General features: G+C 40.3%; 1 protein-coding gene and 2 non-coding genes across 3 annotated transcripts; 1 reads left to right on the top strand and 2 right to left on the bottom strand.

The window, feature by feature from the left end:
- Positions 1–39,066: 39,066 nt before the first annotated feature.
- LOC133780709 (small nucleolar RNA R71) lies at positions 39,067–39,173 on the bottom strand. The gene has a single exon (XR_009869529.1). It is a non-coding gene; the product is annotated as a small nucleolar RNA R71 (small nucleolar RNA).
- A 2,854-nt stretch (positions 39,174–42,027) lies between these two features.
- On the top strand, positions 42,028–43,518 carry LOC133779859 (uncharacterized). Its single transcript, XM_062219760.1, has 3 exons — positions 42,028–42,448; positions 42,542–43,020; positions 43,138–43,518. The coding sequence occupies exons 1-3, from the start codon at positions 42,028–42,030 to the stop codon at positions 43,516–43,518; spliced, it is 1,281 nt and encodes a 426-aa protein (XP_062075744.1).
- On the bottom strand, positions 42,538–42,644 carry LOC133780745 (small nucleolar RNA R71). Its single transcript, XR_009869563.1, has one exon. It is a non-coding gene; the product is annotated as a small nucleolar RNA R71 (small nucleolar RNA).
- Positions 43,519–72,089: the final 28,571 nt, after the last annotated feature.

Raw genomic sequence — 72,089 nt, 5'->3', positions numbered from 1 at the left:
ACTGGATAACTCTCTTCCTCTCTCAAAGAGATCTGAATACTGATCAGCTGTGTTACTTATCCTTACTGACAAAAACATACTCACTTGGACTGCTAGTCCACATTGACTCACTGCCAACTCATAATGGCGCACTAACCTGGCCAATCCCACCGCGAAACCCATCGCGATGCTTTCTAGTTTCCATTATAAAGTACTCAAAGGCTACCATGGCCTCACTGATTTTCAAGACTCTGATCTGGCCTGCTAAAAGGCTAAGAACTTTACCACATATTCCATTACATCCTTCTCCATCTCAGGCCACCATTATAAAGCTTTCATACCCTGTTACATTCCCATGGTACCGGATATTGCAAAACCCTTAGCTAATCCAGCTAAGACTTCCATTCAATCTTTCTTATCTGTGGTTCACTTAGTTGTTTTTCTCTTGATCTTCTCTGAGATAATAAGCTCAAACATTAAATTGGCCACCTGGCCCACCAGAAACTCTACTCTATTTCTGGTCAGATATCTTAATCAACATGTTGCTTAGGCAATTACTTTTCTCTATCGCTGAGATGTCATAACAACCCACTAACCGGTTCTGATCTACAAGAAGACTCCGAACTATTTCCCACGGCACCTGTCATATCCTTACCACCCAAGGATACTCCTGCCCCTAAGGCGTTCCCTAACCTTGGCAAATTTTCGTTGAGAAAATACCACAAATCATTGTCCAAGTCAATCACAAATCTTATTCAAATATTCCTTTGAATGCTCTGTTCATCTTATTCACAAACACTTGGCATTAGAAAAATTCTCAAGATATACGCAGCACTCTCAGTGCTCTTATCTAATACAAACACAATCTTTTAAATAACTTTCTCCCTGATCTCTAACTGGTCCTAACCAGATCCAAGATCCACCTTCCATCTTACTCAATATATAAGCCTCGAATTCTTACAACCCTACTGAGCCATTCAATACAGTGCCCTAAAACCTGAATCCATTTATGATACCAATAGAATCTCCATTCTATCTTTTTCACATAAAAGAACCCTGGAAAATCCCCTGGAAACACATCCAGGAACTCACAGACTAGTCCAGTCCGTCCTGACCCCGCTGGCACAATCTAAGTGGTATCCACCACACTTGCTAAGTGTTCTATGCATCTCTTTGTCATAAAACTCTAGCCCTCATTACAGAAGTTATCAGCATGCCAAATCTATGCACAGTGCCAATTTCTACAAGGCTTCCCACTCTCAAGCCCAAGATATACTATTCTTTCCTTGCCATTTAAAATTGCCCCACACTTACTTAACTTATCCATATCTCAGATCAACCCAAAGCCAGTCATAACCAGCTTTATCCAAACCACTGAGGAGACCTTTTTATCAAAACCCCACTTATTTCTTAAGTCACCAATACAGTATCATCTTCCCAGCACAACATGACCATGTGATCTACAAGCAACAAGCAATGGCTAAATGATGACCAACAAACAACAAGCAAGTCACTACGGGGCTCAGCATCCAAAGCCATGCATATGATGATCAAAATGATCATACAGAGCTTATACCTCTGAACAAATGAGTGAATATCACTTTGAGGTTCTGTTAACCATACTGAGTGACTGACAAGCAAGTCACTATAGGGCTCGGTGCCCATAGCCGTGTAACGTAACTGTTACCTGGGCTTTCCTACAATGGCTCTAACCAGATGAGTGACTGATGGGTAGTCACTAGCTTAAACAGATGAGAGACTGATGGGTAAGTCTCACGGGCTCAACACCTACAGCCATGCGACTAAATAGTCACCGTGGCTCTAAATGACTAGCCTTTGGCTAGACAAGCGCTTATAGTATTCATCGAACTTGAGGTTGGTCCTGCATTAATGCTCTTTGAGTCATTCAATGTAGATATCGATTAGATCTAATCTTTATTGGCTTGCATTGAACATGCTAAAGTCGTCCTGACTTATGAGTCAGCACTGTGTGACCAGTGCCCAGTACCACTGCCGAACATGACTAATGAGTCACAGCTTCACAGTTGATACTGACACCTTTTCCAATTCTGACTAATGAGTCAGTACCATGCACAAGTAAGCAATGCTACCAAACATATGTCATATGTCGAATATTCAAACGTAGGGCATTCAGCATGCTTACTTAACAGTTGCTAGCACAATCATGATCATGCACAAACATAGAGACTCAAGCTCTGATCAATCTCACAGTCAATATTCATGGCATGCTCTAACCACATGTTTCTCGTGCATCACATGCATCATACTTAATCATCCAGCATGCCTCACTGATAACCATATGCAAATGAGCAAGATTGCTAAGCATTCAATATGCTATCAATGTTTACATTTAAACATCCAACATGCATCAAGAATAACCATGCATGTCACATATGGGGTGCAGTTTTCTTACCTTTGGTCCAAGCACGGGTTACCAATAAATAAGCCACAAGCACGATCCTCATTCCAATCCCCTAGTGATAACCTAGTCACAACCATAATATAAAACCTCATCAAAATGAGTAAATAAATACTTCCAAACCTAACCCAAGCCTCTGGGACACCAAATCCCACTCAACTAGGTAGTAGGATCGATCCCAGGCCCTTAGAGTTAAGTTCCCATGCTCAAAACATCAATTTGGCCAAAAAAATGGCACCAAGCGCCGCGGCCCTCCCTGCAAGCGCTGCGGCCCTTAGGCAAAATGGAACTTCCACCTGCTTCTTCAAGCCTGGGCCGCGGCGCCCAAGAATTGGGTCGCGGCCCTACCTCGAACAAGCCATTTTCCCTCATTTTCAACCTATTAAAACCTCCCAAAAACATATCCAAACATCTCCAAACTCAAAAATCAAAGTTCCCAAACATCCCCATCATCCAAAACCAACAAAACCCAAGTCTCAAATCACCCAAAAACTCATCAAAACACAAAGTCCAATTCAAGCTTAAAAACTTTAAAGACTTAGAACTTAAAACTTGAATTACCTCCGATTGAGTTGTTTCCAACTAAATCCTCCGGCTAATACACTTCTAATCTTCCCTAGGATCGTTATGCCTCGATCCTCGCTTGAATCCGAGTCCTAGAACTCAAGTTATCTTTGAAAATACGATCGAGAGACAAAAAGGCAACTTAGAGGGCGAGAGAACGTACATAACATTCTTTTATTCTTTTAAAAGGTTACTTCAAGCTTAAGTAGCCTCAACCAAATCCTAATGCTCGGGGTCCCGAAAATATCCCCGTGGACAAAATAGTCAAAACCTCCAGAATTTCTCCCTGGTCTTACTAACTCCCAATTTATCACCAACTATTCATTCCCATTACCCAATAACCCGGTAATGCTCTAAATACCCCTTGACTTATTCCAAGTCAAGCTTAAATCTCGTTGTGAATTTCCCACTAGCTTACCTCCTAGGATCGTCTTGTGCTGAGTAACTGTTGACGCTGTTTTTCGTCAACTTTAAATGTAGAGCACGTAAACAGTAAAGAATTATGGCCAGAATAACACGATTAAGCAAGGAGAGTTTTTTACGTGGTTCAGCAGTTAACTCTGCCTAGTTGACGAGTCTTTGTTATTAGAACTTAGGAAATTTCTAGAAATCCTTCAGGGATGAATTCTCCAGAGTTTCTCTTAAGCTCACAAAATTTCGGTCCTTTACAAATGTACATGACTTCTTTATTTATAGAGGAAGTCTCAGAATACTATCCCACACGTTTTGGGAAGTTATCATGTATATTAATAAATTTAATGGCTTTAAAGCCTGTAACTCCTATATACAAGGAAACATCCCCTGAAGACCAGGGGGCGTGTAACCGACTAATAAATATCCCTTTATTGTAGGGAAGTTACAACAATAATATCTCTTGAATGCATGGACTTTGTCTCTTCAAGTGACCTATTAAGCCGTTCGAGATCAACAATCAACATCATGCCCGTCTAAGTCTCTGAGTGAAGTACAAGTTGTCTTGTTTTCCCGAAATCAGTTCGGAAAGGGTAAGTACCACCGAGGCCGCCTTACCCCGAGCTCTCACTTATGCCAAGCTCGGGCCACTTGATCCGAGGTCATCTGACAATGGACGTACTCACATGTTTTGTCTTTCGAGCTTGCAAGAACTTCGAGGCTGTCCATCTTCGAGGTTGCCATCTACTTTGAAGGTTCGGTATCTAGGTTACGAGCATGTATTTTGACTATCGTGAACTCACCCCTGATGGATCCAGCTTTCGAGGTTACAACCTCAAGTCTCGAAATCTGGGTGTAACATTTTGCCCCCTCAAAAGTATTTGTTCGAATCCTATGAGAAGGAAACTTTTGAACTACTTTCTTTGGGAACCACACCGTCACACATACTCGAGTGTGGACATGCGTCAGTTGAGTATTGCTTATTCAAGGTACTCGAGTGCCTTGGTAATCTGCCCACGATCGTTCGCCTGCCACCTTTACGACGCCATCTTGTATCCTATCCCTGACCGTTGGATTTGATACGAAATCTGGCCAATGGCCTAGATTACTCCTTCTATTAAGATTTCTGATAGCCTATATATAAGACTCCAGTCGTCCTCTTCCTCTCAATTTCACGTTTACCAGAAGAAAAAAGAGAAGAGAAACCCAGAGGCAAGCCCAGAAAGTGTTTGTTGTTACATGTTCTGTCAGCCAAAGAAACAAAGGACCACCAGCTTGTTCGAGACCGTGAGATCATACCTGCAGCCTCTTCTTCAGTCATCTGTTTCTTTGCAACCACCATCTTCAGTGTGTAAGTATCTGATCTTAACTTTTATGTATATCTTCTTTTTTCTTTACGCCAATTTTTTGCCTTTGATGCCGTGCTCTACAGTGGCTCGGGGGCTCAAAAGAGTAAGCGCCCAAGAGGCTCACGGAGGTCAGATCGACCCTCCAAAATCCTCAAGCGCACTGAGAAGACTCCACCAGCTCCAACTACTACGAGCATAGCCGAGGACCCGACTGCCCATGTCGATGCATCTATCTCGGCCGCATCTGTCGCGCTTCCTCCGGCTACAATTCCTCCAGCACTCGGCCCGCCCCTGAAAAAACCCACAACCTCCAAGTCACTCCTGCCGTCGGCCCGACCTCATGTTGATTAGTTCGTGCTTGATAGTGCCGCTGGGGCCCACGGAGATGTAATTGGCTCGAATATCCTCTCTCAGGTGCGTCAGAGTCTTACGGGATTCGACGCTGAGCACTGGGAGTTTGTGAATAAGGCTAAAGACTGCAATACTCTTTATGATAAGAGTATTGAACTTACTGCAGCGGTAATTTTCGCAACTTACTTTTAATTGCTTATGTGCCTTGGCTTATGTTCTAATTCAATCTCTTTGTGTTTCAGGCTCTTGTTGTCTCGGCTCAGCTTAATTATAAGCTGACCAATGAGGTGCACTCGAGCATGTGTTTGGCCCAAGAGTCGAGGAATCTCCAGCTTAAGATGGCTGATGAGCTCAAGGACTCGAAGACAGAGCTTGAAAAGGCGGATGCTCATCTTGCGGAGCTGGAGAAGGCTAATGCCAAGCTTGAGGAGGAGAAGGCTGCCACTATCGAGATAATCGAGAGTGAAAAGGCTCGCCTCCTTGCCGAGTACAAAGAGAAGAAGGACAAGGCAGTTGATCAAGCCATGTACAGGATCTGGGCTAGCAACGCTGACCTTGATACTAGCTTCTTGGGCTCTTTCGAGGAAGGATTTATGGCCAAATGGCAAGCTCGGCTTGACACCGAGGAGGCTGCTCGGGCTGCTTGGGAGGCTGCTCAGAAGGATAGTCATGCTATTCGTCCTGGAGAGTCTAGTGCTGCTGGTGCTGAGAAGGCCAAGGAGACTGCTCCTTCATAAATTTCACTTCGGGGCTGTGTCCCTTTATTTTTGTAATTGTTTTAATTTATGCCCGTAGGGCCGATAGAATTTCTTTTTCTTTTTGGCTTTCTTTTAATATATATGCTTTACATTTCTTGGTTTGAAATATTTTTCACATTTTATATTAAAGAATCGTGTATGCTTGTTTATTCGCACAAACATAGTTTGGATTTAGGCTCGAGGTTCAATGCATTCACGCACAATTTGCTCGAATTATCCGCTTCCGATCTCGTTATTTGTCAAGGTCGGATATTACTTTAACCATGAACCTGAAAGTACTTGTATGGTGTGTAATGCAAACGGTTTAGTTATATCTTATTTTTTAGTTACTTTTTCTCGTCCTCGGTTATCTCTCCGAGGTTATGAGTTCGAAACTATTGTTTTATAAGATACTCCAGCCTTGGTCTCGACTTGACTCGAAGTGGGTTTATGTTCCAACTTACTGTCAATTAGTTTTAGCTGGTTTGCTCCAAACCTATTCGGTTATATCCAAACTATCTTAGCTCGCACATTTGGTTATATCCAAACACTTGTATGTATTTCATAAATGTTACTTTGTTTTTCAAGCTGGAGGTATTTATATATACCAATGATGCCCCCTTAATATCTTATGAATGTGACCATAGGTTATTAGATTAAGAGAGATTGCAAAAATAAACCATATTAGACGAAATAAATCTTTATTTGACAAAACCCAAAAGTAGACAAAACAGTACAAATAAACAAGCATGGTTACAGGCAACATCCTTCCTACACTATTGATAGTAAGGTCATAGGTGTTCGCCATTCCATGCTCGCGGTACTAGGCTCCCATCCAATCTCGCCAACTTGTAAACACCGGGTCGGATGACTGACTCTATCTGGTAGGGTCCTTCCTAATTTGGCCCGAGCATGCCGGCTGCTTGATCTCGCGTTGCCAAAAATACACGCTTTAGCACCAAATCTCCCACACCGAATTTTCGATCCCGCACCCTCTTGTTGAAGTACCTGGCAGCTCGCTGTTGGTATGCAACATTTCTTAGCTAAGCTTCGTTCCTTCTTTCTTCGATCAAGTCTAGGGTTTCTTCGAGCTGAGTGTGGTTCGAGGCTTGATCGTAACCGTAGGCTCGAATTGTGGGAAGTTTGACCTCAACTGGCAACATAGCCTCGCAACCGTACGCCAGAGAGAACGGGGTATGTCCTGTCGATGTTCGGGCCGTAGTCCTTTTGCTTCTTCCAACTTTTTCTTTAGCGAACTTTTGAGAGTTTTGTTTACAGCTTCGACCTGGCCATTCGTCTGGGGATGAGCTACCGACAAAAAACTCTTTATTATTCCATTTTTTTCGCAAAAGTTGGTGAACAGGTCACTATCGAACCGGGTTCCATTGTCAGATACAATTTTCCTCGGCATCCCATATCGACATATAATGTTCTTCACTATAAAGTCAAGGACTTTTTTGGAGGTTATGGTTGCTAATGGTTCTGCTTCTGTCCACTTCGTGAAGTAGTCTACGGCAACCACTGCGTACTTCACTCCGCCCTTCCCAGTTGGGAGAGAGCCTATGAGGTCGATTCCCCATACCGCAAATGGCCATGGGGAGGTCATCACGGTCAGCTCGGATGGTGGAGCTCGAGGAATCATGGCGAATCATTGGCACTTACCACACTTCTTTACGTACTCAAAAGTATCTGACTTGATGGTAGGCCATAAATAACCTTGGCGTATGATTTTCTTGGACAGGCTATGCCCTCCAGTATAGTCTCCACAAAACCCTTCGTGAATTTCTTTAATGATTTTCTTGGTTTTGGGTGGAGTCACACACCGAAGTAATGGCATGGAATATCCCCTTCTATACAGCCTTCCATCCAAAATGGTATAACGGGGGACTTGATACATCAATTTTTGAGCCTGGTTCCGATCTTTCGGAAGGATGCCGATCTTGAGATATTTGACTATCGGAGTCATCCAGGTAGGCTCGGAATCAATCATACATACATCTTCCTGCTCTGGCTCGTTAATACTAGGTGTCGAGAGATGTTCAATTGGCACAACATTCAGCTCATCATTCTCGGTGGAAGTAGCGAGCCGAGCTAAGGCATCTGCATTCGAGTTTTGTTCTCGGGGGACCTGTTCGATTGCGTAAAAATTGAAATGTTCCAACGCTGACCTTTCCTTTTCTAAGTAAGCTGCCATTTTTGTGCCACGAGCCTGGTATTCTCCCAAAATTTGGTTAACTACTAGCTGGGAGTCGCTATAACAATGTATTGCTTTAGCATTGAGCTCCTTGGCTATACAAAGTCCCGCCAGTAAAGCCTCGTATTCGGCCTCGTTATTTGATGCGTTGAAGTCGAATCTTAAGGCAGAATGAAATCTGCTTCCTACGGGAGTGATCAAAATGACTCCTGCCCCCGATCCATTTTCATTAGATGACCCATCAACATAAAGTTTCCACAGCTCGTGGGCTGGGGTTATAACTTCATCGTTGGTCATGCCAGTACATTCCACTATAAAGTCTGCCAAGGCTTATGCCCTAATGGTCATCCTTGGATAGTAGGTGATCTCGAATTGCCTGATTTCAACTGCCTATTTAAGAAGTCGACCTGAAGCTTCTAGCTTAGACAAGACTTGTCTTAGTGGTTGATCAGTTAATACATGGATGGGGTGCGCCTGAAAGTAGGGTCGAAGTTTTCGAGATGAATGAATTAAGCTTAGAGCTAGCTTTTCCATCAAGGGGTATCTTGACTCTGCCCCCAGTAATCTTTTACTGACGTAATATACGGGTCTTTGCACCTTTTCTTCCTCTCGTACGAGCACTGCACTTATGGCATGCTCAGTAGTGGCCAGATATAAATATAGCATTTCTCTCGTAATAGGTTTTGATAAGATAGGGGGTTCTGCAAGGTATTTTTTAAGCTCCTGGAAGGCCAACTCGCATTCTTCCGTCCATTCAAATTTCTTGCTTCCCCTCAATAGGTTAAAAAATGAAAGACAACGGTCTGTAGATTTCGAGATAAACCTACTTAGGGCCACCATCCTGCCAGTCAAACTTTGGACATCTTTGTGTTTTTGAGGTGAGGGCATGTCGATCAGAGCCTGGATCTTGTCTGGGTTAGCTTCTATTCCACGAGCGTTTACAATGAAACCCCGGAATTTTCCTGAAGATACCCCAAAGTAGCATTTCTGAGGGTTAAGCTTCATGTTATACTTCTGGAGCACGACAAAGAATTCTTCGAGATCATCAACATGGTTATCGTTAAGTTGGGACTTGACTAACATGTCGTCAACATAAAATTCCATGTTGTTCCCTATTTGCTCCGAAAACATCATGTTCACGAGCTGTTGGTATGTGGCCCCAGCATTTTTGAGCCCGAATGGCATGACGTTATAACAATATAACCCCTTGTCCGTTATGAAGCTCGTGTGTTCCTGGTCAGGGGCATGCATGGAAATCTGGTTATATCCATAATAGGCATCCATGAATGACATCAATCCATGCCCTGCCGTGGCATCCACGAGCTGGTCAATCCGCGGTAAGGGAAAACAGTCCTTTGGACAGGCTTTATTGAGGTCCGAATAGTCAATGCAAGTTCACCAAGTCCCATTAAGCATCGGGACCAGTACTGCATGGGCTACCCAATCGGGGTAAAAAGCATCCCTAATGAATCGATTTGCTTTCAACCTGTCGACTTCCTCTTTCAGTGCCTTCTTTCTATCATCGTCCAGCTGTCTTGGCTTTTGTTGCTTTGCTGGGAAGCTTTTATCGATATTTAACGCGTGGCTCACAATATTTGGACTTATTCCCACCATGTCCGAATGTGACCACGCGAAGACATCCTGGTTTCTCTTCAGAAAGCAAATTAATTGTTATTTAGTTTCTTCGCGTAGATGTTTCCCGACCTTTACCGTTCTCGATGGATCTAACTCTTCGAGCCTGACACTCTCGAGCTCTTCTAATGGCTCGAGGTCAGCACTTTCCTCCACTCTTGGGTCGATCTCTTAATCTATCTCCAAGATCGCCCCGTCCTTATTCTCGAAAACAACGAGTGTTTGTTCGCTCACCTGTTTCTCTCCCCTTATGGAAATGCTATAACATTCCCTTCCGGCTAACTGATCTCCCTTCAGCGTCCCGATGCCACTAGAAGTCAGGAACTTGATGGCAAGATGCCTCACAGACGAGACTGCCCCCAGCCCTACTAGGGCGGGTCTCCCGAGCAGCACGTTGTAGGCTGATGGCAGGTCCACTACTACAAACTCCATCATCTTGGTCACTGAGACCGGGTAGTCTCCCAAGGTTACTGGGAGTTCGATGGACCCCATACAGGCAATCCCCTCTCTTGAAAAGTTGTACAAAGTTGTTGCACACGATTTTAGGTCTCGAAGCGCGAGTCCCATCTTTTCTAGGGTGGCCTTATAGAGGATGTTTACAAAGCTCCCATTATCAATGAGAACTCGATGAACTCTCTTATTCGCGAGCTGGAGAGTGATGACCAGCGGGTCATTGTGGGGGAACTGAACATGGGACGCATCGTCCTCAGTAAAGGTAATCAGTTGAGATTCAACTTTTTGGCATTTTGGAGCTCTAGGTTCGGGTTCATAAGGAGACCCGTCCCCAGTCTTTAGCTCGTTCACATATCGTTTTTGGGAATTCCTGCCCATTCCTGCGAGATGAGGCCCACGCAAGATGGTTATCACGTCTTCTCCATCAATTGTAGGGGGCCTATCTTCTTCCCTGGCTCGGGAATTGTTGTTTTGGGCAGGTTGTGGCGCAGCTGCCCTCTGGCTTGTAGACGCTTGATTAGTATTCTGGTTTTTGACATACTGTCTAAAATAACCTCTCGAGATCAATCCTTCAATCTCGTCTTTCAACTGTCGGCACTCGTCAGTAGTGTCCCAGGTGTCTCTGTGAAATCGACAATATTTGCTGGAGTCCCTCTTGGACTTCTGATTTCTCATGGGGTCTGGACGCCTGAAAGGGGCCTGTTTTTCATTAGCCATGTATATATTTTCCCAAGACTCGTTGAGCTCGGTGTAAACTTTATACACGGAGAAATATCTTTCCCCCTTCTTCTTCTTTCCCCCTTCGGCCTCGAGGTTACTCCCTTCGTTCTTCTTTCTCTTGGAAGGGATTTCCGTAGTAGGCTTTGAGGCTGGTGGGTTCGCCGAGGTTGAGGCAGAGTTTACGTTTATCATTGTAGTTACGGGCTGAGAGGTCATATTCAGTGTCGACCTCGCCTCCTCTACATTGACAAACCTCTGAGCTCGTTTATTAAACTCGGTTAGGGACCTCACCAGTTTTCTCTGCATATCATCCAAAAGAGGACTTCCTGGAATTACTCCAGCTTGGACAACCATTAGATGACCACTGTCATCCATATTTCGAGCTCGGGCAACTTCCAAATTAAACCTCGTAAGGTAGCTCTTCAACATTTCGCCTGGCTGCTGTCGAACGTTAGTCAGAGTTGATGCCTCAGGTCTCAGCCCCATCATGGCTCTGAACTGCTTCTTGAAATCCTTTGATAGTTGATCCCAAGAAGTGATCGAATGTCTTTTATATTTCTCGAACCAGCTTTTGGCTGGTCCCATAAGCGAGGCTGGAAATAACATGCATCTGAGCTCGTAACCCACGTTACTTGCTCTCATTATGGTATTGAATGTACTCAGATGGCTGTATGGGTCGGACTTCCCCTCAAAAGTTGGGACATGAGGGATCCGAAATCCTTGAAGAAACAGAGTGTTGGAAATATGGGGAGCGAACGATTCGAGCTCCTCGTCAGAATCCTCATTCTGACTATGACCTCGCTCATTTTGCAAAAGTCTGAAGGCCTTTTCCAACTGATCAATTCTTTCTTGGACGGGGTCCGCGAGGGGTCTTGCCTGAAATTAGCTATCATTGATCATAATTCCAGGCTCGAGCCTTCGCAAGGGAACTTTACGCCCATTTAGGCGATCTCTTAGGTCTGGGTTTGACGGGTTACCATTACCACGATTCTGATTCAAGTGTTCCCGCAGGTCGGAGCGGTTCCTGTGGTTCCCAGTATTTTTTCGAGCTCGATCATACATACTGACTGATCTGGTATCTCCTGAGTCGTCACTGGCAAGACTCGTCGCATGATTATTTCGAGATGGGTCTCTTTCATGCTGCCTAGTCTCTGCAGTGCGAGACCGGGACATTTGACTTCTTGTAGATTAGGCGCTTCTCCGCTCCCTGAAGGCTTCTCTGCTGCCTTGCCACCTTCCCGCACACCTTTCTTCATCATCTCGAACTGGTTGAGCATTCCTGCGAGGCAGTGAAGGATATCTTATAGGCGATGGAGGGAATCGTATGGGTGACGGTGGCTGCCACCCATTTCGAGGCCTAGACGGTTCGAAGTTTACCTGAGACGGGTCGATTACATTCTGCGTGCTACCAGGGATTTGAGTCCGAGCCTCTGTAGGGGCTCGGTTATTCCCAGTTCCCGCTGGTACCTCCGCAGTTGTATTGACCAGAGCCCTAGCTCAGGTACTTCTTCAGGGTCTCGAGGGAGCGGATTGCTCTGCTGGTGCAGAAGGTTGCTCTGGCCTCCTCGTGGCAGCATTTTTTTGAGGACGTCCACGAGGCCTGCGGGGAGGAACATGCACGTCCCTTGGAGGAGGGGCTTGGTTCTCACGCGGTGGTGGGGGCTGAGCCACTTGGGCCTCTGTGGCTAACCTAGCCAACTCCTCATTCCGCTTATTGGCTTCAGCCAATTATTTTTTCAGCTGTCGATTTTCAAGTTCCACAATGGGGACGTACCGCTCAGGATTGTAGTACATATCCCCATCCCTTGGGGCTGGAGGTGCTGGAGGTCCCCGAGAATCGGAGGACTCACTTCTCTCTTCAGTATCTGGGTTTACCATTGGCTGCTTCCCAGGGCGTCTTGGATAGTTCTCTTCAGGAATGTTTTGATCATTTGCGGCCATAACTGTTCAGGGATCGCACTGCTTAAGGCTCTTAATGAATTTCCTAATAAGGGTTAGGACCTTGATTAGGAGGCCGGGAGGGCCATAATTGATTTATTATGATATATAATGATTATATGCATGTTAATGTGAGTTATATTATTATATAATGATTATGTGCATGCATATGGGGGCATTTTGGTAATTTGGCCTCTTGAGGGCATACTTGTAAATTGGGTGCATGTTGTAATTTGTGAATGGGGTTTTATTATTATGGAGATATATTCGAGCTATTCGGCATGAGACGATCATAGATTATGAGTTAGCGGTTTTGTCATAACGGGGTCAAGTTTGGGGCAATAGAAATGTTTATTTGATGGTAAATTGGGAGTATTTGAGATAATGATGGAATTCTGGACGTTTTGACTATAATGTCCCCGGGGGGTGTTTTCGGGATCCCGAGCCTTAGGTTTTATTTGAGGTTACTTAAGCTTGAAGTAGCTTGTCAGATAAGAACGTACGTTAGAAAATCTCTTTCTCCCTTCCTGATAGCCTATTTTATCGTTCGAAGCCTTCTTAAAGGAATTTCAAGTTCTAGGAGTCGGAATCAAGCGAGGGTCGAGGCATAGAGATCCTAGGAAAGATTATAAGCTTCTTAACTAAGGGATTTGACGGAAAACAACCCAATCAAAGGTAATCTAAGTTTGATGTTCGGAGTATCTAAAGATTTTAAGCTTAGAAATTGGACTTGGTGAATTGTTGAGTTTTTGGTTGGTTGGAACCTTGGGTTTTGAGGGTTTTGGAATATTGGGAAGCTTGGGAACTTTGATTTGATGATCGGGGAATGTTTAGGTATGATTTTGGAGGCTTTGGAGTGTTAAAAATATGTTTGGGAATGGCGCAGAGTTGGGGGCCGCGACCCTGTTCTTGGGGTGCCACGGCCCTGCCTTGAAGAAGCAGGTGGGGTTCTTTGTGCCTGCTTGGCGTCACGACCCTTGATGTAGGGCACCGCGGCCCTTGGCTTAGAAAATTCTGGGGGCCGCGGCCCAAGGTGCCAGGGCCGCAGCCCTTGCCCTATTTTCACCCCGTTTGCTCGTTTTGACCCTGGGAACTTAGCTATGGGCCTCGAGAGTGTTCCTACTACTTGGATTAGTTTGGGTTATGTCCCGGAGGCTAGATTTTGGTTTGGTAACCTATGGTTATCATTTTATTGATGGTGTCCCATATTTGGTTATGACTAGGTGACCGCTAAAGGCTTAAGGGTTGACCGTTCTCAAGGGTCGGTCTTATAATGGTTCTAGCTTGAATCTGAGGTAAGAAAACTACACCCTGTGTATACGTGACATGCATGGCTATTATTGGTGCATGTTGGATAGTTGAATATGATGCATATGATGCACAAGAAACATGTGAATAGGACATGCTTTACATATTGAGTATGATATTGTTCAGAGCTTGAGCCACTGTGTTCGTGCATAGCCTAATTGTACTAGTACATGTTAAGTAAGCATGCTGAATACCTTGTTTATGGATATTGGATATGTGATATATGTTTGGTGGCATGGCTTACTTCTGTGTGGCACTGACTTATTAGCTAGAATCGGCAATGGTGTTAGATCCATGTGTGAAGCTGTGATTTACTAGTCAAGTTCACAATGGGTTGAACACTGGTCGTGTTTTACTGACCTAAGAGTCAGAAATGGCATAACGTCATGAACGCCGAGCCAAATGAAGACTAGATCTAATCGATATTAGCAATGAATGACTCATATGGGGTATTAACACTGGACCGACCCTAAGGTTGATGAACTTATAAGCGCTTGGCTAGTCTGAGACTAGTTATTCAGAGCCAGGGCATATGGCTCGGTGACTGTTTGTCACATGGCTAGGGAACGCTGTTCCAAGGTTATGACTTTATGGTCATGGGGAAGGTTATGTTGGTGACTATTCACCATACACCTACCTTGTTCAGACTTATGAAAGGTTCACTTATCTATTTAGCCCTGGTGACCCTATCGTCACATGGCTAGAGAGGGGGCTATACCCACTTTTGCGACTGTCACCTATTTGTTTGGACTGAAAGTCCTGAATGATTATTATGATCATTGGTTGATGTGTTATACTCAACATTATGTGGATCTATTGCCTGTTGGAGTAGGGCGCGTGCCTTATGATCCGATGACATGTTAAAACTGTTCATGAGCATATTAAGTTTTCTTGCTGGGCTTCAGCTCACGGGTGCTATGTGGTGCAGGTAAAGGCAAAAGAAAGCTGGACCATCCTTGATTTGGAGAGCTTAGGTGATGAGGTGTACATATGCAGCTGCTCGTCCACCACGGTCGAGGTTGAGAAGGAACTAGGGTTAAACTAGATTTTTCCGCGTAGAACAGCCTGTTGTAAATATTTTCTTGTAATAGACTCTGAAATTATAATTTTGGGATCCCAGCATATATATTAAATGTTCTAATGAAACATTACATCTTATCCAAAAAATTTAATCCCTAAACCGCTAATCATACTTAGTTACACGATTTTGGCCAAATGACTCGATTAGCGAGTTTAGCACTGTTTACAAGGCACACCATAATGGTCCCTGGAGTTTAGGGCGTTACAGGCATGCATAGAAATCTGGTTATATGCAGAATAGGCATCCATGGATGACATGAGTTCATGCCCTGCCGTGGCATCCACGAGCTGGTCGATCCGTGGTAAAGGGAAGCAGTCCGTAGGACAGGCCCTATTGAGGTTCGAGTAGTCAATACATCTCCGCCATGTGCCGTTAGGCTTTAGGACTAATACCAGGTTGGCTACCCAATCGGGGTAAAAAGCATCTTTAATTAATCAGTTTTCTTTTAACCTGTCGACTTCCTCTTTAAGGGCCTTCTTCCTATTGTCATCCAGTAGTCTTCGCTTTTGCTGCTTTGGCGGGAAAATTTTGTCAATATTTAATGTGTGGCTCACTACATTTGGACTTATCCCTATCATGTCCGAGTGTGACCATGCGAAGACATCCTGGTTCTTCTTCAAAAAGCAAATTAATTGCTATTTGGTTTCCTCGGGGAGGTTTTTCCCGACCTTTACTGTTTATGGGGAGTCTGATTCTTTGAGCCTGATTTCTTTGAGCTCTTCCAATGGTTCAAGATTAGCTCTTTCCTCTATTCTTGGATCGATTTCTTCATCTATCTCCAAGAATATTCCGTCCTTATTCTGAATAACGACGAGCGCTTGTGCGCTCGTTTGCTTCTTTCCTCTTATGGAAATGTTATAGCATTTCCTTCCAGCTAACTGGTCTCCCTTCAGTGTCCCGATGCCACTAGAAGTTGGGAACTTGATGGCCAAATGCCTTACAGACGAGAATGCCCCCGGCCCTACTAGGGCGAGTCTCCCAAGTAGCACGTTGTAGGCTGATGGCAGGTCCACTACTACAAACTCCATCATCTTGGTTGTTGAGATTGGGTAGTCTCCCAAGGTCACAGGGAGTTCAATGGACCCCATACACGCAATCCCTTCTCCTGAAAAACTGTACAGCGTCGTTGCACAAGCTTTTAGGTCACGAAGCGTGAGTCCCATCTTTTCTAAGGTGGCCTTATAGAGAATGTTCACTGAGCTCCCATTATCAATGAGAACTCGGTGAACCCTCTTATTCGCGAGCTGGAGAGTGATGACCAGTGGGTTGTTGTGAGGAAACTGAACATGGGATTCATTGTCCTCAGTAAAGGTTATAGGCTGAGATTCAACCTTTTGGTACTTTGGAGCTCTGGGTTCGGGTTCATAAGGGGACCCGTCCCTAGTTTTTATCTCGTTCACGTATCGCTTTTGGGCGTTCTTGCCCAATCCTGCGAGGTGGGGCTCGCCCGAGATGGTTATTACATCTTCTCCATCAATCAGATGGGGTTTCTCTTCTTCCCTAGCTCGGGAATTGTTGTTTTGGGCAGGCGGCAGCGCAACTGTCCTCTGGCTGGTAGAAGCCTGATTATTGTTCTAGTTCCTGACATACTGCCTGATGTATCCTCTCGAAATCAGCCCTTCGATCTTGTCCTTCAGTTGCCTGCATTCATCAGTGGTGTGCCCAGTGTCCCTGTGAAATCAACAGTATTTACTGCAGTCTCTCTTGGACTTTTCATTTCTCATGGGGTCTGGTCGCCTGAAAGGGACCTGGTTTTCATTAGCCAGGTAAATATTCTCCCAAGACTTGTTGAGCTCGGTATACACCTTGTACACGGAGAAATACCTTTACCCTTTCTTCTTCTTTCCCCCTTCTGCCTCGGGGTTACTTCCTTCATTCTTCTTTCTTTTGGAAGGGTTTTCTACAGGGGGTTCCGAGGCTGATGGGTCCGCCAAGGTTGAGGCAGAGTTTATGTTTGTTGTTGTAGTTATGGGCTGAGAGGTCATGTTCAGTGTTGACCTTTCCTCTTCTACATTGACAAACCTCTGAACTCGTCTATTAAACTCGGTTATTGACCTTACAGGCTTCCTCTACATATCTTCCTAGAGGGGACTTCCCGGCATTACCCTAGCTCGGACGGCCATTAAATGACCGATGTCGTCTACTTCCCGAGCTCGGGTGACTTCCAGATTGAATCTTGTAAGGTAGCTCTTCAACATTTCATTTGGTTGTTGCCGGACGTTGGTCAAGGCCGATGCCTCAGGCCTTATCCCGATCATGGCTCTAAACTGCTTCTTGAAATCTTTTCACAACTGATCCCCAAGAAGTGATTGAATGTCTTTTATATTTTTCGAACCAGTTTTTTGCTGGTCCTGTAAGCGATGCTGGAAATAACATGCATCTGAGCTCGTAACCCACATTACTTGCTCTCATTATAGTGTTAAATGTACTAAATGATTGTACGAGTCGAATTTCCCTTCAAAAGGTGGGACATGAGGAATCTGAAACCCTTGAGGAAATGGGGTGTTGGAAATGTGGGGAGCGAATGGTTCGAGCTCCTCATCAGAATCTTTGTCCCGACTCCGACCTCGCTCATTTTGTAAGAGCCTAAATGCTATTTCCAGTAGATCGATTCTTTCCTGAATGGGGTCCATAGGGGACCTCACCTGAAATTGGTTATCATTGATCACAATTCCAGGCTCGCGCCTTCGCAGGGGATCCTTGCGCCCATTTAGTCGATCTCTCAGGTCTGGGTTTGAGGGATTACCACCACCCCGATTTTGATTCAGGAGTTCCCGCAAGTCAGGGTGGTTCCCAGTATTTCTATGTCCTCGATCATACATACTGACTGATCTGGTGTCCCTTGAGTCATCGTTGGCGAGGCTCATCGAATGATTGTTTCGAGATGGATTCCTTTCAGGATGCCTCATCTCTATAGTGCGAGACCGAGACATTTGGCTTCTTGTAGGCTGGGCGCCTCTCCATTCTCTAGTAGCTTCTCCATTCCCCTGCTTCCGTCCAGCCCGCCTTTCCTTATCACCTTGAGTCGGTTGTGTGTTCCTCCGAGACGGTCAGGGATATCTTATTGGCGATGGAGGGAACCGTATGGGTGACGGTGGCTGCCACCCATTTCAGGGTTTGGATGGTCCCGAGTTCGCCTGTGCTGGCTCGGTAACATTCTGTGTGTTACTAGGATTTTGAGTCCGAGCCTCTGCAGGGGCTCAGTTATTCCCAGTTTTAGCAGGTAACTCAGCAGTTGAGTTAACCAGAGCTCTAGCCCGGGTGTTTCTTCGGGGCCTCGAGGGAGCAGGTTGCTCTACCGGTGGCGGAGGTTGCTCTGTTCTTCTTGTGGTAGAGTTTTTGCGAGGTCGCCCACGCGGTCTGCGGGGAGGAACATGAATGTCCCGCAGAGATGGGGCTTGGACCTCAGGCGGACGTTGGGGCTGCGCCACCTACGCCTCCGCAGCCAATCTAGCCAAATCCTCGTTACGCTTCTTGGCCTCAGCCAACTCTTTTCTTAACTATCAGTTTTCGAGTTCCATAATGGGGACATACCGTTCGGGATTATAATACATGTCCTCGTCGTCCCTGGGAGCCGGAGGTCCTCAAGAATCGGAGGACTCACTTCTCTCTTCTGGTTCAGGATTCGTCATTGGTTGCTTCCCAGTTTTCTTTAGGAATATTCTGATCATTTGCGGCCATAGAAAATAAGGGATTGTACTACTTAAGGCACTCAATGAAAGCACCAAACTTTTGACGCCATTTTTCGTCAACTTAAAATATAGAGCAATTAAACAATAGGAACTATGGCACAGATGAATAATATGGTAGAACACCAAGAATTTTACGTGGTTCAGCAGTTAACTCTTCCTAGTCCACGAGTCTATTTTATTAAGACTTGGAGTTTTCTAGAAATCCTTCAGAGATGAATTAAAAGATCCTCCAGAGCTTCTCTCAAGATATCAAAAGATCGGTCCTTTACAAATGTTCATGAACTCTCTATTTATAGAGAGTTTTCAGAGTTCGTTCCCACATATTTCGGGAAGATACTTTTGTGTATTAATTAAAATAATGATATTAAATACTGTAACTCCTATATACAAGGAAACGTCCCCTGAAGACCAGGGGGCGAATAACAAACTTGTTAATATCCCTTTAATGTTGGGATGTTACAACAATAAATATCTTTAAACGTACGGAACACGTTACATTAGATGATTCATTAAATCTTCGAGGTCGGCAACCAGCATCATGTCGGTCAAGTTTTATAGATAATTTACGAGCTAGCCGCTTTATTCCAAGACCAGCTCGGAGCAGATAGATACCATCTAGGCTGTTACATTTCGAGCTTGTACTCTTAAAGCTGGGGCTACTTGATCTGGAGACACCCGACAACGGATATATCTCGATGCTATGTCTTTCGAGCTTAGAAAGAATTTTGAGGTTACATGTCTTCGAGGTTGCCATCTCGATTCGAGGGTTTGACATCTGGACCACGAACGTGCGTTTTATATATCTCGAGCTCATAGTTGACGAGTCCAGCTTTCAAGGTCACAATCTCAGGTCTCGAAATCTGGGTGTAACAGATACCATTTTTAAACATAAATCAAATTTTTTTTAATAAAAATTAAGATTATGTAATATATGCTATTATAATGATATCTTATAATATATAAATTTATATTAATATAAACATTAAGTATCTTTTCTTCTATTAATAATATTTTACAATATTTGAATTCATATTAATATAATTAGTAAAAAATAAGGATTATATAATATTATCATAATAGTATTTATAACATTTGAATTTATATTAATATTGTTGACGCCGTTTTTCATCAACTTAGAAAAGGAGAACACTAAACACAAAATAATAAAAATCAAGAATAAACATACGATATATTACTTGGTTCAACAGTTAAAATGTGCCTAGTCCACGAGTCGATATTATTTAATGGTGTAATTCTCCTAAAGCTCTTAGAAAGCAATTTAGCAGAGTATTCCCAGTACTAAATTCAGCCCACTTACAAATGAATTACGGTCTATTTATAGACTGGTTTACAGAATATCTTCCCTCTTATTTCGAGAAGTTATCATTCAAATTTCAAAAAAATACAAATAAATGCTTTTAATTACATAATATCCCATGAAAATCGGGATTTATTAACAGATTACAACAAATCCCCTAGATATAGGGATTTTCAAACGGTAACCGTATTCACACTAGATTATCGACATCAATCATGTAACTTACATACCTCTTAGATCGATCAATCATCACGAGCTCGCTAAATTGGTTTGCCTCAGCCTTAGCAAGTAACTTTATAGAAATCATCCTCTCCAAGCTCGTAATGCCCTAGCTCAAACCTTCTTGACTGATACTAGATCGCCAACAAGAATAAACTAGGAAATTTATACAAGTGTTGAACGCTTGTAATTGTAGCTTCGGTCTTGACTTGTAACCTCAGAACACCTTCGAGACCGGGCGTAGTTCCGAGCTCACTGATTCTAACATCGTCGTTTTAATACTTGAGTGAGACTGTCAAACCTAATTCACATAAATGCTGATGACATGGCACACTTGCTTATTTCGAGCTTACACTTTACGAGCTTGTCTTTCCCGATCATAATTTCTATTCTCAAAATTTGGGTATAACATTTCCCCCCCTCAAAAGTATTGGTTCGAATCCTATGAGAAGGAAACTTTTGAACTTCTACTTTCGAAAATTGTTCCACCCACTGTACTCGAGTATGGACACGCGTCTACCAAGGGTTTCACAGCCAGGGTACTTGAGTGTCCTACATATCTGCCCACGTCTTTTCGTATATCCTTTTTGCCTCCATTATCATATTTACAACCTATCCATCAAATCAGACTCCAAATCAAACCAATGACCCAGATTTGTTCGACCCTTGATTTCCCCACAGGGGTATATATATTGACACTCTCCTCCATCTTCATCATTTTAACCTCTCAGAAAACTCGAACTAGGAAAAGAAAAAAGAAAAACCAGAGTTTTCTTTGCATGTTCTTTGAATCAAAGAAGCAAATCCATTCCAGTACGTTCAGCTCCATGAAATCATTCTTACTTCCGCTACGTCAGTCGACGATCTTATCATATCCACAAACAACTCTGTGTAAGTTCCTTATTCTCCTATTTTTCTTTTTTACGTGTATCCTCTATATTATGAACATATCTAATAATTTTTTTTTTTAGTTTTATAAAGTTATTTACTTAATACTAAGCAAACTTGTGATCTGAAGTATCATAATATAATCAGAATCATGGTTTTAAACCCAAATTATTTAGTGCAAAAATGCAAAAATGGGGTTTTTTTAGTTAGAGATGGAGTTTCGTGTAATCCAAGAAATAGGGGTTTTTGATTTAAGGTTTTTATTGCACAAATCCAGGATTCCTTGAAACTGGTATCCACCTCCCCATTCTCTCGTGTGGGTACATGCTCAAAGCCCGAACTTTACAATAGTCCGGGGATCACCTTAGAGTTAATCTCGCCCTTTCGAGACATCAGTCTCGATTGAGGCAATCTTGTTATCTCGAGCTTTCGAGCTCGAGTTATCGAAGATCCTTGTCCTACCTTCCCCATGATGACCAGCTCTGAGCCTGCGGCCTCTTAGAAGAAGGCCAATCTACGGATGACTCGGTGTACCGCAAATATTTGAGGTGGGACCCCGTGTCGCTTCCCACTGACAGACTTCGCCCTAGGAGGAGATCTTTGAGCTTGCGGTCCCATGCTCCTGTAGCCCGTTGACATGATCGACCTGCCTCAAGCAACGAAGCCTCACCGAGCTCGGGTGATGGAGGTAAAGTTGTGCTCGACTCCTCCATGTGGTATCCTTCTTTGCTTAAGCACAAACCCAGCGTATTGATCCTCTCTAAGGATCCTAGGGATAACTTCTTTGTATGGTAATGGGTAGATCATAGAGTTCGTAGGTTTGATAGCTGGTTAGGGTAGTATCAAACAATGTATAGTATAAAAGAAGTCTGGGATGGGGTTGTCGTTCAATACGGAACTAACGTATATAGGGAAATTTTGAGGTTATCTCCCACCTATAGAGAAGGGACTCCCCGAGCATCTTCAGAAGATAGGGGAATTTCCTAGTCCCCGAGCTCATGCTCTGTCGAGAGTACTAGTTAGGTTTCTATTATCCTTAGTCTTGCTTTATTTAGTAACCTATGCTCGATCACTAAAGTGTGACCATTGTGTTTGTCAGGTGAAATGGATTTAGATCTCGACAACGTGCTTAACCGACCCCTGGCACCAAAGGCAAGAAAACTCCAGCAGGGGTCCCAATGGGGAGGTCGCCCCTTAAAGGTGCCCAAAAGGCTTGAAGTGGCCCCTCCAGCCTCGGTTGCTCAAAACCCAGATCAAGCTGCCGACCCTACCTTCGAGGTCGGAGTGAATAATGAGATCGAGCCAGTGGTGCCTGCCATCACCATGCCTCCTCCTGTCGCCCGACCGGCCCAGCAAGCCCCTACAGCCTAGAAAAACAAGCCCCCACATGGGAACGTCTCTGGACAATCTTAACTCACATCCCATAATACGTGCTTGACTATGCAGCTGGGTCGCACGGAGTCAATCTGGGTTCGGACGTCTTGTCCCGCGTGGGCCAAAGTCTCAGCAGCCTTGGTGCCCCTCAATGGGAGTTCCTTACCTCCTGATGCGATGCCAACACCATCTTCGACAAGGGCGGCGAGCTTCTATCCTCGGTAAGTCATCTTTACTGTAACCTTCTTGCACTATACTGACTTATATTGTACTTTTAGTAACTCGTATTTATTTTTGTGTACAGGCGTTTGCTTCATTTGTTCAACACAACTTCAAGTTGAAACACTTGCTGGCCACGAGCAGGGCACACGCCCAAGGTGCCAAAAATGCTCTGCTGAAGCTTGTGGATGAGCTCAAAGTAGTGAAGCAAGAGGTGGCAGCGAGGGATGCATCCATTTTGAAGGTGTCTGAACATTAGCTGAAGCTTGAGGCTGCCCTGGAGATTGCCCAGAAGGTGTCTGACCTCGAATCAACAATGGCACTAACCTTGAAAGAGGTAAAGGCTAAGAATTTCGAGATCAAGGAGAAAGATTATGAGATTAAGGAACTTTGAGAGCTAAATTCCAAGTTGGAGGAGGAAAACAAGGCGACCTTCAAGATAATCGAAGGTGAAAAAACCCACCTCCTGGAGGAGTTCAAATCCAAGAAGGACCGCGCCATTGACATGGCGATGTACTGGATTTGGGTTAACAATCCTAACCTCGACACCAGCTTCTAAGCCAACCTCGAGAACAAATTTGTTGCCAAATGGCAAGCTCGACTTGAGGAAGAGGAGGCCAAACTCAAAGCTGAGAAGGCAGCAAAGGCATCTAACACTGGGGTCGGGGAGGCATCTAACCCATGAGGGCGAGACCATGGGCTACTCCCCATTATGAATTTTGTAACTATCTCTTTATATATATATATTTATATATATATATACGTGCCCTTGGGGCGAAGACAACTTATAGCTCGATTCAAAGTTATTTTCACTATCATTAAATAGTAATTTTAATCTTTATGCTCATGAGTCTCTAGCTCGAAAATCTTCATGCATTTGATTTTACTTTTAAATTTTTGCCTTAATATTTTTCTTTTACATTTCTGTGTGGAAATATTTCAAGCACGTTAATATTAAAGACTTGATTTTATATTTGTTTATTTGCACAAATACATCTATTGGATTTAAGATTGAATTTCAATGCATTCATGTACAGTTTATTCAAAGTATCCATTTTTGACTTCGTTATTGTCAATATAAAACCTTACTTTCACCTTGTACTCGAAAGTACTTACTTGGCATTTTATTTTAGTAGTTTGATTTTATTTGCTTTTCTAGTCGATGTTTCTCATCCTCGAGTATGTCCTCGAGGTTACGAGGCCGAGACTTATTTGCAAAACTTTCCAGCCTTGGAGTTGAGTTAGTTAGCAGCTGGTTTACCTATAATCCCAACTTTTTTACTGTCGATTAGGTTTTACTGGTTTGTTCCAAACTAACTTAGCTTGTTTGTTTGGTTCATAATCCATACACTTATAGTTTTTCAAGTCGAGTTAATAATCCAGACATTTTTAGCTCGCGTGTACACTTATTTATTTTCATGTCGGGTTAACAATCAAGACATTTTTTTTTATATATCTTTTCAAACCTATGGTATGATCGTATACCACTTAAAAGGGTTTCCAAAAAATTACATCATTAAAAAGAAAATAAAACTTTTGACTAAAATGTAGAACTTTATTGATAAGAAGTAAAAAAAAATATCAAGCACTTATTTGGTGACAATGGAAACATCATTCCTACACTAGTGATAATAAGGTTGTAGATGTTCACCATTCCAAGCCCGCGGAACAAAATCTCCATTTAACCTCGCCAGTTTATACACTCCAGGTCGAATGATAGACTCGATCTAGTAAGGCCCTTCCCATTTAGGTCCAAGTACCCCAGCAGAAGGGTCTCGTGTAGCTAAAAATATACGACTTAGCACCAGGTCTCCCAATCTAAATGTTCTATCTCGAACCTTCTTTATAAAATATCTAGTAGCTTGTTGTTGATGCAGCATTTTTCAAATCGGCTCCATCTCGTCTTTCTTCAATGAGGTCTAGACTTTCTTCGAGATAAGATTTGTTCAAGGCTTGATTGTTCATATGGCGTCGTATTGTAGGGATTTCGACCTCAATAAGAAACATGGCCTCGCATCCATAAGCTAGGGAGAAGGGAGTATGTCCTGGTGAAGTCCATGATGTGGTTCTGTAAGCCCATAAGACTTGAGGCAACTCCTCGGGCCATTTCCCCTTTGCCTCTTCTATCCTTTTCTTCATATAGATTTTAAGGTTTTATTGATTGCTTCGACCTGGTCGTTTGACTGAGGATGGGCCACAGAGGAGAAACTTTTTATTATCCCATTTTTTCGCAGAAATGGGTAAAAAGATCACTGTCAAACTGGGTTCCATTGTCTGATACTATTTTCCTGGGCATCCCATATCTGCAGATGATATTTTTTACAACGAAGTCTAAGACTTTTTTCGAGGTGATTGTAGCCAAGGGCTTAGCTTCGGTCCATTTTGTAAAATAATCAACTATGACCACAACGTACCTTACCCCACCTTTTCTAGCTGGCAATGAGCCTATGAGGTCAATTCCCCATACTGCGAATGGCCATGGGGAGCTCATCATGGTAAGCTCGGTGGGTGGAACTCGCGGAATTGAGCCAAATCGTTGACATTTATCACATCGTTTAACATATTTGAATGAGTCTGCCTTGATAGTGGGCCAGAAATACCCCTACCTTATCACCTTTTTGGATAGACTATGCCCCCCAGTGTGATCTCCACAAAACCCTTCATGGATTTCTTCCAAAATCTTCTTTGCCTCGGGTGGAGTTACACATCGAAGTAATGGCATAGAGTACCCACTTCTATACAACTTCCCCTCCACAATAGTGTTTCTTGGGATTTGATACATCAACTTTCTAGCCTTGTTCTGGTTTGCTGGGAGACTTCTGGTTTCGATGTAGTCCACTATTGGGGTCATCCAGGTTTGTTGCGAGTCAATAATGCATACTTCTTCTTCGTCAGGCTCGTTAATAATCAGGGTTGTTGGAAACTCTACTGGGACCATGTTCAGTGTATCAGCCTCGTTAGTTGTGGCGTGCCTGGCCAATACGTCTGCATTTGAATTTTTTTCTCGAGGGACTAGCTCTATAGCGTAGAACTCAAACTGTGCGAGTGCCTTTTTTGCTCTCTCTAGGTACGCAGCCATTTTTACACCATGAGCCTGATATTCCCCCAAGACTTGGTTGACCACTAGCTACGAGTCGCCATAGCAATGTATAGCCCTTTTTTTGAGCTCTCTAGCTATTCGAAGTCCCGCTAGTAATGCCTCGTATTCAGCCTCGTTGTTTGACGATTTAAAGCCGAACCTTAAAGCCGAGTGGAAACGATTTCCTGTTGGGGTAATTAATATGATACCTGCCCCTGATCCAATTTTGTTAGAGGATCCATCGATACAAATTTTCCACAGCTCGAGGGCTGGGGTTACAACTTCATCGTTGGAGATCCCAGTACATTCGACAATAAAATATGCCAGCGCCTGTTCTTTGATTGTGGTTCTAGGGTGATATGTGATCTCGAATTGTCTGAGTTCGACATCCAATTTTAACAATCTTTCGGACGCTTCTGGCTTGGACAAAACTTGTCATAGTGGCTGGTCAGTTAACACATGAATAAGATGTGCTTGGAAGTAGGGTCGAAGCTTTCGAGCTGCATGTATCAGACTCAGAGCAAGTTTTTCCATTAATGGGTACCTCGATTCTGCCCCCAATAATCTTTTGCTGACGTAGTATACAGTTTTATGTATTTTCTATCTTCTCGTGCTAGTACTGCACTAATGGTCTGCTCGGTTGTCGCGAGGTATAGATACAAAATTTCTCCTGTAATCAGTTTGGACAAGATTGGTGGTTCGGCGAGGTGTTTCTTAAGATTTTGAAATGTGAGCTTGCAGTCTTCTTACCACTCAAATTTTTTGCCCCTCTTAAAAGATTAAAGAATGGAAGGCATCGGTCTGTAGATTTCGAGATAAACCTACTTAAGGCCGCCATTTGTCTAGTTAAGCTTTGAACATCCTTATGTTTTCAAGGTGAGGGCATATCTATTAACGCCTTGATCTTGTCTAGGTTAACCTCTATTCCCTGTGCATTTACTATAAATCCAAGGAACTTACCTGAAGTAACTCCGAATGATCATTTTTGTGGGTTCAGCTTCATGTTGTATTTCCGAAGTATAGTAAAACACTCAGCGAGATCATCCACATGGTTATTGTTATGTATGGACTTCACCAACATATCGTCCACATAAACTTCCATGTTATTTCCTATTTGTTCAGCAAACATCCTATTTACCAGCCTTTGGTATGTGACTCCAGCGTTTTTGAGCCCGAAAGGCATGATGTTGTAGCAATATAATCATTTATCGGTCACAAAGCTCGTATGTTCTTGGTCCAGCGCATGCATGAAAATCTAGTTATATCCAAAATTGGCATCCATGAATAAAATGATGTCGTGACCTGCAGTGGCATCTACAAGCTGGTCTATTTGAGGTAAAGGGAAGTAGTCTTTAGGGAACGCCTTGTTAAGATCTGAGTAGTCAATACATGTTCACCACTTTCCATTGGGCTTTGGGACTAACACTGGATTGGCGATCCAATCAAGATAAAAAGCATCTCGTATGAATTGATTTGCTTTTAACCTCTCGACCTCTTCCTTGAGGGCCTTTTTTCTATCATCGTCTAGGAGCCTTCATTTTTGCTACTTTGAAGGGAAGCTCTTGTCAATATTTAGTGCATGGCTTATGACATTCGGACTGATTCCTACCATATCCAAGTGTGATCATGCGAACACATCCTAGTTTTCTTTCAAGAAGAAAATTAATTGCTATCTTGCTTTTTCAGAAAGGTTCTTGCCCATTTTTACCACCTTCGTGGCATCTTTTTCATCGAGCCCCACTTCCTTGAGCTCTTCCAATGGTTTGAGATCGACCCTTTCTTCTACTATGGGGTCGATCTCCTCCTCTATCTCAAAGGCAGATCTGTCCATCTCCTGAATAACTACAAGTGTTTGGACGCTTGTTTGATTTTTTCCTAACATGGAGATTTTGTAGCATTCCTTTCTAGCAAGCTGGTCCCCCTTCAATGTCCCGATGCAACTAGAATTCGGGAACTTGATGGCTAGATGCCTGACAGACGATACTGCCCCCAGCCCAATCAAGGCGGGTCTCCTGAGCAATATGTTGTAGGCCGATGGGGTATCCATCACCACGAACTCCATCATCTTAGTTACTGAGACTGGATAGTCTCCCAAAGTCACGGGGAGTTCGATCGATCTCGTACAGGCTGAAAATCAATATAGTGTTGTTGCATATCCTTTCAAATCGCGAACCGTGAGTCCCATCTTTTATAGAGTGGCCTTGTAAATGATATTCACTGAGCTCCCGTTATCAACCAGGACTCAGCAAACCCTCCTATTCGCGAGCTAAAGAGTATGACCAGTGGGTCATTGTGAGGAAACTAGACGTGTGACACGTCCTCTTCAGTAAATGTGATGGGTGGGGTTTCAAACCTTTGCTTTTTTGGAGCTGGTTGTTCGGGTTTGTAGGGGAAAATGTCTCCAGTCTTGAGCTCGTTGACGTATCTCTTTTGGGCGTTCCTGCCCGAACCTGCAATACGAGGTCCCCCTGAGATGGTTACTACATCTTCTCTATCAATTGGAGGAGGTCGCCCATCCTCCCATACTTGGGTGTTATTCTATTGGGAAGGTTGTGTATCTACTGTCCTTTGACTTGTTGAGGCTTGGTTGAAATTTTGGTTTCTTACGTACTGTCTGAAATATCCCTTCGAGATCAGGCCCTCGATCTCGTCCTTCAGTTGTCGACACTCATCAGTTATGTGTCTAAAGTCTCTGTGGAATCTACAGTACTTATTGGAGTCCCTTTTTTCCTTCTGATTCCGCATTAGGTCAGATCACCTAAACGGGGCCTGATTTTCATTGGCTAGAAATATTTTTTCCTTAGTCTCATTGAGCTCAGTATACACTTTGTAGACGAAGAAATACTTATCTCCCTTCTTCTTTTTCCCTCCATCAGCCTCCGGATTATTCCCTTCATTTTTCTTCCTTTTAGAAGGGTTATCGCCAGAGAGTTTTGATGTTGATGGGGCCGCCGAAGTCAAGGTTGAGTTAACGTTTGTCGTTGTAGTCACGGGCTGGGAGGTCAGGTTTAAGGCTAACCTTGCCTTTTCTACATTGACAAACCTCTGGGCCCTCCAGTTGAAATCAGTTAATGACCTAATGGGTTTCCTTTGTAAATCATCCTAAAGGGGACTCCCTGGTAGTATACCAGCTCTAACAGCCATCAAGTGGCCACTATCATCGACAATTTGAGCTCGAGCCATTTTTATATTAAACCTCGTAAGGTAACTTTTCTGTGATTCCCCTTGCTGTTGTCGGCCATTGGTCAAGGCCTCGACCTCAGGCCAGATGCCAACCATAGCCTTGAATTGTTTTTTAAAATCACTTGCTAATTGATCCTAGGACGAGATCGAATGTCTTTGAAACTTCTTAAACCAATTATTTGCTGGTCCCATGAGAAGCTGGAAACAGCATGCATCAGAGCTCGTAGCCAACATTGCTGGCTCGGATGATGGTATTAAAGTTGCTCAGATGACTATATGGGTATGAGTTTCCATCGAATGGTGCTACATGGGGTATTAGAAATATGCAAGGCAAAAGGCTCGAGCTCATCATCGAACTCTTCCGCCTTATCTCTACTTCGCTCGTCTTGCAGGAGCTTGAATGCCCTTTCCAACTAATTAATCCTCTCTTAGACCAGATCCACTGGGGGTCGAGCTTGAACTTGTGGGAATTGGTTATCGTTAATAAAAACTCTAGCTTCTTGTCTCGGCATAGGGTTATACGTCGATTGCTTACGATTGTTCAAATGGTCTCACAGATCAGGGTTTGGGGGATCATCTTGCCCCCAGTTATAGTTTAGGTGATCTCGTAGGTCAGGATGATTTCCCTGATTCCCAGTATGTCTAGGTTCAATATTATATATGCTTACAGACCAAGTGTAATCCGAGCACCTTCTTGCGAAGCTTACATCTCTTTCTGGCTGCGAGGCTCGGTGAATACGAGGTAGGTCCCCTGCTGGCCTCCTCACCCCAACGGTTTGTGATCTTGAAACCTAGCTTCTCGAAGGTTGAGGAGCTCTATGCTCCCAAGTAGCCTCCCTTTCATTCACCTATTCGGGTTTGGCCTGTCGGTTTCCATCTCGATTGCCACAGCGAGACGACCTCCGTGGTACAGGTTGTGGGACCTCTTGCACTGGTGAGGGGTGCCCCATTGGAGATGCTGGATGTCAAATGGGTGACGGAGGCTGCCTCCCATTCTTGCAGCTTTGGGATTCGGATTCTAAGCTTCTGGAGGAGCTCGGTTATTCCCGATCCTTATTGACAGCTCCACAGTCGGATTGTTAGTGGCCTCAGCCTAGGTGTTCCTCCGGGGCCTCGACTGATCCTGCTGCATCCTTTGTTCTGCCCTCCTGGTGGCCGTGCTCCCTCGGGGACGTCCTCTAGGTCTCCGGGGTGGTTCCTGGGCCTCGGCAACCTGTCTGGCTAATTCCTCGTTGCGCTTTGTCGCCTCTGCCGATTGTTTGTGCAGCTGGTGATTCTCTAGTTCCACAATAGGGACATATCTTTCCAGATTATAGTAAAGATCCTCATCCGGCCTGGGAGCAGGTGGCCCCTGGGAATCGGATGAATCACTTCTTTCTTTAGGGCTCAGGTCAGCCATGGACTGCTTTCCAGGTCGTCGTGGATATTCTTCGGTGCGAGGAGTTTGCTCCTCTGGTATTTGAGGCAATGGTCGCCTAGTGCTGGGGTTGTTTGCAGCCGCCATTGATAGTTCCAGAGGTTTTCTTATTAAACAAGCTAATCGTCTTGTTTAATGGCTCTCAATGAAAGCATCAAACTATTGACGTCGTTTTTCATCAACTTAGAAAAGGAGAGCACTAAACACAAAATAATAAAAATCAACAATAAACACATGATATATTACGTGGTTCAGTAGTTAAAATCTGCTTAGTCCACGAGTCGATATTATTTAATGGTGGAATTCTCCTAAAGCTCTTAGAACGCAATTTAGCAGAGTATTCCCAGTACTGAATTCAGCCCCCTTACAAATGAATTTCTCCAGTCTATTTATAGACTGGTTTACAGAATATCTCTCCTCTTATTTCGGAAAGTTATATTTCAAATTTCAAACAAATACAAATAAATGCTTTTAATTACATAATATCCAATGACAATCAGGATTTATTAACAGATTACAACATATCCTCTAGAGATAGGGATTTTCAAATGGTAATCGTATTCACACTAGATTAGCAACCTCAAACATATAACTTACATACCTTTGAGATCGATCAATCATCACGAGCTCACTACATTGGTTTGCCTCGGCCTTAGCAAGTGACCTTATAGAAATCATCCTCTCCTAGCTCGCAATGCCCAAGCTCGAACCTTCTTGACTGATACTAGATCGCCAACAAGAATAAACTAGGAAATTTATACAAGTGTTGAACACTTGTAATTGTAGCTTCGAGCTTGACATGTAACCTCAGAACACCTTCGAGACTGGGTGTAGTTCCGAGCTCATTGATTCTAACGTCGTCGTTTTAATACTTGAGTGAGATTGTCAAACCTAATTCACATAAATGCTGATGACATGGCACACTTTCTTATTTCAAACTTACACTTTACGAGCCTGTCTTTCGAGATCATAATTTCTATTCTCGAAATTTGGGTATAACAAATATAATTATTAAATTTCTACACTTGCATTATATATTATTATAATAATGATATTTATTATATTTAAATTTGAATTTGAATTTATATTAATATAATTATTATATATGTAGTCTTATATTATATATTATTATAATATTTAAATTTATATTAATATCATTAATAAATATCTATTTTTAGTTACTTTTAAATGTATATTTCGTTAAATATTTAGAATATATCGTTAAACATAATAAGACAAACCGTTAAAACCATGAATTTCTGTTATCTACACATTTTTTATATAGAAGAGATATATGTGAATATTTTAACTCGTTAGAACCCATGACTTTAAAATAACTTGATAAATTTTGTTGCTAAAATAATACAGGTCACCAAAAAGTTTATATAGTGATTTGGTTTCCACTAAAAATTAGGAAGCAAAAGTTTTAGTTTTGTGTGATTAAACTGAGGTACTTTTGTTCACAATATATATGGAAGATTTTTCAGTGGTTACTATCATAGATGGATACTAACAAGTATGATGATGTAACAACATAGTGATTTTGTATAACAAGTTACCAATAAGTAAATATTTTTTTTCTACATTAATTTCGAATTTAGTTTTTTTTTTTATCATAATTAATATTGTTTCCAATCAACGAAAGACACTAGATATATTTAGAAATTGACATGCATTTGAAAAATGAAAAGTTTATAATATAATATTTTCATAATAAATACACGTTTTTCATCAAGTAATCCTTTAAAAAATTTGATAAAATCAAAATTTATTCTTAGAAATATTAATTAACAACTATAATATGGATTATTGATCTTAATCCAATAACAAATATTAAAGTAACAATTCCATGTGTAGTAATAAGTAATAGTACACCCATATATATATTCATCATTAAATTTATATATAATTGTAAAACTCTAATAATAATGAATTGTAAAGTAAAACATTTAGTTATTGACGAAACTAAAAGTATGTTATTTTATATACACATTTGAATACTCTATATATTTATTTGAATAAACATGTAAGCTAATAAATTGTTAATCATGTATATCGAAGTGAGAATCTCATTGGAATGCAGCTAGGTTTTCCATAATAATATCACCCATGTATTATAAGCTGAGTGGTAATTCATAAATAAAGAAAAAAAAAGTTGCAAACATTTTGTCGATTAAGTGTTTCATGAGATAACATTAACTTAGCTCTCATGTGGTGCAACATTTTGAGAAAAATAATTTGGCTGTTCATAATTCTTCTTTCCAGATTTCGTTGCTTAATTCTCTGTTCTATTTATCATTTTTGTGGGATTTGATTCCTCCCAAATACAAACTGAATTAACTAACAATGACAATTAGTTTACCAACTTTAACTACCTCTAACTACTGCTTATTACTTAAAGTTTCCTATATATATTGTTCAGTCACTGCTTCTTAAAACGGATGGGATTTTAGACAGAGAAAGAGAAAGAGCTTTGAGATTAAGCTAGAGAGAAGATCAAGAAAGTGAGAGAAGAGAGTTGAGAAAGAGTGTGGGGTTTCGGGTTTCTATATTGAACAATTCACCAATATTTTGAATGTGAATTGTTCTGGTGTGTGTGAGAGTTTTTACTTAGTAGAGTCCTTGTATATGTGCCACGCTGGACTGTAATCTTCCTCAATTATTGATCAATGAAAAATCTCCTTGATGGTATTATGAACTGGATGTAGAAGACTAGGCAATCTAGTCTTTGAACAAGTATAAATCATGTTGTGCATTTGTTTCTTATATTTTCTGTTTTAAGCTTCCTCTTGTGCACTTTTATGTTTGATACATTGTTAGATATCTATTTTATTGAATCTGTTATCTATAGACTAACAAGTTGTTTTTATCTTGAGAGTATAATTTACAACAAATTAGATCCAGGTTGTCGCTACAAGATTGATCAAGAAAGCTCCAAGAACTCATGACAACTATGGTAAAGTTTGAGTTAAAAAGTTTGATGGCACATGTGACTTTGCTTTGTGGAGAGAGAGCCTTAAGGGCATTCTAGTACTCCAAAAGGTGGCAAAGGTTCTTGGAGAAGAAAAACTACTATCTGAGAAGAAACCTAATGAAATTGCAGAAATGGAAGAGATGGCATACTACACCATTATTCAGCATCTATCTAACAATTTTAGGAAGAAATTGACCAATGTGACTAAAGCAAAAGAAGTATGGGATAAGTTGGAAGAGCTGTACTTGAAGCCTTCAATCTCAAGCAAGATTAATTTGATTGAAAGGTTCTATGATTTTAGAATGAACTCCTCATTGTCTTTAGATAATAACAGTGACAAGTTTAATGAGATTATTATAGGTTTGGCTAACATCAATCACAAATTAGATGAGGAAAGTCAAGCTATCATTCTGTTGTGGTCTCTACCGATTGCCTACCAAGAGGTCAAAGCAGCCATTAAATATGGCAGAGATTTAATTTCTTCAGAAGATGTTCTTGTTGCTCTAAAGTCTAAGGATTTTGAATTATAATTAGAGAAGGAATCTAATAAAGAAGAAGTGTACTTGCCCTGAGGAAGAACATCAAGAAAAAGCCACTCAAGGAATCATCATAACTCACATTCAAGATCCAAGTCACGGGGTAGAGAAACTCATAAATGCTACTTCTGTGGAAAGTCAGACCATATATAACGATTTTGTTATAAATACAAGGACCAAACAAGCCATTCCAAGCTGCAACAAGATTAAAAATAATATAACAATACAACAATGATCTTAAATCTGTCAAGAAAGACATTGCAGCTATTGCATAAAGAAATGAAGAATGCTCATCATATCGAGAGCTCTTTTCCATCTCTGAAACTTCACTAAACAGGGAGTGGATTCTAGATTCTGGATGCACTTATCACATGTGTCCAAATCAAGAGTCATTTTTTTTATTACAAACCTATTGATGGTGGAAAAATGCTAATGGGAAATGATTTTTCATGCAGAGTAGTGGACATGGAAAAGTAGCTGTCAAGCAATTTAATGGAGAAATCAAAGCCCTATCCAATGTGACACACATTCCAGAACCCAGAAGGAATTTAATCTCCCTAGGGACTCGTGAAGATGAAGGCTATGGTTACAAATCTAGTGAGGGAAACTTGAAGATCACCAAAGGCTCATTGTTAGTCATTAAATGGTGAAAAGCCAAGAAAATGACATGAAAATCTGGGATCAAAGTCTTGGACATATAAGTGAACAAGGCATTACAGAATTGCACAATCAAGGCATAATTGAGAAGCTGAAAGTATGTGCCTTACCATTTTGTGAAGCTTGAATTTTGGGAAAACAACTCAATATTAAATTCATAGCTGCTAAACACAACACAAAGAGGATACTTGAGTATGTTCATACTGATCTTTGGGGGGCATATAAAGTGCCAAACACTCGGGTAAGCAGTATTTTCTTTCAATTGTAGATGACGTTAGTAGATGTGTTTGGACTTACCGATTGATAACTAAAGATGAATGTTTAGATCAATTTAAAGCAAGGAAAACTCAAGTAGAATACCAACTGATTTGAAAGTTCGAACTCTTAGGACTGATAATGGATTAGAATTTGTGAATAATGAGTTTGATGCTTTATGTAAAGAAAATTGCATAACTAGGCATATAATTGTTGTAAACACGCCCGAAAAAAATGGAATTACATAAAGGATGAATAAGACCCTGTTAAATAAGGTGAGATGTCTATTGTTTAGTTCTGGACTAGGCAAACCATATTGGGGAAAAGCATTAGCTATAGCTTTCTATTTGATAAATAGAGACCCAAATAGATCTATAGATTTAAAAACACCTTTTGAAATGTAGTATGGAAGGTTGCCTAAACATCTTAAAGTCTTTGGTTGTACAACATATGTACATTAATCAAAAGATAAACTATAGCCTAGATCCATAAAATGTATTTTCCTTGGTTATCCTATTAGCACTAAAGAATATAGAATATGTGTTAACCAAAAGAGCAAACTTAAGATTGTCATAGCAATAAATGTGGTTTTTAATGAACATGATTTTCCTCATTTAATATCTGAGATTGGTTGTTCCTCTAATGATGTTCCAGGGAACTTAGCAAACAAAGAAACTGCCAAACCTTAAATAGAGCAGTCTGCTGCCAAACCGAGTAAAAATGATGTTGAAGATGATGCAATCGATGAGGAAACAGAGATTCTAATGACCAAGAAGATTTGTCTAGCGATACTTGCTAGAGATAGAGCTAGACTAAGCATTCAACCTCTAGCATGATACGTAGAGGTAGATTTAATTACATATGCTCTAGTTTCTGTCCAAACAGAAATTCAGGAACCAACCAACTATGAAGAAGCTATAAATGGAATACATAAGAAACATGGATTGCAACTATGATAGAAGAAATGAATCACTTAATAAGAACAAGACTTGGGAACTTGTTGCTAACTCTACAAACTAGAAAGTGATTGCATGCAAGTGGATATACAAAGTGAAAGAAGGAATGACAGAAAATGAACCACTGAGATTTAAAGCCAGACTTATAGCTAAGGGCTTTATTCAGGTGGAAGGCACCGATTACGCATAATTTTTTCCGCTATGGTTAAATATAAGATAATAAGGTTGCTTCTATCTATTGCTACACAACAAGACATGGAGGTGGAACAACTTGATGTCAAAACAAATTTATTGAATGGTTATTTGGAAGATGAAATATACATGAAACAACCACCTGGTTTTTAGGTGGAAAGTTACAAGTTAGAGCTAATTTGCAAACTGAAGAGATCTCTATAAGGATTGAAATAATCACCAAGGTAGTGGACTAAAAGATTCAATTCTTATATGCAAGAAATCGGGTTTACAAGGTCAGATTTTGATCACTGCCTTTACTTTAAAAATCTGAATTTATCCACAACATTTTTCTTGTTACTCTATGTAGACGATATGCTCATTTTGAGTAGGGATAAGGCAATAATAAAAGGAATGAAAGCTAAACTCAAACAAGAGTTTGAAATGAAATAACTTGGTCATGTTAAGAAAATCCTTGGCATAGAGGTTACATGAAACCAAAGAGATGGAATGATTTATCTTAAGCAATTTAACTACATTCAGAAGTGGTTCACACATTCAATTTGTAGGATGCTAAGAATACTTTAGTACCATTAGGTGGTCAATCCATGTTTTCCAAAGAACAATGTACAATTAGCTGAGAAGATATCAAAGAAATGAGCAAATTTCCATATGCTACGGCTTTAGGCAGCCTAATGTATGTAATGGTTAGCACCAGACTAGATATAGCTCATGCACTAAGTATTCTTAGTACGTTCATGTCAAATCCTGGAATGTAGCATTGGCAAGCTCTCAAATGGCTTCTATGATATTTAAATGGAACTTGGGATTATGGACTGGTGTACAAAAAGGTAGAAAAGGAACTTGAATTGACAGGTTATATAGATGCTGACTATGCTTCAAATAGAGAACATCAAAGGTCCACTACTGCCTATATCTCCATGACCAACAGAAACTATGTGTGTTGGAAAGCCCAGCTACTCAGGCGTTTGAAGAAGCTATTTGGCTCCAATGTATCTTACACAAACTAAACTGTCTGAATGGAAACGCAAAAGTTTACTCTGATAGACAGTCTTCAATTCACTTGTGCGAGAATCCGCTTTATCATGAGAAGAGTAAATACATTGACAAAATACTTTTCTCGATAAGGGAGAAAATTGAAGATGAGATAATTGACTTAGACAAAGTCAAAACAAAAGATAATCCAGGTGATGTTGGCACCAAAGTCTTAGCAGTATGTAAGTTTAGGCATTGCCTAAACTTGCTTAGCCTTGGGAACTAATGGCATACTTAAGGATCACCATCTTGGAAAGGAGCAGCTTAATCTTTTACAGTTTATATTTGAAAGGAATAAGGTGGAATTTTTGGGATTTGATTCCTTCCAAATACCAACTGAATTAACTAACCTTGACAGTTAGTTTACCAACTTTAACTAACTTTGACTACTGCTTGTTACTTAAAGTTTCCTATATATATAGTTCAGTCACTCCTTCTCAAACGAATGGTTTTTTAGATAGAGAAAGTGCTCCAAGATTGAGCTATAGAGAAGATCAAGAAAGTAAGAGAAGAGAGTTGAGAAAGAGTGTGGGGTTTTGGGTTTTTGTATTGAACAATTCACCGCTGTTTTGAAAAGTGAATTGTTTTTGTGTGTGTGAGAGTTTTTGCTCAGTAGAGTGCTTGTTCATGTGCCACAATTGACTGTAATATTCCTCAATTACTGATCAATCAAGAATCTTCTTGATGGTATTCTGAACTGGATGTAGAAGACTAGGAAATCTAGTCTTTGAACTAGTATATATCCTGTAGTGCATTTGTTTCTTATATTTTCTATTTTAAGCTTTCTCTTCTGAACTTATATGTTTGATACATTGTTAGATATCTAGTTTATTGAATTTGTTATCTAGACTAACAAGTGGTTTTCATCTTGAGTGGATAACTTACAACAATTTTCAATATAGGATCATGTACTCTTTTATCTCTTATATAGATTTTTTAATCCTCTCAATCTAGCTGAGATTTTCACAAGGTATATATTAGACAAATTGTTTGATTCATAATCATTTTGGATTAATTTTATATTTAACTATTATTGGTTTGGTTTGTATTTGAGTTTGACATTATTTAATTAACACTTTACGCGTTTAAGTTGTTTTTTCATAAAATAATTCTTAAGCTCTTAATACTAGATTGGTCGAGTGCTATATATACTATTGTAAAAGTTTTTGTGCTTATTCATTTAGTTCAATTTTCTTTAAAATAAAATAAAAATATATATATACATACACATATATCTCTTCTATATAAATAGTGTGTAGATAACAAAAATTCTTAGTTTTAGTGGTATTTTATTAACTTTAATAAAATATTACCAATATTTAACAGAATGTATCTTTAAAAGTTATGCGATGTGGAAAGTCATCTGACATCATACTAGAAAATCCTGAGACAGAGAGAACCTACAGACATAACTATTAGAATAACAGGTTGGAGGCAATAATGGCTGTAAATCAAGGGAATGCAACGAACAATGCTGCCAATAATGTTCAAGGGCTAGCAGCTGCTGCAGAAACCTTGTTGCTGCAAAGGTACTTGTTGAACAAGGACCAATGACTCTTAGATATTATGTACTCCGACTGTCATGGGAGTGCATTCATGCATCATACATCCCATCGTTGCCGCTAACAGCTTTGAAATCAAGCCAACAATTTTACAAATGGTGCACTCCACCGTACAATTTGGTGGATTACCTACTGAGGATCCAAACTTGCACATAGCCAATTTCTTAGATCTATGTTCAATATTTAAGATGAATGGGGTGAGTGATGATGCAATTCAACTGAGACTATTCTCATTTTTCTTAAGGGACATAGCGAAGAGTAGGTTAATTTTGCTGCAAGCCAATTCCATCACGGCATGGGGCGAACTAGCCCAAAAGTTCCTTGCTAAGTTATTTCCTCCAACAAAAGCTGCAAAGATAAGAGGAGAAATTATTAATTTCCACCAGAATGACGGGGATTCATTGTATGATGCATGGGAGCATTTCAAGGAGTTGTTATTGAAGTGTTCCCATCACGAAATGGAGAAGTGGATGCTAGTGCACAAATTTTATAATGGGTTGGGTGGTACTACTCGCACCATCATTGATGCAACAACAAGGGGTGCTTTCATGAGCAAGAGTGCTAATGAAGCATATGAGTCATTGGAGGAGATGACCATGAAAAATTACTAGTGGCCTACTGAGAGGGAAAGTACAAAGAAGGTGGCTGGAATGATTGAATTAGACGTCATCTCAATGCTCACAACTCAAGTGGCATCCCTAACGAAATAGTCACAACAGAACAATCTCGTAGCTCAAGCATGCAATTGTAAAGTATGTGTGAAATGTGTGGGATGGCTCATCCACCTAATTGTTGAGTCTAATTTTGTGTTGTGTTTAGGTGGTGTTTTAGGTAGTTTTATTTAAGCTTTTTAATTGTTTAGTGCGCTATTATGCTTGTTTTTGTCTTTTTGTAGGTTTTAGTTATCAAATAAAGGAAATGAGCAATTGGAGGAAATTGGTTGAAAATAGATAAAAAAAAAAATCATCTTTTTGGTGTTGATTCCGTAAGAAGATAATTCCTCGTGAAATTTTAAAGCTCTAGTGAATTTTTTGGGATAAAAAGGGTTAAAATTGGAGAAGTTACTTAGGGCTGCAGCATGGCTTGGTGGCGCCACGGCCAGACCCTTTACAGAAAGGGTGTTTTCCTAGTGTGTACACACGCTGCTACATAGTTTTATGGGGCTGCGACTTTGGAATCTTCAAGTACCTAGAAATTTAACACGCATCGCGGCATGGGTTTTGTAGCGGCGCGACCTGCCTCCTTGCTGAGAGAAAAATAATTAAGTTATAAATCTAATTTTGAAAAGAGATAAGATACTTGGGGGGGGGGGGGGATTACAAATTTTGAAGTGAAGAACACACAGTGGAGCATCTCCATTCGTTCTCAACAGCTCTCTTTCTTCTACTCGGTTTTTCTTTATGTTTATTTTTTATTTTTGATTCTATGGTTGTTCTTCCAATGGGTATGGACTAATTTGATTTTCTAGGGTTTTTAATGTAATCATTTGGATCTTTGTTATTTTCTATGAGGATTTCATGATTCATTCTTCACTTCTATTCTAAATTATTTGGTCTGTTCTCAATTCTTGTGAATGCTTGATCACCATTTGCATGATTTATGATTTAGATTAGAAATCTAAAAAGTGAGAATTGATTATGCTATGATTGAATAATCACAATTTTCATATTGGATGAATTTTTTAGTTTTAGGATTATTGTGTTCAATGCCTTTTATGTGTTGGAATTTATCATAGGAATGTAGAAAATTAACATGTAAATTGAGTTCTTTGTTTCTTGAAAAAGTATAAGAATCATTTTTTTTAATCCGCTATTAGTTTAGGAAGAAGAATTGTGATGTCTGATTAGTGAAAGAATAACGCGAATAGTTGATGAAACAAAAATCCCTACTTCTTTATTTTTGAAGTTCTTACAATTATTTGCTTTCTTTCATAGTGTTATTTTATGTTTATTGCTTTTGCTATTTTAATATTTTTTAAACCAATTTATTGTTGACAAAATAGAAGTAGCAAATTAATTTGTTGGTAATTAGTAAATCAATCTCCATGGGAACGATCTTTATTTATCATTGTATTACATGCGTTGATTATGTATACTTGTGTTATCCCTAAAAAATACGGGGATGACGTGGCAAATGAGAAAGTGGCACGTGGCATCAAAAATCAGGGAAAAACGACGAATTATTGAAAAAGATAGGTCCAAGACCTATGGGGAAGTCGGCCAGGCCACGACCCCGTAGGGGTGGTCGTCTTGACCCCTACCCCTAGGGGTGGTCGACCTAAACATGCCCAAGAACCCCCTGGGGGTGGTCGGCCCGACCCCAACCCTTAAGGGTGGTCGGCCCAAGTATTCCCAAGAGCCCCTAGGGATGGTCGGCCTGACCCCTACCCCCAGGGGTGGTCGGCCTGACATGCTCAAGAACACCTGGGTGGTCGGCCCACCCTATTCTTCAGAGGGTGGTTGGCCTAAACTCCCAAGTACACTTCACTAAGTAATACTCGCACTCGTTCAAACTGAGATCAAACAGGTCCAACACCCAGAAGATCGCAGGCCTAGAACCCAGAGGATTAATAGTTCCAATACCCAGATGGTCATCAGGCCTAGCACCCAAGCTCTGAAGGGTCATCGAGCCAAACACCTAAGTCTCATAGACCAACCAAGACTTAACATTTTCCCAGAGGTATCAATTGTGCATTATCTGCCATGATCCAGAGAAACAACAAGAAGACCCACGATCTCATAATCATTGGGAGGTGGGCATGTATCTCCACTACCTAATAATCGTGTACCAAACCACGATCCCAATATTATTAATCATGTAACAACCCCTGGGTACTATAAATAAAGGATCCATGGCTTCGTTTCAAAGGATCACTTTTTCTGGAATTTTTGAGAACTGAAGAATATTTGGGGAAAAACTTTGGGAAAATTATAAATGAGGAATACTTTTGTTCATTAGTGTAATTGTCAAGTGACTCAATACTAAAAGCTAAGTGGATTAGGTTATTACTGTTCATCGGAATAGGGCCGAACCACTATAAAATTTTTGTGTGTTTGTTTAAGATATTCGTACTCTGTCATTTATTATATTTATTTTGTTCAAAAGGTTTAATATATTGTACATACAACCATTGGAAAATTTCACAGGTCAACAACTTGCATATTAATTTTAGCGAACAAGTTTTTGGCGCCGTTGCCGAGGATTGATTTTTATTAATATGAATACAGTTAATTTTTATTCTAATTTGGTTTGTTTGTGTTAATTGTCTCTAACTGTTGTGTTTGAGAATCTTAATTTTAGGTTCCAATTGGTACATGCGATGCCAAGGGACTGGCAATCTTTTGCCCATTAATAGTGAAATTGAGAGGACTTGTAGACCGAACAGAAAGCAAAAATGGTTAGCAGAGATGACCCAACATAAGAGCAATGGGTTGAATGGAGATGCTGCTAAGCCAACAATTTGCACACTCAAAGACTATGTAGTCCCTGTTGTTACCGGAGTACAATCATGCATCCAATCACCGACAGTTGCAGCCAATAATTTTGAAATTAAACTGGCGATTCTGCAAATGGTCCAGTCCACTGTCCAGTTTGATGGACTCCCTACTGAGGATCCCAATACACACATAGCCGATTTCCTGGAGTTGTGTGGAACTTTTAAATATAATGGGGTAACCGACGATGCTATTACACTGGGAATTTTCCCATTCTCACTGTGGGATAGAGCTAAAAGTTGTTTGAACTCTCTTCAAGCCTCCTAAACCACTACATGGGAGCCATTAGCTCTGAAATTTCTTGCTAAATTTTCCCTCCATAATGGCTGCAAAGTTAAGAGGGGAATTAATAACTTCTCTCAATTTGATGGAGAGTCTCTTTATGATTCATGGGAGAGGTTTAAGGAGCTTTTGAGGAAGTTTCCTCATCATGGGATTGAAAAATGGATGCTGGTCCATAATTTTTACAATGATTTATGTTGGATGACTCGCACCATTATTGACGATGTAGCATGTGGTGCTTTCATGAGCAAGAGTGCTAATGAGACTTATAAATTTCTTGAAGAAATGGTCATGAATAACTATCAGTGGCCTAGTGAACGAGATAGAAATGAGAAGATAGCTGGTATGCATGAGCTGGATGCTATTACCACTTTCACTGCTCAGGTTACATCATTGACAAAGCAACTGCAAAAAAATTCAATGGCCACTCAAGTCATGCAAATCCAAGCGGAATGTCATTATTGTGGTGGTCCTCACCCATTTGAGCAGTGTATGGTAGTTGAGATGAACAACACCATTCCCATGGAACAGGTGAATATGATGGGAAATTTAAATAGGCAAAATCCATTCTCCAGCCCGTTCAATCAAGGGTGGAGAAATCAACCTAATTTTTCATGGAGAAATAATCAGGGTCCTCAACAAATTTAGTATCCTATGCTTCAAGCTCCACCTCAGGCACCGTTACAACCATCGGTACTACCTGTTGCTCAAGAGAAGAAAAATGAGTTACAGGCTACACTTTTAACTTTGACCAACTCTCAATGTCAATTTATGACAGAAACTCGCTCATCCGTCATGAATCTTGAGATGCAAGTTGGTCAGTTAGCAAAGATGTTACAAAGTAGGCCTCAAGGAAATTTGCCAAGTAATACAAAAGTGATTCTTAAAGAGAAATGCAATGTAATATCTTTGAGGAGTGGGAAGAAGTTGGAAGAGCAACCCAAGAATTCTATACCTACACCAAAATTTCATGTTGAGAATGAGGGTAAGGTAGAAAAAGAGGTTATTGAAGACCTTGAGAAGAAGTAGTCACCAGTGAGTTATGAGCACCACATCAAGATTCCATATCCTCAGTGACTTCAAAAGAAGACACTTGACAAGCAGTTTTCGAAGTTTCTAGACATTTTTTGAAAACTTCACATTAACATACCTTTTGCTGAGGGACTTGAACAAATGCCAAGTTATGTGAAGCTTATGAAGGAAATCTTATCAAAGGAAAAGAAGATGGAGGATTATGAGACAGTGGCGCTTACTGAGGAGTGCAGCGCTATTTTGTAGAAGAAACTACCTCCTAAGCTTAAAGATCTGGGTAGTTTCATGATTCCTTGCTCAATAGGAGATACTGTTACGACCAAGGCCTTATGTGATTTAGGGGCTAGTGTAAATTTAATGCCCTTATCTACTTTTCGGAAGCTGAATTTGGGAGAAGCTCGCCCCATTGCTATGTCCTTACAAATGGCAGACCACTTTGTTAAACAACCTCGTGGAGTAATTAAGGATGTCTTAGTTAAGGTTGGTAAATTTATCTTCCCTGCTCATTTTATTATTCTAGATATGGAGGAAGATGCAAACATTCCCATTATTTTGGGAAGACCATTCTTAGCCACATGGAGAGCACTAATTGATGTACAAAAGGGGGAGTTGAAGTTGCGAGTGTAAAACGAAGAGGTAACATTTAATGTTTTCCCAGCAACTGATATTCCAACTTGTTGTAGAGTGGGTGTGGTATGTAGTGGTGGTAATAATTTGGAAACTACCAAGAGAAAAACCAATGGTGAAATTGGTAGTCGAGTAGTTCGTCATTGTTTGAAACGATTCTGTAGTGGGAAGGCTCGAAGGCTACATGAGCGGTGGAAGGCTCTGATGATTAGCAACATCAAAAGATGAGATTTTGCCTATGACACTATGGCTCTAAAGAATGAGCGGGGTGGACTTGACCCGAGTTGAAGTTTAATGAAGGAAGTGAGCGTCCAACTGGAGACGTTAAATAAAGCGCTTTTGGGAGGCAACCCATTGTTATTTTTAATTCGAGTTTTTATGTGTTTGTAATTTTTATTTTCTATAAAACTCTTTTTAATTTTTGTTCTTAGGTTTAGATTTTATTTTCAGTAATTTTTAGTTTAGTTTGTAATTTTTGAATCTTGAAATACATGAAAAAAAGAAAGAAAAAAAAGGTTTTATTTTGAGCTGCAGCGCCTAGGACAAACTGAACTTTCCAATCACTGCCTCCGCCATCTCCATTTTGATGATGTTTAGCTGGACTGTTGGTAATTTTTCTTTCCTTTTCTTTTTGTCACATTGGGGACATTGTGCCAATCAAGTTTTGGGGAGGAGTCTTACTATTTTGTGTGTTTGTGCAGTGTTTTTAGTTTGTGTTTGTGTTTGTTCTTGTTTGGGTTTTATCTTAGTTGAATGTTATGTTGTGTTTGTGTAAATCAAGTTGTCAATGCTAGCCTATGATATTTAAGAAAATGTTGTGCAAATTTTCGAATTTTTGATCGATTGAATCCGTGTGCTTGGTTAAATTGCATTGGTAGTTTGCTTCTATCCATGAAAAAATGAATGTTTAGCCATGATTGGAAAAATTATTTGAAAATTGAATATGAGTGTATGCATTGTTGGCTTGTAGTTTGATGAATGAATGAATCTAGAACTTGCTTGTTTACCATATGAGACGAAATCCTAGATGAGTTATGCTTAGGAAAGTGAATTAGGCAATTTCTTGGAATGTTTGAGCTTTTCAAGCCAACCCGAAAGTAATTATCCATTGTTACTCTTGTTGAGGCTAAAAATATTCTCTTTGTTGAATGATACCAATTGTGAGCCGAATCGACATTTTGCTTTTTTTTCCTTCCCTTAGCGAGCATATGGACAAATAAAGGGGAATGGTTTGTAATGGGGTGTTATGAAATGTGGTGTTGTTATAACGAAGAGTTTAAAGGTTGAGAATAGAAAATAATAATAATATGAAGGAAATTTAAAAATTCAAGCTACACTCATGATATGCTTTGACAAAAACAAGTTTGGGGGAGTGTAGTTTGAATGAAAAAAAGAAGAAGAAATAAGCTTTTCTCAACCTTTATTTGGGTTTACATTGGGTTTTCTTTGGAAATTGTTTGTTTGTAAGTTCATATGCTTATGGTAATTTGGAGCCTAAATGCATATATCTACACATTGCCTAAGCCTTTTGTTATGAGCCTAAAGTCCTAATGATCTTGAGCATATTTTGTCTACATTAGTGGAGGGTGGTGAACAGTGCAAGCATATGGACTATTGGTTTGATTGTTTGATGGAGAAATTTGGCATGCATACATAGATTAAATTGTTGAGTAATTTTTGTGATTATGGTTGAATAGGCATTCTTGGGATCGAAACATATTGTTGATGTGGTTTAACTGAAATTCTGAATCGTTTTAGAAATTGGAATTTTGGACGTTTGTGTGAGATTTTCTGAAAACAAGGCTAATTCAGTGTTGTTGACTTGATTCATTAGTTTGTGTCGTTCTGTATTTGAGTTTTCTAGTTGGGTGAGTTTAGTTTGAATCTTTACTTAAGGGCAAGTAAAGGTTAAGTTTGAGGGAGTTTGTTGAGTATAATTTTGTGTTATGTTTAGGTCGTGTTTTAGGTAGTTTTTATTAGGATATTTTACTGTTTGTTGACGTTGAAAACTCGTCAGCGAAATTAGGTCGGAAAACTCAGGAAAGTGTGGAGATATCTAGATAAGAACTTAGAATAAACTTAAGGAAAATAAACACAGATCAACAATTGAGTAAGCCTTTGTATATTACTTAAGAGCCTGAGTATACAATGAATTTTCCAACCCCTTTGCTGGAGGGGTGATGATCTGTTTATATTGGGGCTCTAATGGCACCTCATACATTGTGGTCCCAGGGGACAAGATTGTACATACGTACATTGTTAGGGTTGTGGCATAGGTCATAGTGGCGCAGAAGGTTGTGGTGTCAGTGTGGTACATAGTTAGAGTTATATAGGTAATGCCTCCAATCTTTGTACAGATCCGTACCGCCACTACTTGTACGATATAGATGTCAGGGTCACGCCTATGTCCTCCTCATGTTCGTACGTCCTGCACCCTTACACATACAAGTACCTTGTACCTGATGGTTATCCTCACATCTCCAAGACAAGTATTTTCTCAAAGCTATTCCATATTCTACTAAGGGTAGGAAAGCTTGTGAGTTAACATGAATGATATACTCAGTTGTCTACATCACTATTTGATTGACGTCAAATAATTCTTGGGTCTCTCCTATTACTCCTCGTACGCCACTTCAATAGGTCTTAGACTCCATACGGGTACGCGGAGGGCTGGAATCACGGCATGGACGCACCTGGGGGAGATGAAGAGCGACACGGGTGCGACACCACGACACGGCTGGGCGAGGTATAGTGCACCTCGCTATATGAGGACATCAGTGACTTGATCTAATCCTCATGAGAGCCCTCGCTCTGCGCGCGCGAGGCCCTTCCTTGGTGAGAGACACCCTTCAGGCGCGAGGCCCCTCCGAGGTGCGAGACACCCTCGTGGTGTGAGGCCTTTAGCGCGAGCCCCTTGGAGAAGGATCGATCTAACCATGCGCGAGGCCCTTGCTCCACGCACGCGAGGCCCTTCGGAGGTGCGAGACACCCTCCAGGCGCGAGGCCCCTCTGAGGCGCGAGATGAGGTGGGGCTACTTGGGGACCACGAGATGCATACCTGGGTGAGATACAGTGTGCCTTGCTGCACCACGCCCTTCTCGCAGCATGGACCAATGTACGTGAGGCGCCTAGGTGAGGTCGTGCATCGCGAGACAGTTGTGGCATGAGACGCCTTGGCGAGGCCATGCCTTGTGACGCGCGGGTGTGGTCGAGGCATATGGCTCGAGTGCCCTAGACATCTCTCGACATCAAGGTAGGTAGGGCCTCGCTATGTGAGGCTTCCTTTGCACTGATGTAGGCGTACGTCTCGGGTGCATTTGATAGCTCTTATGCATGTGCCTGCATCTCGACCCTTGAGCATATCAACCTTGCGTAGGCACGCCGGACCTTGCTATGCGAAGGCCTTGTGCACCCATCCTCCCGCAACGCTTAATTTGACCCTTTAGCCTAGCGAGGCCAAACTTCATGGCTCATAATGAGATGTTTCCCTTAGGACAATTTCTTGTATTCTCAAGCGCCTAGTGCCATCACACGAGAAGCCCGAAAGCCTGCACACGGGGTTTGGGCCTCGCTATGTGAGGCAATTGGCTGAGGGAAATGTGCACCTAGGGTCTTCTTACTTTCACCGAGGGAAGATTTAAGGGAAATTATTCCATATTCACAAGACCTATAGGTCCGAGCAGGATAGCATGAATACATGACCTTTAGCCATGTATTCTAACCAGGGACCAGAGATTTTTTCCTTAGTGTATTTTTGGCATCCACATTTGCCCCCCAGTCTATGAGGAGGTATTTAGACGTCCTTGTAGACTTATTATGATATTTATAATTACTTTTCATGAGTGTGATACTTGATTAATCTTGGAGGTTTACAAAGCAACGAAGGATGTCATTCAGCACTATTGGGCAATGAAGACCTTGCTATGTAAGATGGTCTCGCACAACGAGCTCTCACCTAGTGAGGCTTGCTTTCTTTTCTTCGCACTTCATCCGTTGACATCCCGGGGCCTTCATTGGCCTTCCTTCCAAGGATATGGCTTATATGAGGCTTAGGGGTATGCTAAACATTTAGACAAGAGTGCTTGGAAGCACTTGGCTATGGCTAATCTTGCTATGCGAGGGCCCTCTCGCTTTGCGAGGCCTCTTAATCTTCTTTTGTGTTTCTGTGACTTCATTCTTCATTTATGTCTAAAGGTGGCATTTATACAGATGTCCAATGAAGGAACGGAGCTCGATTGAGTTGTAAAGTCGAGGGTCGTCTTGCTGAGTGAGGGTGCCCTTGCTCTGTGGGATCCTCTTGCTAGGTGTGAGGTGTCTCACTGCCTTAGTTTAGGACATTGACAAGCCATTCCCCCCTTTTTTTTATGAGGGATTTTCGCAAGTCCTCATGGTCAATAGCTTCATTTTCAAAGGGTTCCCTTTGGGACCCCTCTACTACGTGTGATTCGTGTATGTTGTTGCACCTTGATTACTTGTAAGGATATGTTGACCCTTTGGGTTCTCGCTATCCTTTTATATATTTTTGTGCGCACGTTTTATTTTGTGTTAGAAGCGTCCTTCTCGTCATTATGCATAGTACTATTTTTGCAAGCATCTTCTTCGAGACCCTTTTTGCAAGTGTCTTCTGTGAGACCCTTTTCACAAGCGTCTTCTTTGAGACCTTTTTTACAAACGTCTTTTTTGAGACCCTTTTCGCAAGTGTCTTCTTTGAGATCCTTTTCATAAGCGTATTCTTTGAGACCCTTTTATGAATTTTGAGGTGATCTCCCCTCGGGTTGGGACCTTTATGGGGAGATGGTGCTTGTGTAACCTTGCAAACACCTATTTTCAAGGCCCTTTTTCCCTTAGTAAGGCGACTATATCGATCTAGACTTAGGGATTTCTTTGGGTTTCCCTTTTGTCTTCTGCAATTTGGTCCCTTTACAGGATGGGTTTGTTCGTGACGAGGTCACTTATGAGGGGCTTTTTGACTTTTTCAGATTCTATAAAGGTAGCTAGCCTTATAGATTCAAATGTTGTCTCATAAGGTTCATTGCTCTCCCATATAGGTATTATAAATACTTTCATACATATGCATCTCGCAAGGCTAGATGCCTATTTTGCACTTGAAAAAGCACCTATTGGGGCTGATGAGGCTAGGCGCCTGCTTTCGATCTTTATGGGGGCCGATTGCGACGATTTGACAAATCCTACTAGCTTCTTCCTTGGAGCCTTTTCGTAGTCCTCTTCCAATTTTCAACTTGATCAGGGACTCCTCTATCACGTCGTTCTCTTCTACATGAAATCTTCAAACGTATTGGTAGAAGGGTGACTGGAGGAAGGTTCGCTTCCCTCAACATGCGAGTTCTTATGGCCCTCTTCCACACGTATGTACTTCTATGCTCTTTCGAAGAAGTCATCTAAATTTGTAACTTCTCTTTTCAGCATGTTACCCCATAACTTGCTTCCTCGACGAACTCCGGCTGTAATAGCCACCTTGAGCTCCGCTTTAGTTGAACTTCCCAACTTTGTTTATTCCATATTGAACCTATGGATATAGCTCTTCAAACTTTCATTCTCACCTTCTTTTATATTAGTGAGGCTGGTAATTGGCATAACATAATCACAGACCACATGGTGTTGCTGGAGAAATTTGCCAGAGAATTGCTGCCATGATTTGATTGTCCCTGGCCTTAACCTCTTGAACCACTTGTACACAACTCCTTTAAGTGTAATGACAAAGAAATGGCATTTTTCTCTGTTGTTGACCCCTCTTAACCTCATCAAGTTATTGAACGAGTCTAAGTGATACTTTGGGTCCGTAGTACCCTCGTACGGAGTCATGCGAGGCTCTCTAAGGCTGGCGGGGATTTGCTCAGCCCGGATCTCCCTTCTGAATGGAGAATCTGTTGGGGTTTTATGCCCTAATTAAAACCCAAATTCTTTGTAATCTCATTTTATTATCAATAAAAGAATAGAAATCATTTTTTTGACTTGGTCAATCACTTTGCTCACATGTTTTATTTTCATGATTATATGTTTAATATAAACTTCTATTAAATCCCGAGCATATAGCTAATCTTATTTATAGTGACGTAATCACAGTGGAATATAAATATGATTATATGTTCAAAATAAGTTAGTCCTAAGATTAGTCAGTGCACCGGATTTACACTGACATGCCAATCTACGATATGATCTACTTACACATTACAGTATTATGTTCTTTCCAGAACATTAGCAAAGTAGATAAGGTCGGATATATTTGTTACATTGGACAGGACCGATATTGACAGTTGATAAGATAAGTAAACATACCGTTATTATCTATTCTAGTCATATCATATAGTTGACCATAGGTCAATTCAATTTCAATTCTGAGTGGTTAGTATTCTAACTGATTGTATTATTTGAGTTCTTTGACTTGTTCGTTACCAGCTTACCCTACGGACTAGCCCATACTTACATCTTGGGAACTCGGTAGTATAATTGAGTGGGAGTGTTAATCATAGATATGAACATCTATAGCTTCTGATGAAGAAGTGAAATGATGGTTTCCTTTTAGTTTGGTTCAAGGTGTTAAATGATAGAGATCTCATTTCAGTAATTAAATTAGTTTACTGAAATATCATTTACAAGGAACTAAGTGTTTTAAGGATAAAATAAAATGAGGGGTAAAACAGTATTTTAGTCCTATCTCATTGTAGACCGTCTATAGAGGATTGAGTGACAATTATGGTTGTACCAATGGATAATTAATAGTGTATCTATATTTGTTATAGAGCGTTCTATGAATTCAAGAGTGCAATTCCAAGTCTATAGTGGAGTCACGAGGAATTCATAAGTTAGTAAATTTATTTGTTAGGTTTATGATAACTTATTGGAGCTTGATTTCATAGGCCCATGGTCCCCATTGTACCTTGGATAAAATCATCTAGATAGTCTCAATTAATTGATTTAATCATCAATTAGAATTATCAAAGTTGACCAGGTCAATTTTGGATAGTTTCACAGAGTTGTGTAATTTTGAGAAGAAAAGAGAAATTATGGCAGATTTATTAATTAAGATAAATTGGTATCTAAATTAATAAATAAGTTTAAATCAAGGTTCAAATTATAAATAATTAATTTGATAAAGGATTTAAATAATTATTTAATTAATTAAATCAATAGAAAATAATACAGGTCTTGATTTTAAGTCCAATGGGCTTATAATCAAATGGGAAATTTCACGGGCCTATAGCCCATGATAATTTCGACCTAGGGCTTCAAAATAGCTATTATTTTATTGATTTTTTAATTAAATTAAATGGCCTAATTGAGTCTATAAAAGGAGTGCTTATAGAGAAGTCAAAACAAGAAGTTTGATAAGTCTCAAGTCAGATTTTCTGATAGTTTTAGATTCTCTCTAAACACAAGTCATTTTCTAAGCCTCTTTGTTATTTTCTCTTCTTCTCTCTATATCTATCTCATGTGTTGAGAATTTCCCACACTAGTCTAGGTGGTTAAAACCTCCTGCATGTTCTCTAGCGTGGTTTCCAGCCTTCGAGTCTTTTTATGTAACTCTCAAATCTCATCTTTGTAGAAGCGAGTCCTTAAACTGGAACTTTCCGAGTGTACTCCAGGACTCTTGCCTGGCCTGTGCATTGAGGGACTCGGGTCTCGGTAGCTAGAGCATGGTGCCACGGGGGGTCGGGGATGTGGGTACACTAGTGGCTCCTAATGACCTCCGTCAGGCCGGACAGTCGGGAACGATGCTTCCTTGTCCTCCATTTAGGGAGGACATTCCTCCGGCATATCTCCATGCATAGGCGGAGGAGGGTGGAAGCCCTCATTTGTTCCCCGCCCAGGTGAACCTCAACATCTTGTAGATGTCGTAAGCGTTTTGAGCACCTTGGCATCTTTCTTTGCTGGAAGTGATGAAAGAACGTTAGGTTGATGCTTGTTCTTCCCATAAACGGCGCCAAACTGTTGACGGTGAAAACTCATCAGCGAAATTAGGTCGGAAAACTTAGAGATATCTAGATAAGAACTTAGAATAAACTTAAGGAAAAATAAACATAGATCAACAATGGAGTAAGCCTTTGTATATTACTTATTAGCCTGAGTATCCAATGAATTTTCCAACCCCTTTGCTGGAGGGGTGATGATCTATTTATATTGGGGCTCTAATGGCTCCTCATACATTGTGGTCCTAGGGGACAAGATTGTACATAGGTACATTGTTAGGGTTGTGGCATAGGTCATAGTGGAGCAGAAGGTTGTGGTGTCGACGTGGTACATAGTCAGAGGTATACAAGTAGTGCTTCCAATCTTTGTACAATTCCATACCGCCACTACTTGTGTCATACAGATGTCAGGGTCACGCCTTTTTCTTCCTCATGGTCGTACGTCCTGCACCCTTACACATACAGGTACCTTGTACCTGATGGTTATCCTCACATCTCCAAGACAAGTATTTTCTCAAAGCTATTCCATATTCTACCAAGTGTAGGAAAGCTTGTGAGTTAACACGAATGATATACTCAGTTGTCTACATCACTATTGGCTTGACACCAAATAGTTCTTGGGTATCTCTTATTGCTCCTCGTACGCCCCTTCAAGAAGTCTTAGACTCCATATGGGTACGCAGAGCACTGGCATCACGACATGGAGGAACCTGGGTGAGACGAAGTGCGGCACGGGTACGCGACACCTCGGCACGACTGGGCGAGGTGTGGTGTGCCTCACTTTGCGAGGCCCTAAGTGACTAGATCTAATCCTTGTGCGAGCCCTCGCTCAACGCATGCAAGGCTCTTCTGAGGTGCGAGACACCCTTCAGGCGTGAGGCCCCTCTAAGGCGAGAGACACCTTCATGGTGCGAGGCTTTTGGCACGAGGCCCTTGGCGAAGACTCGATCTAACCATGCGCGAGCCCTTGCTCCGCGTACGCGAGGCCCTTCCGAGGTGCCAGACACCCTTCAGGAGCAAGGCCCTTCCGAGGCACGAGACACCCTCGTGGTGCGAGGCCTTGGTGAAGGCTCGATTAAACCACGCGTGCAAGGCCCTTCCGAGGTGCAAGACACCCTCCAGGCGCGAGGCCCCTCCGAGGCGCGAGATGAGGTGGGACTACTTGGGGATAGCGAGACGCATACCTGGGCGAGACGAAGTGTGCCTCTCTTCGCGAGGCCCTTCTCGCGGCATGGACCCAGGTGCATGAGGCACTTAGGCAAGGTCGTGCTTCACGAGATGGTTGTGGCGTGAGACGCCTTGGCAAGGTCGTGCCTCGTGAGGCGCGGGTGTGGTCGAGGCATATGGCTCGAGTTCATTAGACATCTCTCGGTGTCATGGTAGGTAGGGCCTCGCTATGCGAGGCTCCCTTTGCATGGATGTAGGCGTACGTCTCGGGTGCATTTGACAGCCCTTATGCATGAGCCTGCATCTCGACCCTTGAGCATATCAACCTCCCGTAGGCACGTCGGACCTCGCTATGCGAAGGCCTTGTGCACTCCTCCTCCCACAACGCTTAATTTGACTCTTTAGCCTAGCGAGGCCAAACTTCATGGATCATAATGAGATGTTTCCCTTAGGACAATTTCCCATATTCTCAGGCCCCTAGCACCATCACACGAGAAGCCCGAAGGCCTGCACAAGGTGTTTGGGCCTTGCTATGCGAGGCCATTGGCTGAGGGAAATGTGCACCTAGGGTCTTCATACTTTCACCGAGGGAGGATTTATGGAAAATTATTCCATATTCAGAAGACCTATAGGTTCGAGCCCGATAGCATGCATAGATGACATTTAGCCATGTATTCTAACCAGGGACCAGAGATTTTTTCCTAGGTGGATTTTTTGCATCCACACTATATAGTGCGGTATTACGCTTGTTTTTTGTTTGTTTGCAAGTTTTAGTTTTCAAATAAAGGAAATGAGCAATTGGAGGAAATTGGTTCAAAATAGATAAGAAAAAATCATCTTTTTGGTGTTGATTCCGTAAAAAGATGATTCCTCATGAAATTTTAACGCTCTGGTGAATTTTCGAGATAAAAAGGGTTAAAATAGGAGAAGTTACTTAGGGTTGTGGCATGGCTTGGTGGTGCTGCAACCAGACCCTTTACAGAAATGGTGTTTTCATAGTGTGTACATGTACCGCGGCATGGTTTTATGGGGTTGCAACATTGGAATCTTCAAGTTCCCAGAAATTTAACACGCGCCGCGGCATGGATTTTGTAGCGTCTCCCTGGTGAGAGGAAAAAATTAGGATTTAAACCTGATTTCGAAAAGAGCGAAGAGACTTCGGGGGGGGGGGGGGGAGGGGGGGAGTACGAATTTTGAAGTGAAGAACACACCATGGAGCATCTCCATTCGTTCTCAACAGTTCTTCTTCTTCTACTCTATTTTTTATTATGTTTATTTTTGATTCTATGGTTGTTCTTTCCATGGGTATGAACTAATGTTCTTTTCTATAGTTTTTAATGTAATCACTTGGATCTTTGTTATTTTCTACGAGGATTTCATGATTCTTTCTTCATTACTATTCTAAATTATTTGATTTATTCTTAATGTTTGTGAATGCTTGATCACCATTTGCATGATTTATGATTCTGATTCGAAATCTAAAAAGTGAGAATTTATTATGCTATGATTGAATAATCACAATTTTCATATTGGATGAAAATACTAATATGAATTGTGTAGTTTTAGGATTATTGTGTTCAATGCCTTTTATGTGTTGGAATTTATCACAGGAATATAGAAAATTCACATGTAAATTGAGTTCTTTGTTTCTTGAAAAAGAGTAAGAATCATTTTTGTTAATCTGCTATTAGTTTATGAAGAAGAATTGTGAAGTCTGATTAGCGAAATAATAAAGTGAATAGTTGAGGAAATTAAAATCCCCAGTTCTTTATTTTTGATGTTTTTACAATTATTTGCTTTCTTTCATAGTGTTATTTTATGTTTATTGCTTTTCTCATTTTAATATTTTTGAAAGAAATTTATTGTTTACCAAATATAAATAGAAAATGAATTTGTTGGTAATTAGTAAATCAATCTCTGTGGGAACGATCTTTATTTATCATTGTATTACTTTTGTCGATTACGTATACTTGCGTATTAATTTTTGCGAACACTAACCAGTGCCTTGTAGTGGATTTGAATAATTTTCCTATGGAACAAGTTCAAGCCATAGGAAACTTTGGAAGGCCAGCCAATAACTCATATTCCATGACGTACAACCAGGGGTGGAGGAAACCACCCTTACTTCTCATGGAAAAATAATCAAGGAGTATAGCACCCTTTCCCAGAAAACCATCAAGATTTCTCACAACCACATTAGTCTTTCCGATAGCCTCCTCCTGGATTCTATCAATTACAAACTAGACTATCACAATAGCCACTTCCCATGAAGCAACCTGAAGCTCAACCAGATGTATTGAATCAATTTATGACTGAAACAAGTGCATCTATTAGAAATATGGATACTCAGATTGGTCAGTTGGCTACTTTAAGGACAAACAGGGCTCAAGGAAATCTTCCTAGAACTAGTGAAGTAAATCCTAAAGAGCAGTGCAATGAAACATCCTTGAGGAGTGGTAAGGAGTTAGAAGAGCTAGCTAAGAAGTCTATTCCATTACCAAAAGTAGTTGATAAAAAGAAGGGTAAAGTAGAAGAAAAGGTTAATGAGAACCTTGAGAAGAAGGAACCCTAAATATATATTAAGCATCACATCAAGATCCCATATCCTCAAAGGCTTCAAAAGAAGATGCTTGACAAGCAGTTTTCCAAGTTCTTAGATGTTTTCCGAAAGCTTCACATCAACATTCCTTTCGCCAAAGCACTTGAAAAAATGTCGAGTTATGTGAAGTTTTTGAAGGAAATTATGTCAAAGAAAAGGAATCTAGAGGACTATGAGACTATGGCACTTACTGAGGAGCGCAGCACAATACTCCAAAAGAAACTACCTCCCAAGCTTAAAGATTCGGGTAGTTTCACCATTCCTTATACTATAGGGAATGTGGTTTTCGAAAAAACACTCTGTGATTTAGGGGCAAGTGTGAATCTAATGTCTACATCTATCTATTGAAAACTAAAATTGGGGGAAGCGAGACCACCTACTGTTACACTTCAAATGGCGGATCACTTAGTCAAACATCCTCACGAAGTGATTGAGGATGTTCTAGTAAAGGTGGACAAATTCATCTTCCATGCAGATTTCAATATTCTTGATATGGAGGAAGATGCGAACATCCCAATAATTCTTGGAAGGGCATTCTTAGCTACTGGTAGAGCCTTAATTGATGTTCAAAATGGTGAGTTGAAGCTACGAGTTCAAAAAGAGGAGGTAACAATGAATGTTTTTGCACCAACAGAAATTCCAACTTGTTTTGGAATTGATGTGGTGAAAAGAGGAGATAGCGAGTTGGAAGTCTCAAAGAAAAGGTCCATGGTTCAATGTGGTATTCGAACAAATCTTCATCGTGTGAAAAAGATCTTTAGTGGGAAAGCTCAATTGTTACATGGGTGGTGGAAAGTTCCAAAAATTTACAATATAATGAAACGAGCATCCACTCATGACACTATGGATCTCAAGGACTTGAGGGGTGGTTTGGATCCATGTTGAATCTAATAAGGAGGTCGACGTCTGACTAAATGACGTTAACGACATCGCCATTAGGAGGCATTCCATTCATTTTTTTAGTTTGTAAATATGAATTTCATTGAACAATTACTTTTATTTTTGTTTCTTAGGTTTTATTTTTTATTTTTTAAAGTTTCAATAATGATTTTGTAGTGATTGAATTGTGTAAATCGTGAAGAAAAAAAACTTGAAAAGGGCCTTTTCTAGGCCAGTACCGCGACTGCGGTAGTCCTACTACGACCGCACCCATAGAGCCCAGGGCCTAATATGCGAGTAGCACAACCACGCCAAACGCCGTTTAAAACGGCATTGCGAAGAAAGTAGCGTGATCTCGCTACCCCATAGCACGACCGCACCCAACTTGTTAGATAGTTTTTAAACTCTCAAACCCACGAATTTTTTCAGCCTTTTTTTTCAAAAGTTTTTTTTCTCCGTGACCTTCTCTTTTCTTCTTGTGGGTTTCAAATTTCTAGCCTTCTATTGGTATGTATTTCCTCCCTAAACATGTATTTGCGTCATGTTTTTGTGATCCAACACCTACATTGTGATCCTTTCTTCACTTTTGTGTTACTATTGTTGTTTGTTCTCTCATGGTTGTGGGATCTAAAATTTCTTGTGCATTGTGAGATTTCTTGCTGAATATTTCGACTTAGATGAGATGAATGTTGATTATATTCCAAGTATGATATTATTGTGACTTCAATTGGTGAGATTCTTTGAGAATTGTAGTAGATTGTGTTTTTGAAGCAAGTTTGGGGGAAATGTTTGACCTAGATATTGGGGTTTTTGAAATTTTTTATGTTATGATGAAATTGAATTGCATTTGATGGAATTATTATGATGGTTGTGAATTTTTATCATCTATTTTGTTTAGTTTCATTGTAATTTGGGAGAATGTTACACATTGAAATATCTTGGCATGAAATTATGGATTTTGTTAATTGGGAAGAATTGATTCATTTGAGATAAAATTGAATTTCCATTGAGTAGTTATTGATGATATCATATTTGATTATGCTTGGGTATTGATTCAATTTTGTAATTTCTTGAGTAATTGAGTAATTTGGCATTTTAGGTCATCATGTTGAGACTTTATAATTGTGCATGAAATTGCTCATATTCATGTGTTTGGTGTTATTCATTGACATAATTTGACTTTTTTTAGGTAATTGTGTAATAGTTTTTAGTGTTGCCTTTGTGTTTAATTGGATTAACTGTTTTGCATTGATCTTGTGAGATGATACTCTATAGGAAAAGAAATAAAAAGGTTCAAGAAAAATTACCTGAACCCAAGATCCCGACATAGAACGTAATGACCCTCCATCTAGATCTACCAATTATAGTGTTAAGTCTAGGAATAGACTAGAAAAGTCTAGGAGTTTTATTCCGGATAGGGGGTTTGCAACCAATGCTGAGGGAGAGTTTATTGTCCCTGAGGAATATGTCAATGTTATTAACACCCATCACTAGAAGTATTTTTGTTTCCCACCTATTCATGCAGTGATACCAATTTTTCGAGAATTCTATGTCAATGCCTATGGACATGACTATACTTGGGCAGCTAATGTTAGGGGCGAAACTATTTCTTTTGATAGGAAGACACTTAATGACTACTTTAGGTTGCCCACATGTGACAATTATGACCACCAAGATTTGAAAAATAATTCATGTGAGAAGAGCACCTGGGATACCATTTTTTAGCTTTAACTCCAGCTGGGATTCAATGGACTTTCCATGGGACAGTTAGAATAAGTTTTCCCTTTAATTTGTTAACTCGAGAGAAAAGAACTTGGTTGAATCTCCTCTATGTGAACCTGGCGCCTAGTAGTCACGTGACTACTGTGAATCCTGATAAGGCAGTATTACTTTATGTTGTTTTGTCAGGAATGTCTATTGATATTGGTAGAATTATAGCCTCACAAGTCAATTCTGCATTGTTCACTCAAAATGTGGGGTTATATTTTCCTAGTTTGATAACTAGCCTTTGTCTGAAAGCTGGGGGTCCAATTTGATGAGATTGGCGAGCTTTTGACTCCTTTGATTTATGACAGTGTTCAAATTAACAAGACCAAAACACTTGGTTCTTCTAGTATTGCTTCTACAGGTGGCACTTCATCTCAAGCTCAGCCTAGACACCCTTGTCCTTCTACTTTGGAGGAGAGGATGAGTAGATTGAAGCTAAATTTCAAGGATCATCATTTGTGGATTGTCAATATGGCCCATTATTAGCATAGGTATCAGTAGGCATTTGCATCACATTTTGGAATTGACACCAGTCACTTGCCTCAGTTTCCACAGCCACAACACTTTGGCTATCCTCCACACGAGGGGGACAGTGGTAAGGGTTCATCGTCATGAGTCGTTCGAGTTCGTCAAGTAAGTTTCTTTTCCTTAACTTTTATTTAAACATTGGGGACAATGTTTGTAACATCCTGGATAACCAAGACCATTACACTATGTGTTTAGAATAGTGCAAGACTTGCTTATCAAGTCGTTTGAACATAAATGTGTTGTTAAAGTCAAGTGACATGTTAGGGTTAAAATATTTTGATCGTAAAATGGTCGATTTTCATTAAAATAAGAGTTTGATACATGGGATCCCAAAAATAAAGTTTACATGGTTGAAAGAATCCACAAAAGTTAATATAGCAGTAACTAGTCTAAATGGAAAAATACAAATTTGAGCTCTAGTCCCTGTAATTCCCTCGGCCGTGGCGGTCGAGCAGCTGCCGATGTACACTCCACCCCCAAAGCTCTCCAACTCATGGTTATTTTAGCTTTCCCGTGCTTTTACCTACACCACCCGTGAGCCAAGGCTTAGCAAGAAACCCTTAATCAACAAGCATAGATTACAATAAAAAGTGCATAGTAAAGTTTAGATCAACTAGTTCAACAAACAACAAAGTACAAGCAATAAATTAGGCAACAGTAAACATATACTTCTAAACATATAATTCACTCTTTAATACAAATATTTAGATGTCAGAGCCCTTAGGACAAGCCCTTTGGTTATTTAGCTGATCCCAGCTCACTTAGGTCGAGTTACGTTCTGTACGCCCAACATCAGCCCCAACTCCCTTAGGCCGTATTTTCACATCACGCATAATAGATATACAAGTTACAGAATGCATATTTTCTTTTATAGGGAATCTTAGTCCCTTTCACAACTTGGGTGCAGTTTTCTTACCTCGAGTCCCGATTGAAAGTTGTAGAGCGGTCCCAAGCACGATCCTCAATCTCGAGTCTTAACAGTAACCCTAGCCAGAAGCGACAATAGATAACCATCAAAAATATAATCGAATTAAGTGCTTTGGAAACAAATACTATCCTATGGGACCTCTAATTCCACTAAATTGGGTAGTAGAATTCATCCTGAGCACTTAGGTTTAAGTCCTCGAGCTTCCCCTGAACCTAAAAACAAACCTTGGCTATGCCTACCTAGGCGGGCCGTGACTTGGCCTTAACGGTCGTGGCGCACCTTAAGTCAAAGGTGCCAGCCTCTTGCTCTAGGGGGAGGTGGGCCACGACTTGCCCTTTAGGGCCACAGCGCGCCCCTTAGTCAGTAAGCCCCCAGAGCCTTCTGGGGCACGCTGGCCGCGACGCCCATGAATTGGGTCGCGGCACGCCCCCGTGAACCCAAAAATCTTTGGATTTCTAAGCATTTTTCCTTCAACTACAACCTCAAAATTCAACCTAACTATATACACAAGCCAAAACTAGGTCCAGAACCTATACCACTATTTTAATACTCCCTAAATGCCGAATTCAAAACCCCCCTCAAGTAACCCTTAACATGATCAAAATTAACCAGAAAATCAACAGCTTAGAACCTGAAATCTTACCTCAGTTAGAAGCTTTACTAAGTTTTACTAAGTTCTGAGAGAGAGAGAGAGAGCGAGAGAGTGTCTGAGGAGTTTTACTAAGTTCTGATCACTCCCTATAGTCTTTCAAGCCTATCCCCTACAAAAGACCGAAATACCCCTGGTTGTAACCCAACCCCTTAATTGCCCTTAAGTGTAAAACAGTCATTAACCCTCAGTTCCCGCTACTTCCTTGAGTCATCCTATAAATTCCCAATTCATCCCGACATACCCCACTAATTACCAAATTATTACCCGTTACTCGTCAAATCCCCAAATATCCTCTAAGTTCCCAAAATACCCCTAGGCTCACCCCGAGCCGAGTATTAAACCCCCGCTGTGACTATTCCGCTAATTTGCTCACTAGGATCGCCTCGAGCTGAATACTACAAATGTATCCACATAATAATGTGGTCTTGATCATTTAACACATATAATCGCATTTATGCCCTCAACGAGCCAAAATTATAGAAATGCCCCTTAAAACCAGAACAGGCCCACGTGCATATTTAATTCTCATAAACATGCATATAAATATATTAATATTATCATATAAATCATGCATGCCACATAGTCACATATTTAATCAATTAATCACACACATATCCAATTATGCCCTCACAGCACGCTAATCAAGGCACTAAACCCTATTAGCATTTTTGGGATGTTACAATATATAGGTTAAGTTTCGGGGAATGAGTTTTTTGTTTTGTATATATTAGGTTGTGTGTTTTTTTTAGTTTGTGTTTTTTTGTTTTTGTTTTAGTTGTGTTTTGTCTGGGATGTTTAGAATGTTAATTGAATCAAGTTTACAATGATTAGCCAATGACAATATGCTTGAATAATATGTTGTATAAATTGAATGGAATGAAACTATAAAAATATGTGTGCTTGGTTGAATATTTATTTCCACTTTTACTTGGGTCTACTTAAATAATTGAGAGATTAATCATGATTTTTAACAATATTTTTTTTATTGAATAATATTTATGCTTGCTGAATTATGATAATGAAAATAAAGTATGAAAGTGTTGTTATCCTAAAACTTGTTTGCTTGCTTTTCATGACAAAAACCCAGGTGATACATGCTTAGGAAGATGATTTAGACAATTCTTTGGAACGATTAGGCCTTTCAAGCCAACCTTTATTACTTATTCCCTAATTACCCTGTTTTGAGCCTAATATGATTCTTTTTATTGTTTGACACCAATGCTAAGTTTATTTGAACCCTTGAAAATTTTCCTTTTCTTTGATTGTACTATGAGCATGTGAAAAATGATTAGGGAATCGGTTTGTAATGGGGTGTGTATTTGAAAGGGTTTTCAATAGAAAATAAAAGGATTAAGAGAGAAAGAAAAGGAAAATATTGAAAATGAACTACACTCAAATTGAAAATACAAATAAATAAGTTTGAGGGAGTGTAGTATCATTTGAAAAAAAAGAACAAAAAAAATTTATGCTATAAATTATCTCTCAAAAAAAGAAAGATTGGGAAATTTGGGATTGTTTTTTGGTATGTAAGGTTAATAAAGAGTGGTTTATTTGGTTTGTATCCTTATGGTATAGTTAAGCCTAAATGATTATTTCATCTACCTTTACCTAAGCCATTCAATTATAAGCCATGGAAGTGCTATTGATTTTTGAGCATGTGTTGTGTACGTTAGTGGATATTAGTAAGTATAGCAAGCCTATGGGATAATAATTGATTGACTGATTGATTGTAATGAAAAAAAAAAATAGTGAGCACGAATTGATTCAATTACATTTTATTTATTAATCATGATTAGGAGGACATTTATTTTTGTTTGGACTTAAGTGAATTGGAAGAATATTTTGACTGAAATTCTGGATTATTGGTTGACTTTTTTTTGAAGATTATATAAGTATTTTATTCATAATATGTTGAGACTTGAATTGTTGTTGTCGTCTAGATTCATTTTTGTTTGTGGTTTTAGGTTTTTAGTTTTGTCTGTCCATTGTTGTGTTCTTTACTCGAGGGCGTGTAAATGGTAAGTTTGGACGAGTTTGATCAATGAGATTTAGACTCAAGATGCTTTGGAACGAAATGAGGTGAAAAATTTATAAAAGGACATAATTATGGCAAAAATGGAGTTTCAGAGAAAGTAGCACAACCACGCTACTGTACAGCGCGACCGTGCTAGGTGGCTAGAAAATGAGGAATTCTGCTGATTTTTTATGAAGGGCATTTTGGTCATTTCACGTGAGGAAAACGTGGGGTTTTGTATTTTAGCGATTTTCATCATAATACTCTAGTATTTTAGAGCCAAGACTGGGAGTAGACGGCTGGAAGCTCATTGGATCGCCTTAGAGTTTTTCATTTTTTTAGTTCTTTCATGTTTATTTCATGTTGATTTTTAGTTTATGGATTTGAATGTTATGAATGTGAACTAAACATAGTTTTAGGATTTGTAATTGGGTCTCTTGAAACTCTACTATGCATTAATGTTAATTTTATGTTTTGTTTTTCATTATTGAGATCTTTTCAATTTATGATTATTGCTTGTGATTGACTGACCATCTATTACATGATTTATATGAATTTGAGTCAAAATTTGAAAGGTGAGATTCAAACATGCTATAATTGATTAAACGTAGATTTTTATATTGAGCGAAATTATCAATATGGTTTATGTAGCTTCTAAGTTCTTATGCTTAATGCTTCCTATATGTTGAGTTTATTGTAGAAATATAGAAAATTCACACATAGGTCGAGTTTTATATATCTTAACCAAAATATAAAATGATTTTGTAACTTTCTATCCCAGTTAGAAAAAAATATTTGTCTGAATAATGCATCAAGGAAACTGAAAGTGGAAAATGACGAGATTAAATTTCCTAATTTTTCAACACTTAGTTACTTTTTATTAGTATTATTTGTTTTGAGTTCATAGTTTCTAATGGTTTTTGTTTCGTAATTTTTATGCTTATGTTTTAGCTTTCTTTAATTGTGAATGTAATGCCCAACTAATCAGGGATCGTTACACTGTGTGTTTAAAATAGCTAGTACTTAACGCACTAAGTGAGTCATTTAGACTTAAACGTGTAATTAAAGTTCATTAAAGGCTTCAGTATTAAAAATTTTAGCCAGAATAATATTGCTATTCATTAAAAAGTTTCAGTATATACATGGGATCCCACAAAGCAGTTTTGCAAGCAGTTATAATCGTGAATAACGTAAAAAATCGCCGACCAAGGCGACAAAATAAACTGAAACCCTAATCTCCAAAGAAGTCTCGACCGAGGCAGTCAAGCAGGCCCCATATGTAATTGTTGCCCCCAAAGCTCATCAACTCATGGTTGGCCCAGCTTTTCTTTGCCTTTACCTACACACGTAGCACCCGTTAGCCAAGGCTCACCAACTGTAATGACCCAACTATTTCTAAGACCTTAGATCATTAAAACCACTTGACATAGCTACTATTTTGGGAAAACATACATAGGGAATAACATAACTTTATTTAAAGCCACAAAATAAATATTGTGCAAAATACAAAGTAACATATGAAATATAAAATATAGTATGGGTACCCATTGTTAAATACATAAAAACATAAACCATAAACTTTAATTGTTTAAAAAACTAAGTGCAGAATTACAAAAGAAATATAATTCAAAAGACTTAAAAAATAACGTCATCCTCGATCATTCACGTAGTCCATTCATCCTCAACACACAAGCAAAGCTGTCATGAATCTTTCCGCCTTCCATAATCATTTTCCAACATCAAGCTAAAAATAAAGGAATGAGCCTAATGCCCAGCAAGGAAAATCTACTAACACATAAGTCATAAATCATAAACATAAGACTTTAGTCATAAACATATACTATAAAACATATGACTATAAAAGCATATATCATATAGGAGTACAATATTAATGGTCATTAACTCATTAACATGGCATGTGATAAACCATCTAGGTCCTCTGTCTACTAATCGAGGTAGGTTAGATCACATGGTAGTATATGATAACCCATCTAGGTCCTCTGTCTACTAATCGAGGTAGGGTAAATAATGACTATAAACCATGAAAATGATAAAAATTCTTGGGGTTTGTTATCTAAGCAACTATAAGCCCCAAGTGACATAAAAATATTTTGGGGTTTGCTATCTAAGCAACTATAAGCCCCAAATGATTACAAGACATATTTAAATATATACCATAGCATAAAACATATCATAACATAAACATATAAACACATAACATCTATCATATTTTCCTTACCAAAAACTGAGATATTTGAGAACAAGAACGAGCTTAGAACACTCCTAAAAACCAACAGTAATAATGGTGAGATTCTAAAGAAAAAAGATGAAAACAAAACAAAACCATCAAAGAAGAAACTTACCGAGAAGAACCTTAAGTTTTCAAGAAACTTAAACACCTAACCAAGAATCATAAACAAGAGTTAGGATCTGAAAAGAAAGAAAGTAAAGAAAACTAAAGAACCATAAAGAACTGAACTTAAGGATAAGAATAACTTGAATGATCTTATGAATTGATCGAAACCGCAATACCAAAATCTCACTATATCTCACTTCCCAAGTGTTTAGAAAAGCTTACAATGATAAAGCTTTTAACCCAAAAACCCAAGTGTTTCTCTCTATAGTAACACTAGCAACTTGGAGGCTCTGAAGACTCCTTGAAGAATGAAGAATATGGCTAAGTACTAAGTCCTATTTATAGAGTTCAAAGAGTGAAACTAACCCCTTTTAATTTGAATAAATAAATGAATTTAAATTGAAAAATATTTGAATTTTCATTCAACAAGTCCAAATCGTTCAAAGGCATGTCCAAGTTGTTAAGGCTGTTTTTAAATTTAAAAATCCTCAAGATTAAAAAATGTTGCACCAGGGGCGATATATCGCCTACCCTGGGCGATATATCGCCTAGACCACTTTCCCGAGCCCCATTCGTTCATTCATGTGAATTCGACGTGTTTTTCGTATCTTCCGTAGGGGATATATCGGCCCCTATAACTGCGATATATCGGCATACATTGATATATCAAACACGTATTTGCACTTTTTAAGAATATTTTGAATTGAGAAACAGCTTTGACTGAGTCGTAATATGATCCTAACAGTTGCTGGAAGGTTTTAGAGCTTCTATATCTTTCTTTTAATTAAACTATTCATCAAAATACTTAAATCCTTAATAAACATGCATATGACAAGTGTCACCATCTTATTAGTTCTATCTAGACTTTAGGTTATAATAAATGACATCTCTATAATCAGCTATACTAATCAAACCTTATGTTATAATTAATATTCTTAAACTATAGGTTAAACTTATAAAATCCATAACTGTTGCTATGAGTTTCCAACTAAGTCCTGGCTTGAATCAAAATCCACGAAATCTAATATACTACAAACTAATACTAACGACTTCTACTATCTAGCTAGCTAAGTAAATATTCTGGGACACTACACCAACAAAACTCAAACACATCAAAAGAGATAGTCAACAAGTTATAAATCATTATTTGTATATGTTTACCGAGTTTTTCGGAAACGAATACAAACAAAATAATAAAAAGATAAGAACTGTAGAAGTGCAGAAATATAAATAAACAAATAGGTTTTTTACGTGGTTCAGGCGTTAACGAGCCCTAGTCAACGAGTCGATGTTATTATACTTGTAGAGAATTACAGTAAAATGGCTGGTGTACAAGAACCTCACAAACTCACAATGTTTCTCTCGGGTTCTCTTGAAGAATATGAAGCTAGAGAGATTTTGGCAGAGTTCTTGCTCTTTAATCTGTTGGCTCCCCTCCTATCGTAAAATGAGGAGGTCTTTATAGCTAGGGTTTTGGATTAAGGTTTTACTCTGCCCCCATGAGTCTTAATTACACCAGTCGTAAATAGGGAATACAATTACCGTAGTAGCATGGCTACCAGGCTCTATGCAGGTATAATTACATGAAAATATGGGGAATGTCAAAAGGCAGCCGTCTTTTCCAGGCTGTCAGCGGAACAGTAGGCGAAAAGGCACTTTTAGGCGTGCTGGGATGTGTGCGGCCTCGACCTGTCAGGCGTGTCAGGCGGGATCCTGTGTCAAGTGAGTATCATTCCAACTATGCCTCCTCCGTGACTCGACCGCCTGGTCTTCTTCCGTGCGAGGCACGGAACTGTATCCGCGAAGGTAACTTGAAGAGCTTCTCCTGGAAGGACCTTCCCTGAAGGATATCCCTTCGGGAGTCCGGGAGAATTGACGAGCTTCCGGGTCGCGGTTGCTTGAAAGAGTGTGCTAGACACTAAACGGGAGAGGCGAAGCCTTTCTGTCCATCCGCGAGCCCTAGTCACCCTTCGTGAAAGACTTTGATAATTCTGCTTCCCCGAGGCTATCCATCTAAACGCTATCCGGAAATCTGGATAACAGTATAAAATAATCAACAAGTTATAATTCAGTAATAGTTTGCCTAGCAGTTATAACCAACACTCAAGCAGACATTCAATCCATCTACATGACTGTAGAGCCACATAAGCACGTACCACACTCATTGCCTCCCGTTCAGAACTATTACTCCATAGGACCTTGACTATCGGAATACTCTTAGGCCTTATATCCTTCATCCCTCTATCTAGGATGCTAACCAGTCGTTCCTCGTAACTCAAGTCTTTTTGGATTGCAATCGTATCGTACTTGAGGACGTGAGATGGGTCTGACACATATATACGCAGCATTGAGATGTGGAACACATTATGGCTATCTGCTAGAGTTGGCAGTAGGGCTAATCTATACACAACTACTTCCACCTTGTTCAATATCCCAAAAGGACCTACAAACTGGGGACTAAGCTTGCCTTTCTTCCCAAACCGCTTTACACCTTTCGTAGGAGATATCTTTAAGAAGACTTGATCTCAGACTTTGAATTCCACATCACGTCGCTTGTCATCCGCATAACTTTTTTGACGGCTCTGAGCAGTGAGCATACACTTTCTAATCAATGCTACTGCTTCCTAAGCTTCTCTAACAGATCAGGTCCAAGAAGTTTCCTTTCTCCTACCTCGTCCCAATGTAATAGTGATCGACACCTCCTTCAATAAAGTAACTCATAGGGTGCCATCCCGATCATTTACTGGTAGCTATTGTTGTAGGAGAATTCTACTTACTCCATGATCCTCTGAAATCTAGTACACAAGGGCGCAACATATCCTCTAAAATCTGTATGGTACGTTCGGACTGACCATCGGTCTAAGGATGAAATGTCATACTACGACTTAACTTGGTACCCATGGCTTGTGCTAGCTTCCCCAAAACCTCGATGTAAACACCGATCCTCTATCAGATACTATGGTCTTAGGGATTCGATGCAATCGTACTATTTCTCAAACATAAATCTCTGCGTACTGTTCCGCTGTGTATATAGTCTTGAAAGGCAGGAAGTGACCTGGCTTGGTTAGTCTATCTACTATTACTCAATCCGAGTCGTGCTGCTTATTTGTTCGTGGTAGTCCTGTCACGAAGTCCATAGCTATGTCCTCCCACTTCCATTCTTGAATACTAAGCGGTTGCAATAACCCTGCAGGCTGTTGATGTTCTGCTTTCACTTGCTGTCATACTAAGCATTTTGTCACATACTCCGCTACATCTTTCTTCATTCCTGGCCACCAATACAATGCTTTAAGGTCGTGAGTCATCTTGGTCAACCCTGCGTGAACTGAGTATGGGGTATTGTGCGCTTCTTCTAATATCTTCATCTTAATTCCATGATCATTCTGCACGCATACCCGGTCCTTATATCTCAAGAACCCCTGTCTTGATATAGAGAAATCTGTGGCCTTGCCTTCTTTGACTGCATCTATGTAAGATACTAATGTGTCATCATGCCCTTGTCTAATCCGTATATCTTCTAACAGACTTGACTGGATGGACAAGTTAGCTAGTTTACCAATAACTACTTCTATTCCGGCATTTATCAGCTCTTGCTGAAGCGACTTTTCTATTCCAGATATTGTTGCTAGATTCCCATAACTCTTCCTGCTTAGTGCATTAATAACTACATTTTCTTTTCCCGAGTGGTATAGGATTTCGCAGTCATAATCTTTGACTAGTTCTAATCACCTGCGCTGCGTCATGTTGAGCTCCTTCTGTGTGAAGAAATACTTTATGCTCTTGTGGTCCGTATAAATCCATATCATGGCGCCAGATTTTCAATGCAATGACCACCGTTGCCAACTCCATATCATGTGTTGGATAACGTTGCTCGTATTCCTTCAGCTGCCTTGAGGCATAGGCTATTACTTTGTCATTCTGCAGTAGCACATAACCCAAACGTTGCTTTGACGTGTCACAGTAGACTACAAACTTGTCATTGGGTGTCAACCGACAACGTACTGATGCTGAGCATAGCTTATCCTTAAGCAACTGGAAGCTCTCTTCACAATTATCTATCCAGTTGAACCTTTGTTGTTTTCGGGTTAGGTTGGTAAGCAGAGTGCCTATCTTAGAAAAGCCTTCTACAAACATCCGATAATAGCATGGTAGCCCGAGAAAACTTCTAACCTCTGACGCATTCTTAGTTCTTGGCCAATATTTTACGACCTCTACCTTAGCTGGGTTTACTGCAACTCCGTCATTGATACTATGTGGCCGAGGAACGCTACTTGCGAAAGACAAAATTTGCACTTCTTGAACTTGGCGTAAAGTTGATGCTCTTTCAGTCACAACATGGTCATCCTTAAATGTTCCTCGTGCTCGACTTCATCCTTGGAGTACACCAAAATATCGTCGATAATCACTACGAAGAATTTGTCCAAGTAATCCTTGAAGACCCTATTCATTAAATCCATAAATGTGGCTGGAGCGTTGGTAAGACCAAAAGACATAACTAGAAAGTCATAATGTCCATATCGAGTTCTAAAAGTTGTCATGGGAATATCTTCTTCCCGTACCTTGAGCTGGTGATACCCGAACCGTAGATCAATCTTTGAAAACACGGTTGCTCCTCGGAGTTGATGAAATAAGTCGTCAATCCGGGGTAGCAGGTACTTATTCTGAATCGTCACTTTATTCAACTCTCGATAATCTATAAACATCCGCATACTTCCATCCTTCTTCCTCACAAATAGAACCAAGGCTCCCCATGGAAAATGGATTGGTCTAATGAAACCCAAGTCTAAGAGTTCTTCTAGTTGCGTTTTTAACTCCTTGAGTTTGGTAGGTTCCATCTGGTATGGTGCCTTTGAGAAAGGCTCGGTGCCCAGTACTAGTTCGATTTTGAAGTCAATTTCCCTAGTCCGTGGCAATCCAAGTAAGTCGTCAGGAAATACTTCTCGGAATTCTTTTATGATGTGGACGTCTCCAACCTTTAGTGGTTTCCTTTACCACATCCATGACACTGGCTAAGAATGCATGAAATCCTTTTTCTATCATCCTCTAAGCTTTGAGAGATGAAATAAGCGGTGTCCGTAGTCTTGAAACCTTTCCCATAAAACGTAGTCTTTGACCGTCAGGCATTTTGAACATCACTTGCTTGCGTCTACAGTCGATGGTTGCGCCATGCCTTGCTAGCCAATCCATGCCCAGTATCACGTCGAAGTCTTTGATCTCTAACTCTATCAGGTCTCCTTCTAGTTCTACGTCCTCAATTTTGATCGGTATACCTCGTACTATCTGTGATGATAGGACTACTTCACCCGAAGGCAATTCTGTTACAAACCTAGTTCTAAATCTTTCACAAGGTTTGTCTAATTTCTCTATCATTCCTAACGAGATATACAAGTGTGTTTCTCCCGAATCAAATAATAATGAACATATATTATCGAGGATAGGAATCTGACCTGTGACCACTTTATTACTAGCTTCAGCTTCTCCCTGGGTCAAGGCAAAGACTATGGCAAGAACAATCTTGTTGTCACTTTTCTCTTCTTGCTTGAGTTGTGGACATTCTTTCTTCCGATGACCTTCCTAACCACAATTGTAGCATCCCTTAGTGTTTGCACGACACTCACCAGGATGTTTCTTTTGGCATTTGGAGCACTGCAGGTATTCTACATAACCTGACCTATTGCCTCCATTATTTGTCCATGCTCTTTTGTCATTGTCGGATTGCTTGTTGTCAGGAAGCCTTCTCTCCTAACCATTATTGTTGCAATGCTGATGGTTGTTGTTGTGGTTCCAACCGTTCTGAGGTTAATTCTGCAGCTTAGGTTCAGGCTTCTGGCCTCCTCTTTATTAACATTTTCCGGAAACCTTTCTACTTCTATAGTCGTTTCTAGAGCATCGACATAAGAAGTGGTTCCAGGAGTTGCTAGCTTGACTCCTAGCTCAATATTTGTTCTGAGTCCTCTAACGAACTTGGTAACCCTCAAAAAGTCTATTGGAACCAACTCTGGTGCAAACTTGGCTAGTCGGTCGAACTGACAAGCATACTCTGCTACCGATAAGTTGCCCTGCTTCAAACTGGTGCACTCTTCTACCCTTGTGGCGATGACTACAGAGTTATAATACTTCTTGGGAAAGAGCTCCACAAATCTAGTCCATGTCATGGTGGCAACATCCTTAGTCTGTTGTACTAAGTCCCACCATATTCTAGCATCCTTCTTTAGAAAAGAAGAAACATAGGATATGCGGTCCGCGTTGCTGAGATTCATGTGTATGAGGATCGGCTCTACATTCTTGAGCCATTCTTCTGCCTCGAAGGGGTTCGTTGTCCCTTCAAAGTTTGGAGAGTGTTACTTACGAAGTCACTCGTAGATTGGCTCCATGTACTGAGCTAGGTAGGGCGCATAGTTCGCCATTGGCCATCCCCCATAAGGACCTATATTTTGGGGTGCTAACGCCATTTGCTGAGGCTGCGGTTGCGGCTGAAGTTAAGGCTGAGTCTGAGGCTGAGCCTGTCATCGTTGTTGCTGCAACAATTCTTCCACTTGTTCCCCTAGTTGAACATTTCAACGGTGTTGTCAATCAGAGGTGGCAGTGCACTTCTGTTAGTAGTTGTATTGGTAGCACGTGCTGTAACGACCCCAAATTCGCTCATGAGTCTTAAGGGCCTTGATTAGAGTGCCAGGAGGGCATAATTGGGTTAAATATGGTTTGCATGAATATATTGATTTAAATTCATAATTATATGATTAATAATGCTTGTATGACTATGTTGGTATTAATGTGATATATATATGGTAATGTGAGAACCACATTATTATGTGGGTAGGTTTGCAGAGCACGACTCGAGGCGATCCTAGGGCTAGATAGCAGGGAAAAGTCACAACAGGGCTTAACAGTTGACTTTGGATAAGTCGGGGGGTATTTTAGGTATCGGGTAGTTATTTAGACTATCGGGTTATGAAAATAAATATATGGAGATATATTTGAGGTTAGGAAATCTAGGCGGGAATATTGGAGAATTTTACCGTTTTTCCCTCGAGGACATTTTCAGCATCCCGAGCCTCGGGATTGACTTAATGGGATAAGATTAGGCTAAAGAAATAGAAAATAGTAGACAGAAAATTAAACC

The sequence above is a fragment of the Humulus lupulus genome, chromosome 5 (assembly GCF_963169125.1).
Source record: "Humulus lupulus chromosome 5, drHumLupu1.1, whole genome shotgun sequence".
In the NCBI taxonomy this organism is placed as follows: domain Eukaryota; kingdom Viridiplantae; phylum Streptophyta; class Magnoliopsida; order Rosales; family Cannabaceae; genus Humulus; species Humulus lupulus.
The sequence above is the reverse complement of the archived record's forward strand: the minus strand, read 5'-3'. Positions and strand labels throughout refer to the sequence as shown.

Coding starts and splice junctions, on each gene's coding strand:
- LOC133779859 (XM_062219760.1), top strand. CDS start 42,028: ATGCGATGCCAAGGGACTGGCAATCTTTTGCCCATTAATAGTGAAATT. Junction 42,449..42,541: donor GTGGGATAGAGCTAAAAGTT/GTTTGAACTCTC, acceptor ATGGCTGCAAAG/TTAAGAGGGGAATTAATAAC. Junction 43,021..43,137: donor ACACCATTCCCATGGAACAG/GTGAATATGATG, acceptor CAACAAATTTAG/TATCCTATGCTTCAAGCTCC.